General features: G+C 46.5%; 1 protein-coding gene across 1 annotated transcript; it reads left to right on the plus strand.

Moving 5' to 3' along the window:
• Positions 1 to 19,325: 19,325 nt before the first annotated feature.
• LOC311247683 (uncharacterized protein) lies at positions 19,326 to 55,039 on the plus strand. Its single transcript, XM_084338693.1, has 6 exons — positions 19,326 to 19,455; positions 19,597 to 19,673; positions 19,804 to 20,083; positions 30,495 to 30,649; positions 53,573 to 53,852; positions 53,981 to 55,039. The coding sequence occupies exons 2-6, from the start codon at positions 19,598 to 19,600 to the stop codon at positions 54,129 to 54,131; spliced, it is 942 nt and encodes a 313-aa protein (XP_084194819.1). The 5' UTR covers positions 19,326 to 19,455; position 19,597; the 3' UTR covers positions 54,132 to 55,039.
• Positions 55,040 to 72,089: the final 17,050 nt, after the last annotated feature.

The following is a 72,089-nucleotide window of genomic DNA, read 5'->3' on the forward strand; positions in this document are numbered from 1 at the left end:
TCAATAGATACCGCTCCGTCGCTTCTTTTGGGGCGTGGAAGGTAGGCATACCCTCTCGCCTCAGGAGTGGAGTTGCGTATCTCATCACTCCGTTGACTTTGACTCTCTTTGTCCCCTGCTCGAGGAGGGCTATAGCGTAAATGTCTTCCTTGGAACGAATGTCTTTCTTTTCGTTCTTAAAGGGCATTGTCTCTAGTGTCCATAGCCTCTCGACATGCTGTAGGAGGGTGGTGTCTTCTTCTGTCACTCTGGAGTGGAGGCAGTTAGTGGCTGCTGTTCGGTTAAGAGACTTAGCGAGGGGGCCTTGTAATGTCCATCCTAGGCGGGTCTCGACTGCTGCAGGACAGCCTCTGGGCCCTGTGTGGACCCGGTCAATCGGGACGATGAGGTCTGCATGGTCGGAGCCTATCAGCAGGGTCGGGGTGGCACCGTCTATGAGCGGTATAGGTAGTTGACGCAGGTGCACATATTTATCCATCAGCTTGGCGATGGGGTAGGTGTACTGCGACAGGCCTATTTCTTGGCTGGTGAAAGCATTAGTAATCCTATACCGTCTCTCTGGCTGCCCGCTTGCTGCGATAGTGAAGGAGACATTCTCGCCCTTTATCGTCTTTAGATCTCTTCTTATTGTCCGAATCGTCATCTGGTTTTCGCTCCCCCGCAGCCCCAGCTGGGCCGCAGCGGACGCGAGGAGAAGGGTCTTCTCTGACCCGTCGTCAAGGACGGCGTAAGTGTCCATGACCTTATCTTGGTAACTCAGTGTTACGCGGACCACCTTTAAGAGCACCCGGGCGCCCCCGCTGCTGGCGGGGTCAATGTACATAACACTTGCCTTTGTGCTGCTTGAGGGTGCAGGCTTTCTTCTGTTACTGTCGTGTAGGACATCTAGGTGGGCTCCGTCACACCGACTACACCTCTTCTTTAAGCGGCAATCGGCTGCCATGTGACTGCGCGCACATCGGTAACAGCGTCGGTTGGACTTTATCCATTGACTCACCTCGTCGGCGGTCATCTTCTTGAACGTGTCACATTGTGACAACCAGTGTTCCTTTTCGCAGTACGGGCACACCATCTTCCACTTCTCTTTCATCGAGGGGGTACTGTGGTTCTTGCTGCTCGGTACTGATTCTGATTGGTGCATGACGGTCACCAATCTTCGGCCATCGTTTGCTCTCCTAGGTCCCTCTCTGGAGCTTGGGGTGCTCCGCATGAACGTATCCAACCGTAGGCTGTTGACTTCTCTCGCCAGGAAGTCGGCTAGGTCTAGGAGGGATGGCTCGGGACCGTTAGGATCACGGTGGTCTCTTTGCCGCCTGAAGCGCTCTTGTCGGGCGGGCGGAAGCTTCTCTAAAATCCTCTCGACATTAGAGTTCGCGTACAGTTCGTGCATACCCTTTTCTCTTTGCGCCCCCAGCATCCCTACCAGGGATTGTACCTTGATAGACAGGTCATCTAGTGAGCGATTGTCTGTGGCTGGGGGTAGGCGGTCAATATGCCTTATCTCTTGTATTACGTAGTCCCATATGCGTCCATATCTTTGGTCAAGTGCTGCTAGAGCCGCTGTGTATGGGGTAGTAGAGGTGGCATAGGCCAGCGCTATATTGTGCGCTCGGGGCACCTTGAGGTGCTTCAGTAGGATAGCATACTTGTACGGTTCATCAGCTACATCGGACATCATTGTCTCTAAGCACATTCGTAGCTCCGTGTACTGTGCTCTGTTCTCGTGGGTGAAGTCCGGAAACGTCGGTGTGCCAATGTATGATGCCATGGATGGCTGGCACATCGGTGAGCGTTGGAAGAGAGGCCTCCTAGGCGAGTCTCCTCTTACGCCTCTTGGTGGGCTGGTACCTGCTGGGTACCATGGCCCGCGTATCCAGGTGCTGTTCCTCGGGGCTGGTCGTGCGTCAAACTCACCCGTGAATTGAGTCGGGGGTCTGTAGCGCAGAGCCGCGGGGGTAGAGCCTGGGCTGTACTGGACCTCCTGGTCCTGTGGAGTACTGTGCTGCTGTCGGGCTTGACTCTCCTCCTCTCCCTCTTCTTCTTCCTCTGGCAGGTCCTCTAGATCCTGTAGTCGTCTATTTAGCCTCTCCGCGGTGTAGACAGTTTCTTCCTTGTAGCTGGGTCTCACTTGGACCGGTCGGGGAAGGAGTTCGGAGGGGGGTATAGGCTCTCTCTGGTGGTCGGGCTCAGGGTCGCTTGATCGGGTAGGGGAGGGTGCCCTTGACCCTTGTCTTGACGAGGCCCTGGAACCCCGTGCGGAGGGAGGGGGTGTTGCCCTGGTGATCAGCTGCTCCATTATCTGTGCTTGTAATCGGTCGCGCTCGGCTTCGCGCTTGGTGAGAGCGAGGTCGCGCTCTGCTTCTCTTTGGGCACCGGCAGCGGCGCGCTGGGCTTCGGCGGCGGCGCGCTGGGCTTCGGCCCGGTCCCTTACCATATTCTCTTCCGTCTGAAGGCGTCTAATCTCTAGACGTATACGATCTTCGTCGCTCCGTTGCTGCGCCTGAAGGCGTTCTCTTTCCATGGAAGAATGTTCGCGCTCACTAAGCGTCTGTGCTTGGAGTCGATCGCGCTCTGTTGAGGCTGCTAGGCTGGCGAGGAATGCCTGTGCCAGCATCTTGTCCGCCTCGCTGGGGGAAGACGCTGGTTGAGGTGATCCGCTCCTGGCAGTACTCGTTGGAGATCTGTTCTCCTGTGGCGAGTCCTGGAGATCCATCTCCGGGGTGCTCTCCTCTTCTTGTAGCGGGTAGAGTTCCATCCCTGGAGAGCTGTCTTTATCCTGGAGCTCTCCGGGGACTACTTCTTCGGTCTTGGCGGGGGGTAAAGTCATGTCGGGTCCCTCCTGGTCCCTACCGTGAGCTTGGTCAGTTACGTTAGAACCCACTAGGGCCTCTATTGGCGGGGTAGCCTGGTCGATAGGGTCGGACATAATTTTACTATCTACTTTTTCCGCGTTTACCGTCTGTAGAAAGCTAGGTAGTATATTGGCAACGTAATCCTCTAAGTACTGAGGTGTCTGCCGTCTACGCTGCGGGCGATCTACTTTAGGAGAACCGTTTTGTGGAGTGTTCATCATAGGCCATGTCAATATTAATACCACTATATTAATATTACACTAGTTACCCTCCGGCTCGAAGGACCAATTGTAACTGAGGGGTACAATTCCCTGACTGTATTGATAAGTATGGTATCATTAAACCACTACCGCTTTATGTACTTTAATTACTGGCCATACAGTACATGATATATAAATATGATGAACACTTCCCACAATGAATCGGTTCCACACAAAGTGATAATCAAGTATTTATTGCAGCAAAAGGTACATAATATACTTCTCTGTATTTTACTTTGGATGCGCTTATAAGGCAAAGGAATGTGCGTAGGCAAATCAATAATGAATGTCCATTCTCTGGTTACGCAGGAGGTAATTATACAACCTGAATCTTAGGGAATTATATCTATGGTACACTCGTAATATATAGCGGGAGATACTGGAAGGGTTCCCCCGGTTGTAAGCCAGCAGGGGTAGAAGATCTGTCGGTAGTAGAGAGTCTGGTCAACGATGACTAAGGAGACTCCAAGTACAGGAGACGGTGCAATAGTCTCTTGATCCACAGACGAATACAGCTGTTCTCCGTAGACTGTAGCTCCACAGTGAAGAAAGCTAGCCGGCCTCAGGCTCTCTGAGGCGCAGACTCGACTGGTCTCCTCACAGGGTAAATCCAACACGTGTAGGTGTCGGCGATTCTCCGCTCCATAAATCACAGGACCAAAACAAATATAATCCAGCCGCAAAGGGCTATGTAGTCGTCGGGTAGATTAATCCAGTGTACATGTCCACACGGTTCTCGTCTAGGTCTCCTCGGGTGAAAGCGCCATGAAAGCAGCCCAGCCTGGATAAGCACTCTAGCTGATACGAGGAAGCGTTGGTGATGCTGGTCACTGTAGAACTTTAGCCGCACGATACACTATACACAAATAGACTATTACTGACTTAATAGAAATATGTCGCACTCGACGGTATAGCGCCAAACTCTGACAATTCAGTTATTAATTCGCACGCGGTCTCAATGCTCTATTTTGGGGCCAAACAGGCCATACTTCACCGCACGGAGTATCGTGGGTGAGGCTTCAACTTATTGGTAACTCTACTTCTGTATTCACCTGCGCCATATTTATATGCACGGCGAACAATCTAGTGCCAACCTCATTTCTGTCTCGTATCCCTGGGCAAGGCCGGGCATGTACAGACATGTCTTGACGGTGGCTTTGAACCTGACTCTGGAGGCACGGCCCCGGCGCCTGTGGACCGCTGTCCAATAGGAGAATGAAATATTATGGTCTGTACTAGGCTAAAGGGATATTCCGTGTATATGTACAAGGAATATACAAGGGATATCAAACGATATACAAATACTATGCAATATATATCAATCAATAAATATATATATTCGGTTTAATCTGATCCTTTGTAACAACGTGTATATATAAATAATATACAAGGTATATAAAACAATAAATGTAGATTCTCAGCTTTAATCTGGCCCTTCACAACAGTGAAGTATGTGTTCCCAGCAGGTATGTAGCCTAACTGCAACATGAAGATGCAGACTAGTAATAGAGCTGACACCCTGCAGATTTACGAGGATCAATAATGATCTTTTATTTTGGTGTTGTACCAAACTTGATTTATTTTATCCATATGGCATTTTATAGGCCTACACCTATTGAAATTAATGATTTAATTAATTGTATCATAACTAACACTGCCATGGTTATGGGTTCCATTCCCTGTTGAGCTCAATGGTTAGAGCAAGGCACTAACACTGCAAGGGTTGGGGGTTCAAGTCCTTGGCCTTTTGAGTTCCTCACTTGACTACAGTGCTGTATAGTTCTTAAATGGGTAAAAGTTATAACATAGTATTTACTTACACAAAGTATTAAACTCGCTGATGAATACGACATTTAGAATGAATTAAAATAAACATTACAGTGAATTCTAATGGATGACAGGTGTACAAAAGGGGAACTTTGTCCAGGAGGAGATACTGAATTCCAGAGGTGGGTGAAAGGCATTTAGAGTTAGAGTAGACAGATTGTCATAAAACCTGTCTTGCTGGTAATTAAGTATCTTGCTGGTAAGTCAGACCCTTCCCTGTCATGCTTTGAATTCAGTATCTATCTTCCTCCCCTCCACCTGAGAACCTCCCCTCTTTTCACCTGCTGCCTACACCTACCCCTATCCCTACAAAGTAGATCAGGCCATACATGTGGGGCGGCGTGGCTCAGGGGTAGAGCGGGGCGTCCAATGATCGAAGGGTTGGTGGTTCGAATCCCGCTCAAGCCCATGTCCATCCCATTGCCGTTGTGTCCTTGGGCAAGACACTTAACCTACTTGCCTCGTATGAATGTGTATGCATGTGAATGAATGTTGGTGGTGGTCGGAGGGGCCGTAGGCGTTGATTATTCGCCACGCTTCCGTGAGTCTGCCTCAGGGCAGCTCTGGCTGCAATTGTAGCTTACCACCACCGGTATGACTGTGTATGAACGAATAATGGACTCTGTGAAGCGCTCTGAGTCAGAGCAACAGTCAGTCAGAGAAGAGCGCTATATAAATCCAATCCATTATTATACTGTATTGTACCCATTCTGCAATCTGTTAATAAAGTTTTCAATCAATCAATCAATCAGCCAGGGTCACAGTTGAGGCAGAACATTGCTGTTTCCAAAAGCTGTCCAAAAGCCTCACTGTAGCAAGGCACAAGCATGCATTTATATCAGCTAAAATCAATATATCACACTGTAGCACAAGCATGCATTTACACCAGATAAAATCAATATATCGCACTGTAGCAAGGCACAACCATGCATTTATATCAAATAAAAAAAAAATCGCACTGAAGCAAGGCACAATAATGCATTTATATCAAAACAATATATATATAACTGTAGCAAGGCACAATAATGCATTTATATCAAAACAATATTTATCTCACTGTAACAAGGCACAATAATGCATTTATATCACATACAAATAATATATCTCACTGTAACAAGGCACAAGCATGCATTTATATCAGATACAAATAATATATCTCACTGTAACAAGGCACAAGCATGCATTTATATCAGATACAAATAATACATCTCACTGTATCAAGGCACAAGCAAGCATGAATACAAATTAAATGTACAGAATAATTTAAATAAACATTACAGTGAATTCTAATGGATGACAGTTGTACAAAAGAGGAACTTTGTCCAGGAGGAGATACATAATTCCAGAGGTGGGTGAAAGGTAATTAAAATTAGAGTAGACAGGTTGTCAAAAAACCTGTCTTGCTGGTAATTAAGTATCTTGCTGGTAAGTCAGACCCTTTCCTGTCATGCTGGGAATTCAGTATCTATCTTCCTCCCCTCCACCTGAGAACCTCCCCTCTTTTCACCTGCTACCTACACCTACCCCTATCCCTACAAAGTAGATCAGGCCAGGGTCACGGTTGAGGCAGAACATTGCTGTTTCCAAAAGCTGTCCGAAAGCCTCACTGTAGCAAGGCACAAGTGTTACGATGTGGTAGGTGTGTAGGACCCAGGTGCATTGCAGAACGAATAAGATGAGGCAGGTGACGGTTTCTCAAACAAAGGATACGTCTTTATTTGATACTATATAAAGCGCACATGGCGAATAAACAAAAGTGGAGAAAGCATGTCTCCAAAAACACATCAAATAATCTTAATACACAAGTCATCTACGATGATAGGCTACAATGCAAAACAAAGGGGAGAAAGCAAGTCTCCTAAAACCACGGCGAAGGGAATATGTATCCAACGATGACGTTGCATACACACACAGCAATCTAATACATTACATAATGGGGTCACACGGCAGTCAAAGTAACACGACAACTCTGACCAGCGAACGTACTATCCTCCTATGGCAGGGGTGGCCAACCAGTCAGAGACTAAGAGCCACAAAAATTACTCTGGTACCACAAAGAGCCACACCATATACCAGCGTTTCTCAACCTTTTTTTTCAGTCACGGCACCCTTCATGTGTTTATGCTAATGTCTTTTTTATTTGGGCCTCACAGGGTTAAAAGTACCCTGTGAGACCCACGGTTGCAAAATTACAAAATCACTTTTAGCCATTTAAAAAAAGAATGTTTATTTAAAAAATGTTAAGCACATGTATAGTCAATTGGTCCTGTTGTTCAGCCTCACAATGCTATTTGATAGTAAATGTGTTTATATGTCCCACCCTCTGGCCTCTGAAGTTGCTAATGTCTTTTTAATTTGGGCCTCACAGGGTTAACCTCATAAGCCCGAGATATACAGTAAAAGTGTATATTTTCAGCATTACGTTTGTTTACCAATTATTTTAACTTTTATTAGTGAAATATAAGATTATAGAAATCTCAGGGCATTGAGTCGGAAACCGGCCCATATTGACAGGAGGAAGTGGCACAGCCAAAAGTGAGTGTAGTCTTTTGAAGGAAGAGACTCAGGGCTTTCAAATTTCGAAAAATTACCCTACCCAGCTCACACCAGCCCCTGTCTGACTTCTGGATTTACTTTTTTATTTCTCTTCTTCTAAATTTTCATTACCATTAAAAGGATGTGCTCAATTAGGGGAATATATGGATATTAAACTTAAGATGGTTCAGAGCCTAATTCCTAGGCCAACGTAAGAAACAGTGGTTGAAGACTACTGCAAATATTCTATTTGACATAGAGTAATTTAACTGTTTAGAATGACATGTTTTCAGGTAAAACCTAATTGAATGAAGATATTTGACAATTGTGTTGTACAATGTTGAAAATTGTTATAAGTAACATTAGAGTAGACAGATTGTCATAAAACCTGTCTTGCTGGTAATTAAGTATCTTGCTGGTAAGTCAGACCCTTCCCTGTCATGCTTTGAATTCAGTATCTATCTTCCTCCCCTCCACCTGAGAACCTCCCCTCTTTTCACCTGCTGCCTACACCTACCCCTATCCCTACAAAGTAGATCAGGCCATACTGTATTGTACCCATTCTGCAATCTGTTAATAAAGTTTTCAATCAATCAATCAATCAGCCAGGGTCACAGTTGAGGCAGAACATTGCTGTTTCCAAAAGCTGTCCAAAAGCCTCACTGTAGCAAGGCACAAGCATGCAGTCCTGTCCGGGGTCCCAAGCAAAACCCTGGACAGGCTCCAGTATGTTCAAAATTCAGCTGCCAGGGTTCTAACCCGCACCAAACCCTGGCAGCACATCACCCCCATCCTCATCCAGCTCCACTGGCTCCCCATCAAATCCCGCATCACCTACAAAACCCTCCTGCTCACCTACAAATCCCTTCACGCCCTGGCACCTCAGTACCTCACTGACCTCCTCCACCCCTACACTCAGTCACGGTCCCTGCGATCCACGGACACTGGTCAGCTCTCCATCCCCCGAACCAGACTGCGGACGTTCGGGGACAGAGCTTTCAGTGTGGCAGCTCCCACCCTCTGGAACTCCCTCCCCGCAGAACTCCGCACCACCCCAACTCTGGACTCATTTAAAAAAACTGCTCAAAACCCACCTCTTCAACCTGGCCTTCAACCCCTAACCTTCTCACTTTATATGTATGTGTTGTGTCTGTCCACTATGTTTGTTGACTTGTTATCCCCCCCCCCCCCCCCCCTTATGTAAAGCGACCTTGGGTCCTCTGAAAGGCGCTATATAAAACGAAGTATTATTATTATTATTATTTATATCAGCTAAAATCAATATATCACACTGTAGCACAAGCATGCATTTACACCAGATAAAATCAATATATCGCACTGTAGCAAGGCACAACCATGCATTTATATCAAATTAAAAAAAAATCGCACTGAAGCAAGGCACAATAATGCATTTATATCAAAACAATATATATATAACTGTAGCAAGGCACAATAATGCATTTATATCAAAACAATATTTATCTCACTGTAACAAGGCACAATAATGCATTTATATCACATACAAATAATATATCTCACTGTAACAAGGCACAAGCATGCATTTATATCAGATACAAATAATATATCTCACTGTAACAAGGCACAAGCATGCATTTATATCAGATACAAATAATATATCTCACTGTATCAAGGCACAAGCAAGCATGAATACAAATTAAATGTACAGAATAATTTAAATAAACATTACAGTGAATTCTAATGGATGACAGTTGTACAAAAGAGGAACTTTGTCCAGGAGGAGATACATAATTCCAGAGGTGGGTGAAAGGTAATTAAAATTAGAGTAGACAGGTTGTCAAAAAACCTGTCTTGCTGGTAATTAAGTATCTTGCTGGTAAGTCAGACCCTTTCCTGTCATGCTGGGAATTCAGTATCTATCTTCCTCCCCTCCACCTGAGAACCTCCCCTCTTTTCACCTGCTACCTACACCTACCCCTATCCCTACAAAGTAGATCAGGCCAGGGTCACGGTTGAGGCAGAACATTGCTGTTTCCAAAAGCTGTCCGAAAGCCTCACTGTAGCAAGGCACAAGTGTTACGATGTGGTAGGTGTGTAGGACCCAGGTGCATTGCAGAACGAATAAGATGAGGCAGGTGACGGTTTCTCAAACAAAGGATACGTCTTTATTTGATACTATATAAAGCGCACATGGCGAATAAACAAAAGTGGAGAAAGCATGTCTCCAAAAACACATCAAATAATCTTAATACACAAGTCATCTACGATGATAGGCTACAATGCAAAACAAAGGGGAGAAAGCAAGTCTCCTAAAACCACGGCGAAGGGAATATGTATCCAACGATGACGTTGCATACACACACAGCAATCTAATACATTACATAATGGGGTCACACGGCAGTCAAAGTAACACGACAACTCTGACCAGCGAACGTACTATCCTCCTATGGCAGGGGTGGCCAACCAGTCAGAGACTAAGAGCCACAAAAATTACTCTGGTACCACAAAGAGCCACACCATATACCAGCGTTTCTCAACCTTTTTTTTCAGTCACGACACCCTTCACGTGTTTATGCTAATGTCTTTTTTATTTGGGCCTCACAGGGTTAAAAGTACCCTGTGAGACCCACGGTTGCAAAATTACAAAATCACTTTTAGCCATTTAAAAAAAGAATGTTTATTTAAAAAATGTTAAGCACATGTATAGTCAATTGGTCCTGTTGTTCAGCCTCACAATGCTATTTGATAGTAAATGTGTTTATATGTCCCACCCTCTGGCCTCTGAAGTTGCTAATGTCTTTTTAATTTGGGCCTCACAGGGTTAACCTCATAAGCCCGAGATATACAGTAAAAGTGTATATTTTCAGCATTACGTTTGTTTACCAATTATTTTAACTTTTATTAGTGAAATATAAGATTATAGAAATCTCAGGGCATTGAGTCGGAAACCGGCCCATATTGACAGGAGGAAGTGGCACAGCCAAAAGTGAGTGTATATAGTCTTTTGAAGGAAGAGACTCAGGGCTTTCGAATTTCGAAAAATTACCCTACCCAGCTCACACCAGCCCCTGTCTGACTTCTGGATTTACTTTTTTATTTCTCTTCTTCTAAATTTTCATTACCATTAAAAGGATGTGCTCAATTAGGGGAATATATGGATATTAAACTTAAGATGGTTCAGAGCCTAATTCCTAGGCCAACGTAAGAAACAGTGGTTGAAGACTACTGCAAATATTCTATTTGACATAGAGTAATTTAACTGTTTAGAATGACATGTTTTCAGGTAAAACCTAATTGAATGAAGATATTTGACAATTGTGTTGTACAATGTTGAAAATTGTTATAAGTAACATTAGAATGTGCGCCAGAAGAAGACATAGAATAAAATGTGTATACTGTACTAAACAAATGAATGATTCAATCTGATTTGGACATAAAACCATTTGGGGATTAAAAGTTAGGGCAAGCAGCCGTTGGGTTGCTAAGACCGCCCCTTTTAAAAAATTTGAACGTAACCAGCTTCTGATTGGGAGAAAGTTGAAACCCTTTCGTGACGTCACTTCCTGTGATGTCACGCAGGTACCTGGGACTCTTTTATAAAAAGGAGGGCGCCGGGAAACACAGGTCAGATGAAGAGAGATGAAATGAGAAGAGCTGAGAAGATCAACCTCGAACAGAAGAAATCTCATCGATGAAGGACATTCATATAGATTCGTCATAAATTATTAGAAGGCAAAGCCCTTATTGCGCCTTAGGTCGCTTGTTGTACAATATCTTGTAACCGGTGTAATTTTTGGATAACGGTGGCTCCCGGCGTACGTCTAGCGTGCATTTTTGGGACCACTCATTTTAGAGTGTACAATCGTGTAGAATTGAATTGGTCACGTTGTGTGTGTAGCCAAATAAACACTTCTTTCTTTTTGGACACTCGAAGCGAACTTGTGGTTTCCAAATCATTCTACAAGCATCACACCTTTTTTGGGATATTATAGACAACGCAGGAACCAGTATTCTACATACGATTACAACAAAGGCTTTTAGGAGTGATACGTGGAAGGTCGGGTAAACCCGCATGGAGGTCTGGAGTAGCAGCCTGTACGCCATCGGGTTCACCCGCCGCACCACCTTAAATGGAACCACAAACCGGCGGACCAGTTTCTTGCACTCGACCTGGAGGGGAAGGTCCCGGGTCGAGAGCCATACCTTCTGTCCCGGACGGAAGATCGGAGCTGGACGGCGCTTGCGGTTGGCCTGACGCTGGGACCTGACTGAAGCCCTCTGAAGCGCCGGCCGAACCTGCCTCCAGGTCTGATGACAGCAACCGACGTGAGTCTGGATGGAGGGCACCTCTGCCTCCTTCTCCTGCTCTGGAAACAGGGGGGGTTGATAGCCATATTGGCACTGAAATGGGGACAGACCAGTGGATGAGCTGGATTGCTGGAGATGTAGCACCTCAGCACACCCTCCAGATCCTGGTTGACGCGCTCCGTCTGCCCATTGGATTGCGGGTGGAACCCGGACGACAGGCTGACGGAGGCACAGAGGCTGGTCGCAAATGCCTTCCAGAACCTGGAGGCGAACTAGGGACCCTGTTCAGAGATGATGTCCTGTGCACCCGAAAAACTTCCTGCACCATAAGGTCAGCCGTCTCCCGGGCCGAGAGGAGTTTAGGGAGGGCGATGAAATGGGCCTGTTTAGATTAATTAGATTAGATTAGATTCAAATATATTGTCATCACACAGCACAAGTACAGTACAACAAAAATTAATTTGGCATCCAACCAGAGTGCAAATGTAGCAGTAAAGTACAAGAGCCATATACAATGTAGAGGTGGTTAAACTGGGTACACAATATACAAATTAGTACTACTGAGTGTAGTGCTAATCAGATGTATGTACAGAGTTGTATTATATAAATAGAGACAGTATGACTGTTACGTATGGGGGTGAGTGGTAGTGAGTCCAATGGTGGAGGAGACAAGGAGAGACGGAGATAGGTAGCTATTTCTAAGGATGTGTCTTTATTAAAACACACAGAGCAGCGATAATCCAGGAAAGACGCCGGGCATCAACAGAGAAAACAGGCAAAAGTAATATAAGTGCATCGCGAGTGGCTCAGCAACCTCTGACCAGCTCCTTCCCACACGAACTTTTGTCTGAAGCCTCGACCACAAGACAAGGGAACAGAGAATGAATAAGTAGTCACAAACCCAACATTCCAATCAATTAGCAGTGACAGCAAATTGACAGCACAGTGACAGCAACCAGTGGAGAGTACCAATCAATCAGTGACACAACAGGAATGTGGGCGTGACAACCAACATGCAAATACCAACCACCAGGTGAAAACATTCCAGACTGACAGCTGGGTTCCCGGCGAGTACAGGCAGGTGAGGATAGGTATATACTGTTCTGTATGTGGTGAGAATTAATATTTATATGGTATATACAGAATTATTGTGCGTGCTACTGTATCATACAGAGCTAATGGTTATGTGCAGGTGTACAAGCACATATCTGAGGACTTGATATGGACCACACACATTGACAGTGTAATCAAGAAGGCACGGCAACGCCTCTACTTCCTTAGGCGCCTAAGGAAGTTCAAAGTGAGTCAGAAGATCCTTAAGAACTTCTACTCATGCACAATAGAGAGCATCCTGACTGGCAATATCACCTCCTGGTTTGGGAATAGCACCGCACAAGACCGTAGCAGACTACAGAGAGTGGCCCGTTCAGCCGAACGCACAATTGGAGGTGGGCTTCCCACTCTCCAAGACATTTACAACAAGCGTTGCATGGGTAAGGCTAAGAGAATAATCAAAGACTCCAGCCACCCAAACAACTGCCTCTTTGAACTGCTGCGGTCAGGCAAGCGATACCGGAGTCTCATGGCAAGCACAGAGAGACTCAGAAGGATCTTCTATCCCCAGGCCATCAGGATGCTCAATGACAATAACACTATGTAACAACCATCAAATACACACTTTAAATAAACAACTCACTGCAGCACCCACTTTACCCACTTTAGACACTTTAACACACTTTATATATTGGTAAAGAGATTTGCACTACAACTCATACTAGGCCGGGAGCCAGGTCCACCCCTCAGGATGTTTTTTGCTACCTTTTTTTCACTATTATTTCCTGTTATCCCATACCTTGGGCCATAACCAGTTGATAATGACCACCCCCAACTCATCCCCGTTTGGCCTGAGGGGCCAAAAAACCCTGTCTGTCCGCCTTACAAATTGTCATCAAAAGTGATAATTTCCAAGTATTTTATTAAACATGTCACTGCCTCACATGGATATGAAAAACGTCCCACAGTTATACGCTTCAATTTAAGTCCAAGATGACCTTTCTATCGAAATGATTACACCTGCCATGACCAAAATTATCCACTGTACCTCAAATCGAGAAAATAGAACATTAAAGCATTACCCTTATTTCTTCCCGGACACTTTGCATTGTGGGGTAGATTAGGAGGACTGAGTGACATCATCACCGGGGGCGACCATACTTACAGCTTACAGTCCCCCGACCATAGACATATATAAGGCTCGATGACTCACCTGTGCTGCTGGCCAATGGAGACCGATGTTGCCACATGGCGGCCATCTTGGAACAGGCAGCATGCCCACACATAACAATGTCTATGGTGCATGTACTATTGAAATAACCATAGCTTGCAAAATTTTCAACCGATTTCCAAACGGTTTGTTTTGTTATAAACATCAGAGATGTAGTTATCATACTACATAATGGACTTTCATATGTAATAAACCAAACCACTTGTCGATGAACATTTAGCCCATTCACCATAAAACGTTCACCACAACCTCTGTGATTACTCTCAGCTGATTTTGGTGAATAAAGAGGTTGTAGTGGAAAATGTATGGTTACTACCATAAAATCATAATTACTATTAATCTACAATTCAGTGATATTGAAGTCATGTAAAGACACTATCCTCCCCTCGAGCTCTGTAAACACTGACGTTGACAGACCTCTGTGGGAAGGGTTGTGTTTGTCTTCACCAAACAATATTCAAGAAGTAGAATGTGTACAAAGCAGATCAAGATAACATAACCCAGAATGTTGAAGCCAGGTCACCAGGATCTTGGTTCAGGATTAAGGGGGGATTCGTCAAAGCCTGGGATCTTTGTCCGATGATGTAAGATTGCATGATATGAGGGAGGACACACCTGTTTAAACTTCAGTCCAGCCTAGTCTACTTTCCTTAAAGAAGCTCCATTCTCCTTCAATGGTCAAGGTAAGTGTCTGTGCTGAATATTGTTTCAGCTGTAGCCGGTAGACTTTTGAAGGTGCAGTGGTGTACTCTGATATATTCTTCATTGTTCGTGGCACATCATGCATGTAGAATGAGGAGTTTCCATCTTGAATGAGAGCCCATTGGCTTGGAGAAGGAAGTTTATTCCGTTTGCTTTGTTGGTTTTTGTGAAAAAGCCATAGATTGTTGAGATGGAGTATGGCGTCAGAGTCAAGGGATAGGTTTTTGTGACTTGAGTTGTTGTGATTTGACGAAGATCTGAAAGATGAACCCACTTGTGGCCTTGTACTGGATCACTTTCAGGTTTGATGCCACAAGCTTCCTTTTAGGTGTGGTAGATGACATTGTCTTGAATCTGTTCCTCTTGATAGGTTCAAAGAAAATAACTTTTTTTGTTTGAAGTCGATCACAGATGAACTCCTCTTTTTGAGTTTTGCCATTTTCAGGGCATTCAGCACATCATAGAGCACCTCTTCTGACATAGCTGCTCCTGAAGTCAAACTTGTCAAGGGCTGAGAAGTCTCAAGCTTAAATGGGTTGATAAAACACTGAAATGCTTCTACTGTTTGCTGGAGTGATTTCACGTCTGAAGGAAATCACTGGGTTTCATCTGGTTTTCATATGTGTATGTAAGGTAGATATTCAGTAATGGATCCCCTGTGTATGTGTTGAACTGTAAACTGTAAGAGACAGACAGAAAGGGAGTGGGAAAGATAGAGAAGTCAGATAGAGAGAGGCATGGTCACCCGCACAGTCGCGGGAATGTAAACATTTAGTATGATAGGGGTGGCGTTTGTATGGGCTGGCAGCCGTTGCTAGGGAAAAAACGTTATAGCTGTGAGTTCCGGTTTGAGTCAGACGTGGTGGCGACGGCGAGATGAATCACACCAATAGAGCTCCCAGCTCTCTGACGAGCGTTGGGAGGGGGAAGGGAAATGGCCACGAGGACAGAGCTAGCTACTGGCTAACAGAACCGATAGCTACAGGCTAACAGATAGGCCGCAACCACCAACCGGGTGTCAGAGAGATTAATCTATTAATCTAGGTTCATTGGGGGCGGTCGGGTGGCGTAGCGGAGATTGCGCTCGTCACCAATGCAAGAGGCTGCGGTCTCGACTCCCGGAGTCAGCATTGCCCTGCGGCTTGGGCCGGTCATCATACTAATTCGTTTGGCTGAGTTAGGGGGAGGGAAGTCGTGGGTGGTAATCTGGTGTTGTGGACAGCGACGCCTACAGGTCAGGTCTGGGCGCCTGCTCAGCGAAAGGCAGGAAATGGTGAAGGCAGCGTGACCTCCCACACGTTACGCTTCACCAATGAGAGTCCTCGCTGCCAGGTGGAAAGAGAGCCACTGGCTGTCTCCACATGTGTCGGAGGAAGCATGTGGTGGACTTCAGGGTTCCCTTGTACCGACCAGTAGGAGGAACATGCGCACAACAACCAGGTAGGGGAGGGGGGGAATTGGCATAACGACTAAATTGGGATGGGGAGAAAAATAGAAAAATCAGGCAAAGAAAAAGAGGATACAAAAAAATCTAGGTTCATTGATTAGACCATCAAAGACTTACATTTTTTTACGAGATGCTACGTTTATGAAAATAAACATCCTACTGAGAAAGAGATCACGTTTCCAGTACTAATTCTTCTGTTACGGATGCATCAACGGGGTGAGACAGTGTGACAGCCAGTAAGATTGCCATCAACAAACAAACAACAAACACAACGCAGAAACTTCCTGGAACGGCAGATGACGGCTGAAAACACTGATATCTATCACGTCTCTTCTATTGTTTTGCAAAAGTTTATCAGATCCTGGATGTGTTTCCTCAATGTGTTCAAGAAATTATCCCAAGTATGTGAGGAATCTAGCATAGTTCTGCTGGTCTGAGCAGAAGAAGAGGTCTGGCATGTTGTTTAGGATGGCTTTGTATCCTTCATAGTCATTCATTTTGATTGCCTTATTCATTGACAGGACGAGCCAGGTGCAGTCCATGTATTCCATCTAAAACATCTCCCAGCTCCCCATTTCTCACTGCTTCTCTAAATGCATGATATTCTGCCATGTGGTGAGATACATCTTCTGATAAGAGCACTTCAGTGAGAGTAGATTCATTCAGAGTGAGATTTTCCAGAAATGCAGCCCATTCTGCAGAGAGTGGTTCATACGTTTCCAGATACTTGTCATCGAGGAGTCTCAAGAGCTTCCAGCATGGAAGCACTCTGGCAAGGTATCCAGGCATCTTGTCGTCTCTTTGGCACCTTGACTATAGCGTAGCATTGCAACCATTGTACACACATGTGTACACACACACACCATAATTTATATCCCACTTCTGCTCTCACTAGTCGCCCACTCCCACTAGCTAGCTACATTGGGCTGGCAGCTAACAATCTACAAACTAACTAGCTAATGTTATCACTCTAGAAGTAGAGTTGCTAATAATTAGAATTTCTTAATAATTATAATTTCATAATCTTTCTCCCACTTCTACTCTCACTAACTAGTCTGCCGCTCCTGCTCTCACTGGCTAGCTACATTGGGCTGAGTTGCCACCTTTCATATAGAAAAATACCAATCTCGTAATAGACTCAATCTCTTCCCACAGCCAGAAAAATAGATCAACTTACCCAAAATTGTCTTTGCTCAATAACTTCAGGTGGGATGTGACATGAAACAGGGTTAGGGCTTTGGTTGGTTGGTGTGTGTAACCGGGTCAGCACTGCTTTATGTTGCACTGTGATACCCTGTTCCACCAGGGGGCGTAACATTGTTAACTTTTCATGTAATTCACTTCAGATAGTATAGCAGTACATTACTTAAGTCTCAACTCTTGTTTAATATATTTTTTAGATATATTTGAGGTACAATGGAGAACTTTGGTCATATCAGGTGTAATCTTCTAGATGGAAAGGTAATCTTGGACTTAAATTGAAGCTTATAGATGTGGGACGTTTTTCATATCCATGTGAGGCAGCAACATGTATAATAAAATACTTGAAAATGATCACTTTTGATAACAATTTGTCAGGCGGACAGAAATTGTTTAGTCTTTTGGGGTATTCTGAGTGTGATATTTGACAATAGAAAGGTAGTAAGCCCCAGAGTATTATTCTGATACTTTCCCCTATGTGTCAGGATACACCATGCAAAGTTTCAGACTAATCTGACAATTTATGCAGTTGCAGTACCCTCATATTTGCAATTACATAATTTCGCCAGAAGCCTTTCCCAAAAATATGTTTTTTGACCCCTGAGGCCAAACGGGGCTGAGTTGGGGGTGGTCATTATCAACTTGTGATGACCCATGGTATGGGATAACAGGAAATAATAATGTAAAACAGGTAGCAAAAAACATCCTGAGCGGTGGACCTGGCTCCCGGCCTATACCTCATTACACCTTACCCTAAATTGTACCTCATCCCATTTCTGCATTGTACTGTATATTGTATTGTAACTCAGTTATTTTTTCTACTCTGCATTGTATATTGTATATATGTATATTGAACACTTTTGTTTACGTGCTTTTGACTTCTATTTTATACTTATTTTATACTTATCTATTTGTATCTATAAAAGTTGTATGACAACTAATAAAGAAACTTGAACTTGAAACTTGAAGCAAGTATATTAGGGGTTATATGCAGGTATATGCGGAACCAATGTGCTGAACTATTGTGTCGATAACATAATTATCCACTGTCTTCACTATAGGGAATAAAATTAGTGAATTTAATCATATTGGGGCCATACAATTAAATTACAGCAGGATTGTATGGTTATGAATGCATAATAGGTTAGTTATCATAACAATATTGGATGATACAGTAGTCATTGTTTTAGACTTAGAACTAGACTTTGGAGTTAAATCATGGGTCAAAATGTACCTGCGAACACACGGTACAGAAACAGCTTTCAAACACAAACAAGGAAGAAGCTAATCAAATGCCAATCAATGCACTATTGATGATTGATTGATGAAGACTTTATTTCAGACTCAAGGTCCATATTACACATATACAAAACAACAACAAGAACACAATAACAAAAGAAACAAGGCCAACAACATAGATTTAAAAAACATTAAAATACATAAAGGCATCGGTTCCAATGTTTCCACAAATCAGAGGAGTACCTTGTATCACTTCGTTTTACATCACTAATGGCACCTATTATCTTGTTTTTTGACTCTAATAAACGACACGTAAAAATCAGGTTCCTCAGCAGAGCATGGAAGGTGGGGACATTTGTAGTCACAAACAAATGGCTTGCACTAGTCCGTCTTGGGAGCTTAAGGAGGATCCTAAATGCATCATTCAAAACTACCTGCATTTTTTTTTTTTTTTTTGCTGTGCTATAATTACACCATAGTACTGCAGTATAAAATGGAGTACAATATAGGCTCTGAACAGGCCTATTTTCACATTGTCTGTACACATATAAAATGTCCGTGCCAGCATATTGGCCTGTGCATACAGTTTGCAGCACTGGCACTGCACATCAACATCATCACACATGTCATAACTCATCAGTGATATTGTGACCCAAATATATCATACTCTTCACCACATCTATGTTGGGAAACCTGATTCTTTGGAGCAGCATATAAAGGAGGAGCATATAAATCGAGGAGCATATAAATACCATGTACATTCTGTTGTTGCAACAAACCAGCAGAGTCTCAAGGATTTCTTGTGGAGCTTCATTCAAACAGGTCAGTGAGTAACGTACAGTAGGTGATTATGCTTGTTGGTTATGGCTTCTTTTTAATTTGTTGGTTTGCAACTTAAGACATTTACATTCATATGTTTGATGATCTTATTGATTTTTCCATTGTGCTTCACTTTTCTTACAGGATGATTTACACAACTTTGATCAGTCTTCTGTTGGTTCTTATATGGGAGCCTACTCCCATCAGCACCCGTGACCTAGGTAGAGTTTTGTGAAATACATGTATTTGTTGATAATTGATTGAGATCAAACTTTCGTTATAGAAATACCACTCTTGTAACTTTATATAAACATATGTGTATAACTAACTATCTTTGTGATACCGCTGCAGAAAATCTTGCATTGCGTGGAAGAGCTACCCAATCAAGTACCTTGACCTCCAGATATGCAGCCTTGGCCATTGATGGAAACCATGATTCAACTTGTACGCACACTAGCAAACAGAAAAGCCCCTGGTGGAGACTGGACCTGCTAGACTCCTATATAGTCACCTCTGTCACCATCACACACAATCACTCCTCCAAAGAAGGAGACTGCTGTGCTAAGAGAATCAATGGTGCTGAGGTCCACATAGGAAGTTCCCTGGAGTATAATGGTAATCTCAACCCTAGGTGAGAGTTTTTCTTTAATTTCACTTTCTACATATTTGATCTGTAGAGGAGAGAGCCTGGAATACAACAGTGCCTATCACCGAGGGTGTTTGTCCCATTGCTTCCATTGCCTAGGGCAGGGGTGGCCAACCAGTCAGAGACTAAGAGCCACAAAAATTACTGTGGTACCACAAAGAGCCACACCATATATACCAGCGTTTCTCAACCTTTTTTTCAGTCACGGCACCCTTCATAAGTACCCTGCGAAACCATCGGTAGCTAAATTACTACATCACTTTTAGCTATTTAAAAAAAGTCTGTAAATGTTTATTTAAAAAAAATGTAAGCACATGTACATAGTCAATGGGTCCTGTTGTTCAGCCTTACAGTCACAATGCTATTGGATAGTAAATGTGTTTATAGGTCCCACCCTCTTTGGGTTAAAATTCCAAGGCACCCCAGTCTAAATAAGAAGTTCAAGTTTCAAGTTTGCTTTTATTTGTCACGTATAAAGTACATGTACATTACAGTGAAATGCTTGGTTCTGTATGGGCCTGTATGAGAAAAATGCAAACTTAAAAAAAAAATGTAGGCTGGGCTGGACTGACCTGGGTTAGGCTGGGCTGGACTGAGAGCAGATGGGAGACAAAGGCTAGCACTGTCTGTCTGTCTGTCTGTCTGTCTGTCTGTCTGTCTGTCTGTCTGTCTGTCTGTCTCTCTGTCTCTCTGTCTCTCTGTCTCTCTGTCTCTCTCTCTCTCTCTCTCTCTCTCTCTCTCTCTCTCTCTCTCTCTCTCTCTCTCTCTCTCTCTCTCTCTCTCTCTCTCTCTCTCTCTCTCTCTCTCTCTCTCTCTCTCTCTCTCTCTCTCTCTCTCTCTCTCTCTATTTACAATAGCCTGCCACACAGTAACAGTATGTGACAAGTGTTTTTGTCTTACCTGTCACTACTCAGTGGGACTTCTGGCACTCCTTGCTTGCCACAATACTCTTCGGATTCGGCTTGTATTCAGTTGTACTCGAAGCAGTTCCTTCACATGTGTGTCAGTCAAACGAGATCTGTGCTTGGATTTCACAAGTTTCAGGGTAGAAAACAATAAATGAATAAAGGGCAGATGCTTTACAGGGGGTTTTGTAGATACAGTACTTAATTTTGCCATCTGGACACATGCAATTTTAAATATTAATATTGAATATCAGGCCTATAAATGACCATATTATGGCCAAATCATAGATATATGGATCGGGCCAAAAATCTCATCTTTCCAATGGCAAGAGTTCAATCTGGATTTAGTACCACCAGGCGCCTGTCACAGGGCAGCAAAGAACGTGAATTAAATCGACTGTAAGTACAGTTACTTTTTTATAATGTCCATTGCTATGTAATTTTTCATCAGATTGCAATGCGTTTTTTTTCTAGACATTCACAGAAAGGTAAAGAAACAAACTACGTTCTATTTTATGGCAATAACGTTCAGGTTTGTTCGACCCATGAGATATAATCATGAAAATAACATTCAAAAACAATTTTCACGTCAAGCAGCTCGAGCTTCCAAAGCGGCTGGCGTGAGCTGGGTAGCTTAGTGCGCCAAGATATTTATACACTCATATTTTGCTTAAACACTTAAAACCATTGGTAAACAAATGTAGTGCTGAAAATGTACACTTTGACTGTTTTTTTTGGGGGATAGGGTCTTTACTCTTGGCTACATTTGAAACAACGTCTGACTAACTAAATTAACTCGCTAAAATTACTTTTAGTTTTTAATTAATTACTAAAAAATGTTAATACTTTATTGTGTCAAATAAGTCACTTTACATTTAGGTATAGTATGTGTACTGTACACACATACACATACATAACTGCACATATCCATACATAAATACATACGCAGGGCCGCCTGGGAGAAATGCGAGGCCCTGTGCGAGATTTAAACGCGAAGAGAAGAGGGTCTATACCAGAGAAAACAAAGTAGCAAGGAGCCAATGGCCGACATCAGCTAAATAGGCTAACTGCAAATAGAGTAGCCAGGTACTGACACCAGGCCACACACAGCTTTGGCCAACGCTACCCAAGCTACACAAACGACCAAGACAATTCACACACAGCAAATGTCGTATCTCCAAATGTTGTGAAGTAACATATGTTTTGCCTGGAAAAAAACATCGTTATTAACAAAACATTCGGGAGGGGAAGGAAGGAAGAGTGGGGTAATGTCCAATGGACATCTTACCTGCACCAAGGAACGCAGGGCGAAAGGCCGCAACACAGGTCTCCACGTTGACGAAAGGCCTCTCGCTGGCGGGACAAAAAGAAGCTATGGCCGGTGCCTTGTCATGGTGCAGGCCCGACTACATCTTCTGTCAAAGATGATGTCGTAGTCAGAGTGCCAGGGCCTGCTATTCTCACGGCTAATGTCAATGGTCGTAGCACAAGCTAACAGCTAACTCTAGGCTAACTGATAGCATCAAGCTAACGTTCCCAGCCGAGCGAAAACGAGCAGCTAACGTCGTAGCTAAACAGCTAACTGGCTAACGCTGTGTTTTCCTCTTCTCATACGAAGAGAGAAGGGAAAAAGAAGGCAATACACGTCCCACTACAGAGTGGTGTTTACCATAGCGGTGCCGGCAACAAGTCCCTCGCGGACTATAGCCGACTTGAGCATGGAGATATTCTCATAATGAAACACCAAGCTCACCTCCCTCGCACCAGGTGCTGACACCAGGCCACACACCGTTAGCTACTAGTACTACAAAAGCTAGTCGGCCTGTTTGGCTCCCGAGAGAGAGAGAGAGAGAGAGAGAGAGAGAGAGAGAGAGAGAGAGAGATATCCACAGCGGGAATAGAATAGAGTGCATTAAAAACTCACCAAACGTCCAAGAGGATGGAGACAACCGCGTGGAGTTGACGAAGTTCATCTGCCGAACGACCGTCCTCTTCATCTTGGCATAACAATGCTGCACGCGCTGTCTCTAGGTTAGCTAACGCTAGTTAGCCTTTAGCTAAGCTAGCTACTAGCCGACATCATCATGGCTATATCCCGACTGAACCACACGTTAGCACTCAATATTATAACGTAGCTAAAGCTAACTAGCTGTCCCTGTCTTTAGCCGGGATGGCTAACCTGACTGAACTGTCTAACATGCAACAACTTTCATCTTCAGTCCATCTGCCGAACGATGTCCTCTTCATCTTGGCTGGCATAACCTCCAATGCTGCACGCACGAAATAGTCAGACGCTAGTGATGGGTCGGTCATGAGCGACTCGTTCATAAGAGCCGATTCATTGCCGTGAGCGTGAGTCGAATCGCTCACGTCTGGCAATGAGTCGGTTCACGCCCCCCCCCCCCCCCCCCCCCCCCCCGGCACGCACACAGACACACACAATGAACTCAACAGACGCTACCTTACCTGTAACCCCTCCCCTCATTGAAACCAATTCTGCTGCCTGCAGAGCCTCAGAGCTGCCTGCAGAGCCTCAGAGCCAGGAACAAGTCAGACACATTCTACAAACGTGTCTAATGTGAAATATATAAGCATATAAGCAAAACTAGATTTTAGGAATGTGATGAAAAAGGGCCTCGCGGGAAGGGGGGCCTCGCAAACATTTTTAAAATAAATAAAAAATAAAAATAAAAATAATAATAAATAAATTTTTTTTTTTTTTTTTTTTTTGCGAGGCCCCCCTTCCCGCGAGGCCCTGTGCGACCGCACTGCTCGCACACCCCCTGTACATACGTACATACACACACAAATGTACATACGCATATTTTAAATCTTGACACTTTTTTTTGTTTTACCCATCACCCATACAAAAACAAGAGACAAAAAACACAAACAAAAGGGGGAGTACCAGTACAGATCCTGGACTGGCAAACCTATCCATCCATCCATCCATGGTATACATCTAATATTCATCCCTACTCGTCCCCACATACATATATAAAAGAAATTAAAAATTAAAAAAAAAATAATAATAATAATAAAGTAAAAAATTAAAATAAATAATAAGTAAAAAGGCTAGCATTTTCATTATAGGTGTAGGCCTACGGGGTGTTCCCCAAAAATTTAGTAGTAGATCAAAGATAACTGCCTACTACTACTGCTACCGTAGTTTTTGTAATAAGCTCCAAGGCCTCTGTAAATCTCAACAACTCTTTGAATTAGAAGCCTTGACGCCGCCCTGATCAGATGGTAAGGGGCGCCTGTTTGAATTTGTTTGTTATAATTTTATTTATTTTTTTTAGTGTATCACAGGGGTTTTTGCCTCACTGGTTTGTGTTACTGAAGGGTGTTGGTTCTCTTGTGTGGTTTGCCATTTGCCGTGTGCCATTTGCTGTGCTAACTCTGCTCTGTGCTAACCAGTGCTAACTCTGTGCTAACTCTGCTCTGTGCTAACTCTGCTACTGTAGGTGCTTCAGTGGTTGAATTATTTGCAAACTAGAAAGGTGCTCTCAGTAGAGCACACATCTCCACCAGGTCACACGCCAAACACACAGGCGGGCAGGTACAGAAACTGACTGCTCTCCTTATAGTTATTAGTATTAGCATTAGCATGCTACCACTAACAAGCGGTGCTTCAGCGGTGCTTCAGCGTGCTTCAGTGGTTCTTTATGGTTCTTCAGTGGTTCTTCGTGGTTCTTCAGTGGTTCTTTAGTGTTTCTTTAGTGGTTCTTTAGTGGTTCTTCAGTGGTTCTTTAGTGGCTCTTTAGTGGTTCTTCAGTGGTTCTTCGTGGTTCTTCAGTGGTTCTTCAGTGGTTCTTTAGTGGTTCTTCAGGTAAATTGTGTGTATTCTAGGGTGCTTTTGGCAGCTTTTGGGTAACTCTAAAGTGAGCAGTTTGTGGCGCTGGTGCAGTAAGGATGGCTTCCATAAAGGATTTTGTTGATCACCCTTCTGATGAGGTGTTGGAGAGGTTTTCCAAAGCACTGCTTCTGGAGCTTGCTGTGCACTACAAGGTGGAGCTTACTGCCAGTGAGAAGCGTTTGAAACCAACTGCCTTGAGTGCTTTGAGGGCTTTACTCGTTAGGGAGCAGGTGCTTGTGGCGAGGGTGGAGGAGCCTCTTTTGACTGACGTGTCTCCGCTACTATCTGGTGTGGCGGAGGGTGAGTGGAGGCTTAGAGAGTTATAGTTTAAGGAAAAACAGCTACAGCAAGAGGAGAGGAGAGAGGAGAGACAGCAAGAGGAGAGGATTAAGGAGCGGGAGCTTAAGGAAAAACAGCTACAACGAGAGAGAGAGAGGAGAGGAGGGAAGAGAGAGAGAGAGAGCACGATTGTGCGCTGAAGGAGCTTGAATATAAGCATGCTGCCAGTCGGGTTCTCTGCATTCGGAGTCGCGTTCCGGTTTTGATATCGGCAAAAATATTAGGATGGTGCCTCCTTTTTCTGAGAAGGATGTGGATAGGTATTTCCCCCTTTTTGAACGGGTGGCAACCACGTTGAAGTGGCCTAATACAGCCTGGACGCTGCTGCTGCAGTGTGTTCTCGTTTGTTAGGCACAGGGGGCGTATACTGCTCTGTCCCTTGAACAAAGTGCTGACTATGAGCTTGTAAAGGCTTCCATATTGAGGGCTTATGAACTAGTCCCAGAGGCCTATCGTCAGCGTTTTAGAGGCTATCGCAGGTCGGAGGGACAGACGTATGTTGAATTTGGAAAAGAGAAGGAGAACCTGTTTGATAGATGGTGTACCTCTCAGAAGGCAGAGTCAAAGGAGCAGATTAGACAGTTGATTCTCCTAGAGGAATTTAAAAGATGTGTTCCTGATACCGTTTCCACTCATCTAAACGAGCGTAAGGTATTGAAGATAGGCGACGCTGCTGTCTTGGCTGATGAGTTTGTGTTGACACACAACACACAAGTCCGTCTTTGTGGAGGAATACCGTGTTGAGTCCAGGGGTAGGCGTCCTTTTCAGGGGGGGGGGGCGTTTCCCAAAACCTGTGTCTGCTGGTCAGTTTACTTCACCTCCTAGGCGTGGTGGTTCTGCTAGTGCATTCCCAGAGGGGATTATATGTTTCTACTGTAAGGAGCCTGGTCATATCGTTGCTGGGTGCCCGGTGCTTGAACAGAAAAATTTCAAAACTGTGGCTCTGGTAGAAACCGTATGCAGAACACCTATGCCAACGTTAGAGGGTGATGGGGGGAGTATCAAAGTTGTGGACAAAGAGCTCGAGGGCTCCTCAAGATTTATGATGGATGGATTTGTTTCCCTGACTGATGCACTAGAGTCAAAGCAGGCTATAACAATATGGAGAGATACCGGAGCTTTTCAGTCCCTCATTCTGGAGGGGATTTTGCCGTTTTCAGAAAAGTCTTCATTGCATTCCGGTGTCGTTGTTCGTGAATTTGGAGGTGGATTTGTGGATGCACCTTTGCATGAGGTCACACTCAACTCTCCCTTAGTATCAAGCAATGTTGTTGTGGGGGTATGTTCTCACATTCCCATAAGAGGTGTGTCCTTCATTCTAGGGAATGATTTGGCTGGTGACAAAGTGCTGGCTACTCCAGTTGTAATTCCCATCCCTGTGGTTTCTGAGGTCCCTAATGAGCTGGCACAGAAACATCCAGGAGTGTTCCCTGTGTGTGCTGTGACACGGGCAATGTCAAAGGACAAAAGTGATGTTGTTGATACTTCAGATTGTGACATTACACTTGGTGACACGTTCTTTGTTGAATTGGAAAGTGACTCTGTTGAGGGATTTGGGAAGGAGGAGCTAGTGCTAGAGAAAAATAGAGATGTCTCCTTGTCGTCCCTTTTTGAAGTGGCTGCATTTAACCGTGAGATGGCGCGGCGTAGTTTAAGTAATGCAGGTGCAGGTGTTGTTGAAGATTTTGCAATGCACACTATGAATGTACCTCTGCATTGTGTTTTTCTTGATTGGGCCCTAGTGTCGGGCCCGGTGGTGAAACCGGAGGTGACTTGTGTGCCAGATACTCAGGTGGCGGGAGATGGTCGGGCGGAGCAGTGTCTCGAGGTCTTCCCAGCCTGTACGGTGGCTGAGGCCACGGACAAATTGGAGGAGGAGAGTGAGGAGGATGAGAGTGGGAAGGATGCTATGAGGGATGTTGCTAATTCATGTGGCAACCATTTTGATCATGACGAAGTGGATGTGTGTGCCACCATTTTGTGTCATGACGATGTTACTGTGTGTGCCACCATTTTGGCTTGTGACAGTACTAATTTGACTGACACCATTTTGGATCCTGACCATGTTATTCTATGTGACGTCATTTTGGATGGTATTCCAGATGCTTTTGTGACTGATGTATTGCCATGTTCCAGGGACGGTGAGGCCGTACCTGAGGCGGTGCATCCTACTCTGGATGTTCACGATTTGCACTCTCCTGAACTGCCAGTGCCAGGAGGAATGGATAGGGGCGCTGTGGTGGTATCAGAGACCTATGATATTTGTTTTCCGGTGTTCTGTCCTGCTGAGCGCAGTGAGCTTAGCTCTCATATTGATTTTGGTTTGCAGTCTCTTTTTGACAGGTCGGTATCGGTGGAGAGGCCTGTTGAAATGGAGCTTATATGTGATAAGGTATTGGTTTGTCGATGGGGTCCTAGGCCTTACGCCTCAGTGGAGGATGAGCCTGCCCCACTCCAGCCATATACCGCAGTGGAGGAATCTTTTGTGAGGTCTCGCTTGCCCGAGAGTCGGGACAGTGTTGTTTTTTGTTTTAAACCGCATTGTCGAATGTTTCACAGTGGGGAGCATTCGACAAGGTTGAAGGTTGTGTGCGACAGGGGCCGGCCGTTATCGCTGTTGTGGTAGTGGCCCTGACAATTAATGGGTCACAATATTTTTTGTTTAGTGGTTTGATGTGTAATGGTTGGCAACCATTTTGGTGGGGGAGATGTTATGTCCCAGGCTTTTGGCCTGTGGTACAGCTGACTGCTGCTAATTGGCTGATTAGTGCTAATTGGACACCTGCCTGGCAGTGCTCAAAAGGCCTTCCTCACCCACACATGCAGGGTCACAGTTGCTAGAGGAGATGGTTGAAGCAGTGTCTTTTTCCCTTTCCACCACTTTGATCTTTAGTTTGAGCTAGTAATCTTAATTAGAATAGTCTTTTGGTGTCTGTGTGCACTAATGTTGCTTCCCTTTGAGCCAGGGTCGTAACAATGGCCATGGTGATGATCTCATCCAAGTGCTCCGGCAACTCACGTACGGAGAGCTCGTCCTTCATCCGTACGGAGAGCCCCTGAACAAACAAGACACAACAGGGAATCTCTGGCCAAGCTGCCTCCCGAGCCACAATCCTGAATTCAATGGCGTAATCTGTAACATTGCGGAGGCCCTGCCGGCAGGCGACTAGCCGTCCACCGGCCTCATAAATAGAAAATACTCGGGAAGTATCGAAGACTCTTCTCAACTCCCCGGTAAAGGCGTCCACATTGCTACAGATTACTGACCCATTCTCCCATTCGGCTGTAGCCCAGGAAAGTGCTCGGCCAGAGAGGACGGTGATGATGTATGCGACCTGGGAAATAGCAGAGGGGAATGAGCGTGGCTGCAATTGGAACACGAGTGAACACTGGGTGATGAATTCTCTGCATCCCTCCGGTGCTCCTGAGTAGCAGCCCGGCGGTGATAGCCGTGGCTCCCGGATCTCTTTAATAAAGACACATCCTTTTTTTTATCCACTTTTTCTCCCATTTTCTATATTTTCTCCCATCCCAATTTCGTATCATCCAATTCAACCCTCCCCTGTCACGAACGCTGTTTCTTGCCTCCCACAAGCCGGCTGCAATGTGGACTAAGTCATACATAGCACAAGTCCCCTCCGGTACTTGAGGTAACAGCAGTCGCATCTTTTCACCTGCGCAGCTCGATCTCTCAGTGGCGAGGAGTAACGCGTGGGAGGCTCACGCTGCCCCCGACACTTCCTGATTCTACTGCGCAGGCGCACCAACCGACCTGTAGGAGTCGCTGTCCACAACCCCCGATCCCCACCCATCAGTTTCCCACCCCCTAATACGGCCAATGTGTATTAGTACGGACGACCAGCTAAACTGAAAGCAAATGTGGAGCGCTGGGCTCGAACAGGCAAGCCCAGCGTCTCCAGATTTCGTGGCGAGCGCCTTGCCCACTACGCCACGTAGCCACCCCTAATAAAGACACATCCTTAGAAATAGCTACCTATCTCCGTCTCTCCTTGTCTCCTCCATTGGACTCACTACTACTCACCCCCATACGTAACACTAACCCAACCATCTATGAAATCATAGCACTGATTGGAGACAAAATAAGTGATGAGATAGTCAAACAGGCGAAACAAGCTAAATACTTTCCCCTCATAATGGACTTTACTCTTTGAAAGTTACACATTTGTAATAAAAAAAGTTTTTTAGTATATTTTTTGTTCGCGTCAGATTATTTGTAACATTTGTTACAATTATACAATATTTTGTATCTGTCCTTAACCTGTTAAGCTGTAGCCCTATGTTCAGTAAATTGAAGATTGCTCTACTTCTACAAGGTCAATTAGCATGTTCTTGGTATCTAGGACCTGGGGGTATGTATTCCCAGTGTCAGAAATATTGTGTCTGTTACTAGGCTTGAGTAAATTGTGATGAAACAAAGGAGAATATAAATTAGGAATTTTCTGCAGCTCATTCACCACCTTCTTGAGATCAAGTGTACAAAAAATCTAAGCAAATGGATAAAGGGAAGATGATTAAACAGAAGGATTTGTAGATACAGTAATACATTATAATCCATTTTAATTATAAATTCATATTTTACCTTGAACTTGACCTTGACCTTATTATGGGCAAATCATACATCTATGGATATGGAAAAAGCTCCTCTTTCCAATGGCAGTGTTAAATCTGGATTTAGTCATTTCCTCACGGATTTCCGATAAAAGAGATATAATTAGCATTTTTTTTGATAAATTCATATTTTCGGTAAATCTTAAAAACATTGGTAAAAATTAAAATATACACTTTGACTGCTGTTTTGATAGGGTTAAGGTATTTACTCTTGGCTACATTTGAAAAAGAAACACAACATTAACGACGATTCGTGACACGCCGCTTTGCCGACCTCTAGCGGCTCGGGTGTGCATTTCTTTTAAGACAATAATTAAAGCCCTACTTGTTGCCTCCGTTCAGCGGTTCTCGAGTTACATGCCGATATGTGAGGCGTGCGCCAAAGTACACAGCAAAGTACCCCCGACTCGCGGGGCTTTAGCGCCGTCAATCATTTGGCGATTTTGGCGATTTCCAATGATACCCCATGTGGGGATCTAATACGGTCTCTATTGATCGATTTATGATAAAAACAGCTTAACTGTCCTGTGTTAAATCCATTGTGTCTGTCTTTAATGTATCTTGTGTTAAATCCATTGATTCTGTCTTTAATGTCTCTTGTGTTAAATCCATTGTCTCTGTCTTTAATGTCTCTTGTGTTAAATCCATTGTCTCTGTCTTTAGGGTAGGGGTTTTTCCTTGTATTCCTGCAGGTAGTCCTTTCACTCTGACGTTGAACAGCAGTTCTAAAGGACGTTATGTGACTGTGTTACTGCCTGGAGTGAAACAATATTTGTCACTCTGTGAAGTTGAAGTGTATGGGTATCCTGCTCCTAATGGTAAGAACAAACTTAAGATCTGTGTTGTGTTAAAGCTAGCTCATCCCTATTTCATCACAGCACATAACAACTTGTGTATAAATACTGTGTACCATGTAAACCTTAGATATACAATTGTTGTATTTTATGCTGTATATTTTGTACATAATTTTGATTACTCACATGTGTCATCTAGTGGTTATATTTGAAATTACATGTATTACCTGTTATTTCCCCCTATGGCTTGAAATAATTAACCATTTACATTTGAACAAAGAATTCCCCATTTTGGTTGCTGTAGTCTGCTGGAATACAAAATATTACCTGTTGGTGAAACTCACAAGATTTGTATTTCAATAGGCTAGCTGTCTTTCTTAACAAAGGACTTCTGTTCACACCTTTGTGTCAGGCTTTCTGTGAGAACCAGTCTCCTTTCAATCTCCCAGCTAAGACAGACGGTCCTCAATACACAGCCAGATAACCATTGACTTAAAGTGGAGATGAAGCAGTGAGCAATGTGATCCTAGTTTGTTTGTTGTGTACCTTGTGTAAGACAGGGTTCTATAATCAAATGTGAAATCCATCTTATTTGTCTGAAAAATATAATATAATATCCCTGTTTTCAACATGGGCGCCGCCATTTTGTTGCTGACGTCATGGCTGACGTCATACCGTGGCTTGGGTGTATACACTCTGGTTAGCTGCCTATATTGAATGGGTCGGTCAGCAAATAAAATGTTGCCTACAAAACAACGGGACCGCGGTGGTTCTGTTTGTATTGCTCCTGGCTGTTCAAACTAATTTTACCATGTGAGAGAGAGGAAAGTTGGTTAATTTCCACAAACTACCAGTGAAAAAAACAGTGTTGTTGACATGTTGGCTCGGGCTGCCTGCACCCAGACGGCGCGACCAGCCTGTTGGACAGGGAAGGAGGATCTGCAGCGAACACTTCATTGCCTCGGATTATGTTGTTGGGGTGGGATGTTTGTCCAGAAGACCACTAATCAGCTGAAGCCGGACGCGGTTCCCTCGGTCTTCGACAGACAGACCGGCGCAGGCAGTTCAGCGTCGCGGAGCATTTAGCCTGCTGGCTACCTAGCTCCACTTCAACCAGCATCGGGAGCTCCAGCAGCTTGTCGATGTGCTAATAGCCTCAGCAACCTAACGTTAGCTGGCTCCAGCAGATCGACAAGCTGCTGGAGCCAGCTAACGTTAGCTTGCTGAGGCTATTAGCACATCGACAAGCTGCTGGAGCTCCCGATGCTGGTTGAAGTGGAGCTAGGTAGCCAGCAGCTAACGTTAGCTGGCTCCAGCAGCTTGTCGATCTGCTGGAGCCAGCTAACGTTAGGTTGCTGAGGCTATTAGCACATCGACAAGCTGCTGGATCTCCCGATGCTGGTTGAAGTGGAGCTAGGTAGCCAGCAGGCTAAATGCTCCCCGACGACAACGTGGCTACTCATCCCGGGAGATAACGGCGCTGCCTGGCTGGTTAGCGTTAGTTAGCCAGCAACCAGCCAGGCAGCGCCGTTATCTCCCGGGACGAGTAGCCACGTTAGTTAGCCAACAACCAGCCAGGCAGCGCCGTTATCTCCCGGGACGAGTAGCCACGTTAGTTAGCCAGCAACCAGTCAAGCTAACGTTAGCTGGCTCCAGCAGCTTGTCGATGTCGTCGGGAGCATTTAGCCTGCTGGCTACCTAGCTCCACTTCAACCAGCGTTGGGAGCTCCAGCAGCTTGTCGATGTGCTGGTAGCATCAGCAAGCTAACGTTAGCTGGCTCCAGCAGCTTGTCGATGTGCTGGTAGCATCGGCAAGCTAACGTTGGAGCTCCCAACGCTAGCTTGTCGATGTGCTGGTAGCATCGGCAAGCTAACGTTGGAGCTCCCAACGCTGGTTGAAGTGGAGCTAGGTAGCCAGCAGGCTAAATGATCCCGACGCTGAACTGCCTGCGTCTGTCTGTCAAAGACAGAGGGAACCGCATCGGGCTTCAGCTGATTAGTGGTCTTCTGGACAAACCTCCCACCCCAACAACATAATCCGAGGCAATGAAGTGTTCGCTGCAGATCCTCCTTCCCTGTCCAACAGGCTGGTCGCGCCGTCTGGGTGCAGGCAGCCCGAGCCAACATGTCAACAACACTGTTTTTTTCACTGGTAGTTTGTGGAAATTAACCAACTTTCCTCTCTCTCACATGGTAAAATTAGTTTGAACAGCCAGGAGCAATACAAACAGAACCACCGCGGTCCCGTTGTTTTGTAGGCAACATTTTATTTGCTGACCGACCCATTCAATATAGGCAGCTAACCAGAGTGTATACACCCAAGCCACGGTATGACGTCAGCAACAAAATGGCCGCGCCCATAATGCTAAATGCTTCAGAAATGTACACAACAAATCGTTTTTTCTTAGAAACTGCTTATTTTTATAACGTGACTTCTTCTGTGGCTTATCTAAATACTAATGTGATGCTATGAATATGTATTTATGCTCACTGCTTCATTTCCACTTTAAAGTTACTTACATTTAATAACTAATCATTATTAAATATACCTCATTATCCCTGTAGATCTAGTGTTCTCCCTGTAGATCTAGTGTTCTCCTGTAGATCTAGTGTTCTCCCTGTAGATCTAGTGTTCTCCTGTAGATCTAGTAGATCTAGTGTTCTCCTGTAGATCTAGTGTTCTCCCTGTAGATCTAGTGTTCTCCTGTAGATCTAGTGTTCTCCCTGTAGATCTAGTGTTCTCCTGTAGATCTAGTGTTCTCCTGTAGATCTAGTAGATCTAGTGTTCTCCTGTAGATCTAGTGTTCTCCCTGTAGATCTAGTGTTCTCCTGTAGATCTAGTGTTCTCCCTGTAGATCTAGTGTTCTCTCTGTAGATATAGTAGATCTAGTGTTCTCTTGTAGATCTAGTGTTCTCCCTGTAGATCTAGTGTTCTCCTGTAGATCTAGCGTTCTCCTGTAGATCTAGTGTTCTCTCTGTAGATCTAGTGTTCTCCTGTAGATCTAGTGTTCTCCCAGATATAGTGTTCTCCTGTAGATCTAGTGTTCTCCTGTATATCTAGTGTTCTCCCTGTAGATCTAGCGTTCTCCTGTAGATCTAGTGTTCTCTCTGTAGATCTAGTGTTCTCCTGTAGATCTAGTGTTCTCCCTGTAGATATAGTGTTCTCCTGTAGATCTAGTGTTCTCCTGTAGATCTAGTGTTCTCTGTGTAGATCTAGTGTTCTCCTATATATCTAGTGTTCTCCTGTATATCTAGTGTTCTCCCTGTAGATCTAGTGTTCTCCTGTATATCTAGTGTTCTCCCTGTAGATCTAGTGTTCTCTGTGTATATCTAGTGTTCTCTGTGTAGATCTAGTAGATCTAGTGTTCTCCTGTAGATCTAGTGTTCTCCCTGTAGATCTAGTGTTCTCCTGTAGATATAGTGTTCTCCTGTAGATATAGTGTTCTCTGTGTAGATCTAGTGTTCTCCCTGTAGATCTAGTGTTCTCCCTGTAGATCTAGTGTTCTCCTGTAGATCTAGTGTTCTCTGTGTAGATCTAGTGTTCTCCTGTATATCTAGTGTTCTCCCTGTAGATCTAGTGTTCTCCTGTAGATCTAGTAGATCTAGTGTTCTCCTGTAGATCTAGATCTAGTGTTCTCCCTGTAGATCTAGTGTTCTCCCTGTAGATCTAGTGTTCTCCTGTAGATCTAGTGTTCTCCCTGTAGATCTAGTGTTCTCCTGTAGATCTAGTGTTCTCCCTGTATATCTAGTGTTCTCCTGTAGATCTAGTAGATCTAGTGTTCTCCTGTAGATCTAGTGTTCTCCCTGTAGATCTAGTGTTCTCCTGTAGATCTAGTGTTCTCCCTGTAGATCTAGTGTTCTCTCTGTAGATCTAGTAGATCTAGTGTTCTCTTGTAGATCTAGTGTTCTCCCTGTAGATCTAGTGTTGTCCCTGTAGATCTAGTGTTCTCCTGTAGATCTAGCGTTCTCCTGTAGATCTAGTGTTCTCTCTGTAGATCTAGTGTTCTCCTGTAGATCTAGTGTTCTCCTGTAGATCTAGTGTTCTCCTGTATATCTAGTGTTCTCCCTGTAGATCTAGCGTTCTCCTGTAGATCTAGTGTTCTCTCTGTAGATCTAGTGTTCTCCTGTAGATCTAGCGTTCTCCTGTAGATCTAGTGTTCTCCCTGTAGATCTAGTGTTCTCCCTGTAGATATAGTGTTCTCCTGTAGATCTAGTGTTCTCCCTGTAGATCTAGTGTTCTCTGTGTAGATCTAGTGTTCTCCTGTATATCTAGTGTTCTCCTGTATATCTAGTGTTCTCCCTGTAGATCTAGTGTTCTCTGTGTAGATCTAGTGTTCTCCCTGTAGATCTAGTAGATCTAGTGTTCTCCTGTAGATCTAGTGTTCTCCCTGTAGATCTAGTGTTCTCCTGTAGATCTAGTGTTCTCCCTGTAGATATAGTGTTCTCCTGTAGATCTAGTAGATCTAGTGTTCTCTGTGTAGATCTAGTAGATCTAGTGTTCTCCTGTAGATCTAGTGTTCTCCCTGTAGATCTAGTGTTCTCCTGTAGATCTAGTGTTCTCCCTGTAGATATAGTGTTCTCCTGTAGATCTAGTGTTCTCCTGTAGATCTAGTGTTCTCCTGTAGATCTAGTGTTCTCTGTGTAGATCTAGTGTTCTCCTGTATATCTAGTGTTCTCCCTGTAGATCTAGTGTTCTCTGTGTAGATCTAGTGTTCTCTGTGTAGATCTACTAGATCTAGTGTTCTCCTGTAGATCTAGTGTTCTCCCTGTAGATCTAGTGTTCTCCTGTAGATATAGTGTTCTCCTGTAGATCTAGTGTTCTCCTGTAGATATAGTGTTCTCTGTGTAGATCTAGTGTTCTCCCTGTAGATCTGTTCTCCTGTAGATCTAGTGTTATCTGTGTAGATCTAGTGTTCTCCTGTAGATCTAGTGTTCTCCCTGTAGATCTAGTGTTCTCCTGTAGATCTAGTAGATCTAGTGTTCTCCTGTAGATCTAGTGTTCTCCCTGTAGATCTAGTGTTCTCCCTGTAGATCTAGTGTTCTCCTGTAGATCTAGTGTTCTCCCTGTAGATCTAGTGTTCTCTCTGTAGATCTAGTAGATCTAGTGTTCTCTTGTAGATCTAGTGTTCTCCCTGTAGATCTAGTGTTCTCCCTGTAGATCTAGTGTTGTCCCTGTAGATCTAGTGTTCTCCTGTAGATCTAGTGTTCTCCTGTAGATCTAGTGTTCTCCCTGTAGATCTAGTGTTCTCCTGTAGATCTAGTGTTCTCCCTGTAGATCTAGTGTTCTCATGTAGATCTAGTGTTCTCCTGTAGATCTAGTCGATCTTCTCCTGTAGATCGAGTGTTCTCCTGTAGATCTAGTGTTCTCCCTGTAGATCTAGTGTTCTCCCTGTAGATCCTGTAGATCTAGTGTTCTCCCTGTAGATCTAGTGTTCTCCCTGTAGATCTAGTGTTCTCCCTGTAGATCTAGTGTTCTCCTGTAGATCTAGTGTTCTCCCTGTAGATCTAGTAGATCTAGTGTTCTCCCTGTAGATCTAGTGTTCTCCCTGTAGATCTAGTGTTCTCCCTGTAGATATAGTGTTCTCCCTGTAGATCTAGTGTTCTCCTGTAGATCTAGTGTTCTCCCTCTAGATCTCATCTAGTAGATCTAGTGTTATCCCTGTAGATATTAAAACTGTAGGCTACAATGCTAACAGAGCATTGTCTACAGCAGTGTTTCATTGTCAGTGGAGAGCTATCAGGCAAAAATTGGACAACAGAATGAAGGTTTACTAATAAAGCATTATACAACAGCATGCACATTTCTTGATTCTGATTGGCTGAAACAGTCAACTTACACGTGGGTATTTGTACTAACCCCACGCTCTTGGTCCCAGGACCCGCCCACAACCGCATTACTATCACTCCGCCATGCAAGTTTTTAGCAATAGTATCCCGGGCCTGAGAGCGCGGGGCCTGAGAGCGCCGTGCTCTGCCTGTCTGCAGATGGATGCTTCTCGTTTTTAGAAGTGAAGCAAGAAGGCAGACAAGCCGGACACTCAGTAAACATTACAAAAGGATATGGATCAATAGGGTCATAAAGACTAAATGAAAAACAATTCTGTCACGGCGAATGTGTTAGTTGCTTAAACAATGTTGGATGATGTAATTGATGGGTCATGAGTCATTGTGGAACAAAATAATTTTTATAATTTTTTTACCTACTTTCTATAGAAGCAGCTGGGAGGTGCACTGTTTTAAGTGAGCGTGGACTATTGAATTGATTGATTGCTAATTTTATTACTGTCCGCCTTGTTTCCAACTGGTTAAGCACTCTTTCGAAGTCGCTCTCTTTCGAAGTTGGTTAAGGTTAGAGTTTGTCTTTAGAGCAGGGCGATAGACCACCAGCCCTGATTCCAAACTCTAACCTTAACCAACTTCGAAAGAGAGCGACTTCGAAAGAGTGCCTAAACTTAACCAGTTGGAAACAGCTAATTTTATTACTGTCCGCCTTGTTTCCAACTGGTTAAGTTAAGGCACTCTTTCGAAGTCGCTCTCTTTCGAAGTTGGTTAAGGTTAGAGTTTGTCTTTAGAGCAGGGCGATAGACCACCAGCCCTAATTCCAAACTCTAACCTTAACCAACTTCGAAAGAGAGCGACTTCGAAAGAGTGCCTAAACTTAACCAGTTGGAAACAGCTAATTTTATTACTGTCCGCCTTGTTTCCAACTGGTTAAGTTAAGGCACTCTTTCGAAGTCGCTCTCTTTCGAAGTTGGTTAAGGTTAGAGTTTGTCTTTAGAGCAGGGCGATAGACCACCAGCCCTAATTCCAAACTCTAACCTTAACCAACTTCGAAAGAGAGCGACTTCAAAAGAGTGCCTAAACTTAACCAGTTGGAAACAAGGCGGACAGTAATAAAATGAGCGATCAATCAATCAATCAATCAATTCAATAATCCACGCTCACTTAAAACAGCGCACCTCCCAGCTGCTTCTATAGAAAGTAGGTAAAAAAATAATAAAAAACCCTCTTATAGGGAAAAGAAAACCTCCCCCCCCCCCCCCCCCCGCTATATAGGGCAAAGAAAACTTGTTTTTTTCTATAGGGCAAAGACAACTTTTTTTTTGTTGTTTTTTTGTTGCATCTAAGAATGAAGTTCTATAGAAAGTAGGTTAGAAAAGAAAAGTTGGATGTGTTAGTTTGTTGGATGTCTAGTTGAAAGACAGTTGGATGTCTTAGTTTGTTGGATGCCTATAGTTGAAAGATGATGATGATGATGATGATGAATGATTTTATTTCAGTCTTCTTTTACAAAGCATAGTAGTAGAATATTAAAAAAAAAAAAAAAAAAAAATGTCTTAGTTTGGTGGATGTCTTACTGAGAACAGTTGGATGCACTTCCGAGCTGCTTCCACATATTTTTTTTTGGGAACTACTTTTTCTGGCGGATGTTTTTTTCAATAAATCTTCAATTAATGTGTGTTTATTGTATAGCAATAAGGTTGGATGAATGCGTCAGTTGTATAAAAGCCATTACACCACGTGCAGTCGTGGGTTGTGAGAATTAGACCATACCTAGGGGGGTCTAACAACCACCCCTAGGCATGGTCTAATTCTCACAACCCAGTCCTGCGCGTGATGTAATGCTTAATTACATCACGCGCAGGAGTGGGTTATGAGAATTAGACCTGGTCTAATTCTGGTCTAATTCTCATAACCCACAACTGCGCGTGGTGTAATGGCTTTTATACAATGGCCGATGTCATCAAACATTATTGCTATACAATAAACAAAAGGTATTATTGCTATACAATAAACGAAAGGTTATGACTATAATCTACATTTACATTTACATTTAGTCATTTAGCTGACGCTTTTATCCAAAGCGACTTACAAGTTCTGTACGACAAGCCATCAGGAAGAGCACAACTCTATCAGCTGAGTAACAATGTTCATCAAAGTGTTGAGTGCTACAGTGTAGGTTAGTTTATTAGGACAAGTGCATGACAGTATGGTTAGTTAGGGTTAGATTTTTTTTTTTTTTTTTTTTAATTCAGATAATGGTTGAAGAAGTGAGTCTTTAGTCGACGGCGAAAGATTGGACGTGTTTCGGCTGTCCTAACTGGGGTGGGTAGTTCATTCCACCATTGTGGGGCAAGGACTGAGAATAGGCGACTTCTCTTTGATGACCCTCCCGGAGCTTGGATAGGAGTAGGTCTGAGGCGGCCAGAAGATGCAGAGCGTAGGGGTCTTGAGGGTGTGTAGTTAGAGACCATTGACCGGAGGTAGGCGGGAGCAGTTCCCTTTGCCGCACGGTATGCTAGGTCAAGGGCCTTGAAGCGGATTCGTGCAGCAATGGGGAGCCAGTGCAGGTCCCTAAGAAGTGGGGTGACATGGGCCGACTTCGGTAGGTTTGAGATCAGGCGGGCCGCTGCGTTCTGAATGAGTTGAAGAGGCTTAGTGGCAGTGGCCGGGAGGCCAGCGAGCAGTGCGTTGCAGTAGTCGAGGCGGGAGATGACTGTTGATTGGACGAGGAGTTGGGTGGCTTCTTTTGTCAGGAAGGGGCGTATCCTTCTGACGTTGCTCAGGAGGAATCGGCAGGTTCTGGTTGTCGCTACGATGTGAGCAGAGAAGTTCAACTGGTCGTCGAGGACAACACCAAGGTTCTTGGCGGTCGGGGACGCGGTCACAGCTGCATTCTCGACTGTGATGGAAAGGTCGGTCAGGGGGGAGGATTTGGCCGGCAGGTGGAGCAATTCTGTTTTGCTTAGGTTCAGTTTGAGGTGGTTGGTCGTCATCCAGGCGGAGATGTCGGACAGACAGGCCGAGATCCGCTCAGAGACGTGGATATCTGAGGGAGGGAAGGAGAGGAAGAGTTGAGTATCGTCGGCATAACAGTGGTAGGAGAAGCCATGAGACGTGATAATGTTACCCAGTGATTTAGTGTAGAGGGAGAAGAGAAGGGGTCCTAAAACCGAGCCCTGGGGGACACCCGTCCGCAGGGGGCGGGTGACCGACAGGGTCCCTCTCCATGACACTTGGTAGGAGCGGCCATTGAGGTATGATGACAACCATGTCAGCGCAGAGCCAGCCACTCCCATTCCTGCGAGGGCCGCGAGGAGGATCTGGTGGTTGACTGTGTCGAAGGCTGCAGATAGATCTAGGAGAATCAGGACAGAGGAGAGGCCTTTCGCTTTTGCTAAGTGAAGTGCCTCTGTGACCGCAATGAGGGCTGTCTCTGTGGAGTGACCAGTCCTGAAGCCTGACTGATTAGGGTCTAGGAGGTCATTCTGTAAGAGATAAGCAGTTGAGTACTGGCTGAGCATCTCGCTCTTCGCCATACCGAGATATATCTTTATCTCCAGTACCCACTGTACTTCATTAACAAAAACAATGCACCCATGCACTTGACCAGGCCCCGCCCCAGTGTCCCCTATAAGACACCGGACATGGTCATACTCGCCCTTCCTCGGGAAAAAGTTTCCATCATAGAAAACCCAACCAAGGGACCTCAGGGCGCGCTAAGAGCGAGACGCTCAGCCACTACTCATATAACTAGGTTATAGTCATAACCTTTCGTTATAGCGTACTGGCCTCGCGTCTCGCTCTTCGCCATACCGAGATATGGGGCAGAGCAGATGCGTGGCCCAACAAATGTACCCCCTGAGGACCCGCAAGCCCTACCACCAGGGGGGAGGGGAGTCCCGTCCACCCGCCCTTCCTAGTGAAGAGGGGGCGGCAGTCAACTCCACCAAAGTGCGAAAAAAGAGGGAACTAGAGACCCCTAAAAACGCACAGCACAGGCAGGACCACATGTGACACATCACCCCGTGGCACACACCCACACACCCCTGCTAACCCACCGAAGGGCGGGACGCAGGGGAGGTCCCAGACCTCAGAACCGCCTGGGAGACAGAACCCCCAGTCATGTCCATGAGGTAAAACCTAACAAAGAGACCCGGGGAGGACCAGGAGGCCGCAGCACAGATGTCCTCCACCCTAACAAGGCGGCAGAGGCCGCCACTCCACGAGTGGAGTGCGCCCTGACACCCCCAGGGGGGGCCAGTCCAGCCAACGTGTAGCAAAGGGCAATGCCCTCGCACAACCAATGTGACAGGCACTGTTTGGACAGTGCCTTACCAGTGCAAGAGCCACCGTAACAAACAAAGAGCTGATCGGTAGCCCTGAAGTCCTGAGTCCGACTGAGGTAAACCCCCAAAGCCCGGACGGGACACGACAGGTGAAGGCTCGCCTCTAACTCACCAGCGTGAGGAGGCGGATGAAACGCCTGAACCACAATATCCCTCGAGCGAAAAGAGCTCCGGATATTTTTTGGCACGAAGACTGGATTAGGCCTCAGAGTCGCACCGCTATTGACACGAATAGACAAGCACTCAGGCCGCATCGAGAGAGCACACAGCTCACCCACGCGCTTAGCGGAGGTGATGGCCGGCAGGAATGCAGTCTTGAAGACAGCTGTTCCAAAGACGCCTGCTCAAGAGGCTCAAACGGGGCCTCAGACAACTGGCCGAGGACCAGTTGGAGGTCCCAACACGGAGACAGAGAACGTTCCACCGGCTTAAGACGGCGAGCGCCAAGCAGGAAACGCTTCACAAGAGGGTGGCTGAACAACGTAACGCCCTCAAACCCCACATGACAAGAGGATATAGCCGCGGCATATACCCTCACCGTCGAAGCAGACAGTATACCCAAAATAGACTGAAGGAAGGAAAGGACAGCGTCCAGGGGGCAGGACACCGGGTCCAAGCCCCCCACTCTACACCACTCTTGGAAATACGCCACCTACCTGTGTAAGCCGTGGTAGAGGACGGAGTGCGCGCGTGCCGGATAGCGTTAACCACAGAATAGCCAAGACGCATCCCCACCAGATTCACAGCAGCCGCCAGCTGACAGCAGCCAAGCCTAGAGGCTGCCCCAGAACAGGAAGGCAGAACAGAGTTCCGCATGCCTGAGAGAGGGCCCGCGTTGACCACGGAACAGGCCACGGCGGGGCGACACAGAGCTGAATCAGGGCCGGGGACCAAACAGCTGAGCCCCGGCCCGGCACGACCAGGACCAAGTCCCGCGCTCCCGACGTACCCGCCCCAACAGCTGAGCTATGAGGTGTAAGGGGGGGGAAGCGTACAGAATCCCGGACGGCCACGGAATCGGTCCCAGACCAGCCCGACTATGTCTGGACATAATCCCCACTCGTCAGGGTGAGGACCGCCCCGCGACATCACACCTGCACCCACATTCACCCTGCCGGGGATGTGGAGAGCCCTCAGGCTGCGCAGATGGAGAAACGCCCATAGCCAGCCGACCGCCGCCCGGTGCAGACGGGGGGAGCGTACTCCTCCCTGTCTGTCGATATACGATGCTGCCGTCGTGTTGTCCGTCCTGATCAAAACACCGTTTGAGGACCAGAAGGAATGCCTTCAATTCCAACACATTGAATGTAGCGCAGACCAGGCAGCTTGGTCTTGCCAGCTGCCCCCTACTGCGTTGGGCCGACACGTCCCCCCCCCCCAGTGAGGGAGGCATTGGTGAAGACTGTGACGTGTGACAGCCTGCTGCCCATGGGGACCCCGCTGGTGAGGGCCCCAGGTCCTCCCCAGAGGGCGAGGTCCCCCAGTACTGACATGGGAACCTTAGCCGCTTCCACTTGCCTCTCACCGGGTCTATTTCCATACTGGAAAACCACCTCTGTATCCTCCTCACGGAGGGAAGAGGAGGCCAAGAGGGACCACGGAATGAGCAGATGCCATCATACCGAGCAGGCGCATCACGGACAGCGCCATAAGCGTCCTAGTGCCGAGAACACCCACTCGCCGCCGTTCCGAGAGGGATGCCCATATAGACCTTGAGCTTAGAATAAGCCCAAGTACTCCACCCGTTGACTGGGAAGAGGAGTACTCTACTTCCAGTCTACAGCAAAACCCAGGCTGGTGAGGAATTCCACCACCTGCCTGGTATGAGACCTGATGATCTACCCTGACCGCCAAGGACCAGAACGTCATCCAGGGCAGAATACACTTCATAACCCCCGACGACACAGAGGCCCCAGTGCGGTCTCCACGCACTTGGTGAAGATAAAAGCATCAGCTAAATGACTAAATGTAAAATGTAAATGTAAGATGCTGGGAGTCAGAGAATAGCCGAATGGCAGCCTCTGGTACTCATACGCTAAACCCTGCAAAGGAAGCGTAGGCAAGCCCTAGGATGGAAGATCGGGGATGCGAATACGCATCCTACAGGTCTATGGAGGAGAACCAGGCCCCCACCTGACAGCGTTCAACAGGTGGGAGATGGTCAGAAATGCTGAACCTTCCATGGGACAGGGCCAGCATGGGTCTGACACCCCCCCTCCCGATTTCTCAGGCACCAGAGAATACCGGGAGGAAACGCCACGCATCGCGTCCTCCTTTGGGACCATGACGATGGCTTGCTTCGCCCACAGAGATTGGATCTCGTTGGCCAGAGCTGTCACTGCTGGTGATCCTGACAATAGGGTCTGTACCAAACCTGAAATTGGGTGGGGTTGTGTAAACACAAGTCCCCGCCTCAGCGTTCTCTCCATCCACCTCAACATATGGCACTGCTGTAGCCATATGTGATGATAATCCCAAGCGCACCCGCCGCCACTTGGCGCTGGTCCGCCAGAAACCATAGATAGGCGGCCCCGTCCCGCCCACTGTGCGTAGCCAACCCCGGACCCGCTAACCGCGCGAGCAGAGCGTTCCGTGGAGTCGGGACATCGGACCCTGACACTACCCACGAGGCAATCGCACCCAAGGGGGGACCCCGACAGAAAGGGTCGGTTTGATACGGGAGAACCTGACATCATACTAGGTGACAAAAGCTCCCCCACTGAACACCCCTCCAGCATGGACTGCTGAGGAATTGTTCTACAGCTGGACATGCAAGGTGTGAGGCCCCCACACTGCCCGATAGGGTGGGTTCCTACACACCGTATCCCTGCAGTGATATTACTACCACCCAAATCACGCGCGCCTGCCAGACCACTGCCGGTCTTCCGGGAGTGGGAGGCACTAACGTGATACCCGGCCTGACGAAGGCGAGGTCGGGGGAACCCGCACTGTTTGCCTCAAGAGGTCTCGAGCCCCCCTGCTGACAACCTTTGTAGTTGACAGACGTAACACCAGGCTCAACCAAACACAGACGCAGAACGTGTGGCGTGGGAGCCGCTTGACAGCACAACATTCTCATGGACAGACCCAGTTTAAGCCATCAACTGGGTGTCAGCCCCTGTCCCCATGAGAAGCGAAACGTGGGGCCGCTTGCGCTTCATTGAAGACACGCGACCCGCAACCAAAGGAAACAAAACAGAGCCCTTATCCTGCTTGTGTTGGGGGGGGGAGTGACCGGAGAGCCAGCTGCAGACAGCTAGACGGCGATGGTTTTTTAGGGCGTGCTCATCTAATGTAGCCGATCCCTCGGCCGCCAAGGCTGTCGGCCTTGCGGTCACCTGTTGATGTTGTACCCAGGGTACCTCAGGCGGGGGAAACATGGCCGCTGGTTGAGGGCCTCGCCACAGCCGCTGGCGAGGCCGTGCTCTCACCTCTGGCTGTGCGGTGTGAGGCGGTGTAGGGCCTAGGTCAAATTCCGCCCGCGCTCCTGCGGAAAGACCAAAGTCCCTCTGCGGAGAGGGGAGCCCTGAGGAGGGAAAAAACGTCTCACCCCCTCAAAGGGAGACTGATCCAACCAAGATGTCTGTAAACAAGCGTTGACAGCATCCTAGCCCTCCCTGCGGTTATAGCTTGCGGCTAGGTCAAAGCTAATAACATCAAAACCTTGCGCGATGTTTCGACGTCGGCTGGCCTTCATGGCCCGCCACCCGACACCATTTTTGACAGAAAAAACAGCAATTTGAACAAAGTTACTAGTCGCTGCTAATTCAATACCGTGGCGGTATAGGCTTAACAGCCCACCAGCCACCTGCCGGGCCGACTCACCTCATGGCGTCGGCCGGGCGGGGCACCGTTCCAACATGCCAGAGGCAAAGGACTGATGCCACCTGCTTCACAAGCACGGAGCACCAGTGGTGGTTGCAACAAAAACGACTACTAGTGAAGCACTGCCTCACTAGTAGGAATGCAGCAACCTCCACTGTGGTGTGCACCCATGAAGGGGTAAATGAATAAATTAACTAAAACTCCACCAACACACTGCAGAATGGGCTAGCCCATACACACAATGTTAAGGGGATGCAGACCAGAGAAACACCAGTCCCGCACACAATTCATAGATTCACAAAAAGCACACCAGCCCTGGGCCTCAGCCCATCCACCCATGAAAAGGTAAACAAGCCCCCGTCAATACACAACTCGGTTGTCTCACGGGACAATGAGCAGTATCACAAATGCCAGCATTGACGCCTGGTGGCGCAGGCCCTACCTGAGCGCGACCTAGCCACGACAGCTAGCCGCCGCGCGACGTCCCTCGATCCGCTGTCAGAAAACGAGGAAACCCCAGGACAGGCTCGATGCGCTGTTAGAATGTGCCGAGAAAATTCCAGGGGCTGGAAAATCTCCGGCGAAAACCCAACATTGTTAAATTTTCCTTCTGCATTTCATAACAACTAGTTCATGGAGTGCACTGCATCGTCCATGATGGAAACAAAAAAGAGGAAGGGCGAGTATGACCATGTCCGGTGTCTTATAGGGGGACACTGGGGCGGGGCCTGGTCAAGTGCATGGGTGCATTGTTTTTGTTAATGAAGTACAGTAGGTACTGGAGATAAAGATATATCTCGGTATGGCGAAGAGCGAGACGCGAGGCCAGTACGCTATATAACGTTAGGTTATGTATATAACCAAGTGAGAGAGGAGCGTGAGAGAGGAGCGAAAAGAATGGAGAACCAGCCCCAAGCACACCATACTTGGTATTCCCAGGCGGTCTCCCAACCAAGTACTAACCAGGACCAACCTGTGTAGCGGCCGAGATCTGACGAGATCGAGCGTGTACAGGTTGGCATGGCCGTAAGCCATTACGACAGTGCTGAGTACAAAATTTACCCAACCAGGGTCTCCATAGCGCTTAACCCTGTGACACCCGGACCGACCTGGCATTTTTCCCCCTGAAAAAAGCCCAAGTCCCTCAGGGTACCAGAACAGCAGATCTGCATCCCCGGCGGACAACGGGTTTAACTGATCCGGACCAGCGTGACCAGAACCAGTCCCGTGCCCTAACCACGCCGACATGCCTACTCCAGGAGAAGGGGCAGATATGCGTGTTGATCTTAAACATGAAAAGAAGGCGCCACCCAGACGTTCGGGGCGAACCGCGCCCGGTGGCCCACCCCCAGGGCGTGAGACCCCTCTACATATGTTCAGATCCATTCCGTCATCATCCCCCAGAAATGAACGTGAATCTGTCGACAACCAAAACGGGTCGTCGGAAGAGGAAAAACCTCCATCCCAGTTGCTTTATAAAAACGCTGTTTTAACCCCAAGCAACCAAGGCGTGCCAGTCAGTCGCCTGATTACAGAACACCCCGAGCTAGCACTATGCGTGCGTTGGGACACAACCACATCAATGAACAGGCTATTTAGACCTGTCATTGAATCCCCAAGGCGCCCAGGGGAACGACAAGAGGGGTGTGATACTTCCTAACTCCAACTCTTTTTAATAGAAAAGAAGGAAGCACCAACAGTATGTATCCCAGTCTACACAGCCGGGGGTAAAACATTTTCACATTTTTACATCCCACCACCCTCCCATAGGAAGGAGACGGAAATCCCCAGAGAGACTTCCCACGCGAGCTGTACAGATTGAAAAGAATATATTGCACCTTGAGCCATGTAAAAGTTTGGTTTTAGGGCTCTCCGGGGAGGAGGCACTGAACCCATACACACTCAATAATCAAATTGAATCGAATACACACACAATAGAGTAGGACTCCTTCTTGAGGTTCCACTCACCTTGACAATCTGAGGAGGAGGCTCTGTACTCTGAGGAGGCTCCCTCACATGGAAGGAGAGTCCCAACTCACAGAAGGCCCGAATAGGAGCTTCGTGAGGAGGAGCCCTGACCACCCCCCGAAACAGATCCATCATATGGACCTGAACAGCACACGGAAGTCCTACCAACAGAGTGGCACAGTGACGTACTCTATGGCGGGGGAATTTCTGCGGTGCACACGCCCAATATTCCAGGGCGTGGGACCAGGAAAACTCCCCCCCCCCCCCCCCCCCTCACCCTGTAACATGCCGAACCGCAACGTGACAGGAACCTTGAAGGACAGGTGGGTTTACCCCTGACCAACAGAAAAAAGGGGGAGGAAAGGTTATCAGTTCACCCCTTTACGACCCCATACCCATGATACGATGTAATGACAAAAAGAGTATGACGCAGTCATAGTCAGCTCCATGAAGCGTCTAACAGCTTCACACAGCGCATGTGCTAACCTGCTATCTGATTTTTACTAAGGAAAAAAACACAGAATAGAGAGGGCCCTCCAAGAGCCCCGGTACCAAACTTACACATGTGCTTCTGTGGCCAGCCCAACCCAGTTGTAGGTCACACGACACACACAACCCATTATCACCTACAAAAAATGGCAAAAACACTCTACAGAGGAACGCCGTTTTTCATAATGAGAGAATACATAATTCTCTATTAGTATCGGCCACAGGCCTTGCTAAGCACAAACGAAAAGCGACCAAACAATCTTTTCTTTTAGGAAAATAAAGTTCCTCAAGCAGTTTTAGCACAACCTCAGCAATCAAGCTAAGGGTTACATCGTATCCCTACCACACAGTGACACAATATAGTGTAACAACATGTCTGAGAGGAGGATGAAGAAGTCCCCAGGGAACCGGGGGGAAACACAACCCTCCTACTTTACCCTTAATACGGCCAGTTAAACAGGTAAACCTGTTAATATGTGAACACACTGTTCATTGTCATTACAGGCTGAGAAAAGAATCATTCTTTACTCATATGTCACTAAGCATAGCTTTATAGGTTAGTTTAACCCCCTTAGTTGTGAGTACACGGTACATGAACACACAATGTTTCTCAACACAACAAACCAGATCATTTTCACATCTGTAACAAACAACCCGATTTGCATGGAGAAGCTACTACCAGTGACAAGACAATTCACACATAACTCGCGTCGTATCCTAAATGTAGTGCAGCAACACTCGTTTTGGAAAACATCGTTATTTACAAAACATTTAGAAGGGAAAGCAAGAAGAATTGTTCAAGGTCTGGTCAGGACCTTGCCTACCTTGAACGCAGATCAAGCGAAACTGCAGTCTCTAACAAGGCACCGTAGTAAACACAGCCGTCCTGTGTTGTCGACCTGGGCAGCGTCGCCGCTCCATCCCGCCGCTACGGTCCCCCTTGTTGACGCAGTCCTCGCCGTCCTGGCTCAGGGCAGGTTCGACGAACATCCTCTGTCAAAGATGACGTCGTAGTCAAGAGTGTTTAAAACATGTTATAGTCACAGCACGTTCAACAGTGTAGCATTAAGCTAACGGCCGCCCTCGGCCGATGGCAGCAAGCTAACATTTCCTAGCCTAGCCTAGGTAGGCCACAACTAGCACGCAAGCTAACGTTTCCTAGCCTAGTGATCACAACAGGCTAGCGCCGCAGCTAACAGCTGACTGGCTAACAGTAGGCCACCACTAGCACGTAAGCTAAGCAGCTATCACCTGAACTTGTACACAATGATATAACTGTAGCAGGGTGGATTATCCCTGCTTCGTGGGAACTGTGGTGTGCGGTCAATAGGTATCGAGACACAGTAGCACTCTGGCCAGCTGCACCTCCATCTTTGGGGTCCGGAGCGTCAACTGGAGGCTGGCAGTGGGGATGTATGAGGCCCAGGATTTACAAACCTGGTCCGGTACTCTGGTCTTCCTCCCTCTCTCTGGAGCAGTCAACAGTACTCCCCAACACACCCTCACCCTCCACGATTGACTCTTTTGCCCTCCCACACCTAATGACCGGATGGTAGATAAATAACTTGGTTCCCCCCGCAAGCAGTACCCTCCCTTAGTGACACCAGAAACCTTACAATAGAAATGGAAGGTAGAATAGGAAGGGGTTAAGGTTAAATATATTACCCGCATCAAAGGGTTAAGGTTAGGGTTAGGAATAATAAAAGACACGCACACAGTGCTCCCGTTCTGGATGAATGTATTGTAACTCAGCCTAGTTACAACAATGCTACGTCTGGTGATTACTGCACCATGGGTATCCACCTTTTTCGGTATCTTCTACCTCAGGTTCGGTCCGCATCGGCATGCGAGACAGGGCGTCTGCGTTTTGGTTGAGTCGACCAGGCTTGTATTGGACCACGAAGTCGTACTCTGCGAGCTGAGCGTTCCAACGCTGCTCCACTGCTCCCAGGTTGGCCGTACCTAGGTGTTTCAGTGGGTTATGGTCGGTGATCACGGTGAACTGGGCGTACATCAAGAGGTCTCGGAACTTCTCAGTGACTGCCCACTTCAGGGCGAGGAGTTCCAGCTTGAACGCGCTATAGTTCTGGTCATTCCTTTCGGACCCCCGCAGACCTTGGCTCGCAAAGGCGATGACTCGCTCCACGCCCTCTTGCTTCTGGCTTAGTACTGCTCCCAGTCCCAAATAGCTCCCGTCGGTGGTCACTATGAAGGGGAGTTGGAGATCGGGGTAGGCCAGCACCGGAGGCGTCAAGAGGCACTCTCGCAGATGATCGAAGGCCGTCTGACACTGCAGAGTCCACTTGAAGGCCTCGGGCCGGCCTTTAGCGAACCCCTTCTTTTCTTTTCCCATCAGGGCATGCAGGGGCTGGGCCACTTGGGCGAAGCGGGGCACGAACCGCCGATAATAGGACAGGAACCCGATAACCTGCCTCACCTCCTTCGCAGAGCGTGGCGCTGGCCAGTCCTCCAACGCCTTCACCTTGTCGGTGTCGACCTGTACGCCGGCTGCGGAGACAATGTGCCCCAGGAATTTGACCTCGGTCTTCAGAAGGAAGCACTTTCGGGGCTTGAGTTTGAGCCCATGTTCCCGCAGTCGTCCAAACACCAGGTCTAACTTCTGGCAATGGCTCTCGAAGTCCCGGGCGAACACCAAGACGTCGTCCAAGTAGACGAGTAGGACGTCGAAGGCCAGGTCTCCCAGCACGGCGGTCATCAACCGCTGTAAGGTTGCGGGTGCGTTACACAAGCCGAAGGGCATGCGGGTCCACTGATAGAGGCCGAAGGGCGTCGTGACGGCTGTTTTCTCTTGATCCTCTTCTTTCACCGCCACTTGGAAGTAGCCAGCGGTGAGGTCGAGTGAGGAGAAGATCTTGGCCTGCCCCAAGGCGTCTAGGGACTCCTCAATGCGAGGTAGGGGGTAGGCATCTCGGTGCGTCACGTTATTGAGGCGGCGGTAGTCACAGCAGAACCGCACGGAGCCGTCTTTCTTTATGACGATCACGGCCGGTGACGCCCACGGGCTGCAGCTCTCTACTAGCACCCCCTGGTCCACCAGGTCTTGTACGTGCCGCTTCACCTCCTGAAACACGTGAGGCGGTATTCGGCGATGCCGTTGCTTGACCGGGGACGCGTTGCCGGTGGGGACGTAGTGAGTGACCGTGGTAGTGTAACCGTAGTCTCCGTCGTCCACGGAGAACACTGCCTTGGTTTCTCCAGCACTTGATTTAGTCGGCTCACTTGGGCCGGCGTGAGATCTTGCAGATTCGCCTGCACGGGCACGGCCAGTCCTCGGACTCTCCCGTACAGCTCTACTTCGGGTGGGCTGTCTCGAGCCTCAATCGCCGTCACTCGGACGCCTCCGTCTACTTCCTCCACGGTCACCCTCTCCTTAGGTCGCACTTGACGGGGGCAGTGGAGCTCCGCCAGCCTGGACCTGGGTCTGAGCACCATCTCAACGTTGGTCGGGTTCAACACCCGCACCGGCACTCTTCCCTGTCGAGCGTAGGTCACCACGTTTGCCACCAGCATTCCGGGGGGCAGGTTCGCACTTGGCGTGTTCTCTAGCATCACGGGGCGTCGCGTCCCCACTGTCGTCTCGCAGCGGCCTGAGACGATCACTTCGCTGTGTGGGGGAATAACCACCAGCTCTCGGCCGGCCACTTTGACGTATCCCATACTTCCCGGGGTGGCACACTCTCGGGCCTCTTGGGCCATGGCGGTGACGATACGGCGGATGGCGATGCTCCTAGCGTCGACCCGTCTTCGGCTCGCCAGGCGCATCCCCTTGATTCCTCGGAACAGGCCGTCTACCCCACCGAGCACGTTCATGCCCAGAAGTCCCTGGACGGCGTCTCCTGGTGCCATTCGGGCGGGGTCGTCCTTGAGGATGAATATACATTTCCCCGCAAACGTCATCTCTAGGCACTGCACTTCGGCGTACATACACTGAATACTTGGATAAATGTTTAACCGCACGTTACCTATACAGCACACTGTAACTGCTATAACTCGATTGCTAGTGCCTGGCTCTGCAACCATTGTTCATATAATACCGCTGGTACTGCTAGGATATCGTGTCCACTAGCCAGTACTCGTTATCACCCGTTGTCCTCTTACGGGGCCCCCTGGCATAACGTCAGCAACAGGGCTATCCAGAGCCCTGTTAGCTGCGACTACTCGTTGTCAAGTTCACTGCCGAAGAGAGCGACTTCCGCTGGACTCCTCCCTTTATCATCTCCCAGCTCTCTCCGCCACTCTCTGCCTGCTACTGCCCCCTGCAGGTCCCGCCTGCCAGTCACAAGGGGAGACGCATTGTAGAATATGAATCAGTACTGTCATTTATAATCCGTATTCCAATGCTCTTCGGAAGGGGACGTTTGTGTCATTGCTCGTGTGAATCAATGACACTAGTTAGAATGTCTTTGTGTACAAAAAGGGATATAAACACAGTCAGCAGTTCTGAATAATATACCATATTTTCCAGACTGCTACATAACAATCACTCAGACAGGCCGCCGTTCTGAAACCCTCCTCACTGTTTAAGAGAGAAGAGAAACGAAATGTTAACACAGTTTTACAACGGTGATTTTACCAACATCCGACGGAGCCAGCACAAGTCCCATCTGGGCCGTAGCTGACTTGAACACAGATTTTCCGATAACGAACATCCATGCCCATATTTCCTCGTGAGGGAATACTCTCATTTGTATATGAAAGACGGGGCCTCACGGTGACAGAGAAACATCCACTCGTCCAGAAAACACAGGGATCACCAGTGTTACTGGTCGTGGCCCACTAGTTAACTATAATGGGCTTCAGACCAAGGTCTTCCGCCGTTGCCTAAGAGGCTGAACAAAAGACCCTAATCTGGGGCCGGTGTTCGTAAACATTGTCAGCTAGCCCCCATAGCACTAACAGACAAGTGGAGCTCGCAAGCAAAACATTACTCACCAACCTGGAACCCACCGCTTCTCACAACAGCGGTGCGTCCTACAGTTCAGCTGTGTCGCTGAAAGGTTTTACCGCAACCAGCCACAGCAATGAAGACTGCAGTTGGGAGGCATGTAGCGGCGTGCTCCCAATACAAAAACCGGTGAAGGTTTTTAGAATGATCACCATCTTCCAGACACTCCAGTGACGAAGACAATATCGCCGTATTTTCTCGAAAATAGTGAGAGAGAAAATAAAGATATGATGTCAACGTATCTCCTTGTTCTTCCTTTCCTCAGAGTAAATATTTTTCTCCACGTCAAGTGGGCATGTGAGCAGCACTTAGCTTGTGATGAAATTTGAGAAGGAGATGAGTGTGTGGCACCACCCCTGCTTATGTAGGTAAGCGGATGGGGGTGTGGCCAGATGAATGCTGGCATGTAAAGGTACATTTTGAAATTTATTCAGTGTATATACGCTGAAGCGAGATATATGCAATATGACGCTGAGCGGGAGCTAGTATGACACAGAACACACATTAATTGAAGTTTTATTGACAAAACCATCCGCAGAAAAAGTAGTTCCCAAAAAAAAAAGGGACGTTTCCTCCATGTGGAAGCAGCTCGGAAGTGCATCCAACTGTTCTCAGTAACACATCCAACAAACTAACACATCCAACTGTCTCTCAACTAAGACATCCAACAAACTAACACATCCAACTGTCTTTCAACTAAGACATCTAACAAACTAACACATCCAACTGTCTCTCAACTAATGCATCCAACAAACTAACACATCCAACTTTTCTTTGTTTTTGAACCTACTTTCTATAGAACTTCATTCTTAGATGCTTCTATAGAAAGTAGGTAAAAAAAAAAAAAAAAATAAAATCTTTGCCCTATAGGAGGAACATTTTTTTAACCTACTTTCTATAGAAGCAGCTGGGAGGTGCGCTGTTTTAAGTGAGCGTGGATTATTGAATTGATTGATTGCACATTTTATTACTGTCCGCCTTGTTTCCAACTGGTTAAGCTTGGCGACTATTTCGAAGTCGCCCTCTTTCGAAGTTGGTTATGCTTAGAGTTTGGAATCAGGGCTGGTGGTCTATCACGCTGCTCTAAAGACAAACTCTAAGCATAACCAACTTCGAAAGAGGTCGACTTCGAAAGAGTCGCCAAGCTTAACCAGTTGGAAACAAGGCGGACAGTAATACAATTTGCAATCAATCAATCAATCAATTCAATAATCCACGCTCACTTAAAACAGCGCACCTCCCAGCTGCTTCTATAGAAAGTACGTTTAACATTTTTTTAATAATAATTCCCTCTTATAGCGCAAAGAAAACTTATTTTTCCCCCCTATAGGGCAAAGAACATTTTTTTTGTTTTTGTTTTACCTACTTTCTATAGAAGCAGCTTGGAGGTGCGCTGTTTTAAGTGAGCGTGGATTATTGAATTGATTGATTGATTAATTGCACATTTTATTACTGTCCGCCTTGTTTCCAACTGGTTAAGCTTGGCGACTCTTTCGAAGTCGCTCTCTTTCGAAGTTGGTTAAGGTTAGAGTTTCAAGTATCAATAACCAACTCCACCCCTTCCTTTAGGAATTAATGTGGCTCTCCAGGGAAAGGCTACTCAGTCAGCTTTCCATTTACATGGCTTGGCTGGAAATGCCATTGATGGGAACCGTGATGCAATTTGGGCACATGGATCCTGTATCCACACTACGAAAACCATGAGACCCTGGTGGAGAGTGAACCTTGTGAAGACCCATAAAGTGTTCAGTGTTACCGTCACCAACTATAGATATACACCCAGTCGACTCAATGGAGCTGAGATCCGCATTGGAGATTCTCTGGATGACAATGGCAACACCAACCCCAGGTGACAATGTCTTTTTTTTCTGAACCTATGCAATACATCAGCCATTCAGGGGACTTGGAGATTTGTAGTCTACTTCACAAGCTCTACTGCAAAAAACACGGTGACGTGTATTGTCTGTCCTCATGCAGATGTGCTGTGATCTCCTTCATCCCTGGCGGCTCCTCCTCGACCTTCCAGTGTAACGGCATGGACGGACGCTATGTTAACGTGGTCATTCCTAACAGGATTGAGTGGCTGATTCTGTGTGAGGTGGAGGTGTATGGTTCACCTCTGGAATAATTCAGATGTCCTCACAGTATGCTTCAGCTGTGTGATGTAATGAGTGAGCTCTACCTACAGTACACTTTGATATTGCTATATTATCTGGGTTAGGCTACTTGAGCATTCCTTCTTTGAGTACATTTTGGGTCCTGTCCTCTTTACCATTTATGTTAATGTAATTTATATTGTCTCTTCATTGAGTGGCTTTCAAGTTCATCTTCATGCTGATGATGACACTATTGTTTGTGTATTGTATTGATGATTATGTACTAGCCACTGAACACCTGCAACTTTACTGTAATGCTCTACAATATGCTCTTATTAATATTAAATTGGTATATAATGCAAATGAAACAAATGCATGCTGTTTACTAGAGCCAGATATATTGATTATAATAGTATGTATACTGTATATCCGTTGAGAATGGATCTAACATTGAGAGAGTTACATATAAATATCTGGGCATCTGGCTTGATCTTTAGAAATGTACATTTAAATAACATGTAGACAATCTTATCAGCAAACTGACATGAATTGGCTCCTTTTAGAGAAACAGAACCAGCTTCCCTGATTAGTAGAAAGATAATTGTTGAAGCAGTTTTCAACAGTTCATCAGTTTTGGATTATGGGATGTAATTAATAGAAATGCTGCTCGTTCCGCTATCACTAATCGTTCACTGCTACCTGGGAAGGCAAGTGACCTCATACACACTACTTTTAAAGTGATATACCCCAGTGCACATAAATAATGAAATACATATACAGAGAATAATTAATGAGTCAAACGCAAGGAGAGGGGATTTTCACTGTATGTAAAACCATGATCACAAAAACACTGCTTCAACGTGTAACTGTTTTAATTGATCTTTATTTTCATCTGGGTTCTTCAAGTTTTAAATAAATGTTTGAAATTAAATGAAACAAATGTGTGGATGTACTGTAATATATCCCGTTCAGTGTTGGGGAGTATTTAACTACATATAGTTAAATTACTAGTTTAACTACAATTTGCAGTAGTTGGGTGTACAGTAGTTTAACTACATAACTACTTTGGTTCATGCAATTTAGGTAGGTAATTATAAACTACACACATGTCCCTAGAAATGTAGCATTCTAGCATCCTGATTCCACTTCAATAATTGCTCCCGATCCTCTCTTTAAAACACATCATCAGGCTGCCTAAGTGAGGATTGACCTGCCCTATAGTCTCTAAATCAAACAGACCTACACTTTACTCAGTGTCAGTTCAGTTGTACCTCTGTGTAACAATATGAATTACAGACTCAGATTGTAATAGTTTTCTGTGATTTAGTGTACTGTAGTTAATCTCTTAAACCCTAGCCATATTTTCAGAAAATTCGCTTAAAAGTACATACCCAAGTAAATGGAAGATGGAAGATGGAAGGTCCATTTGTATGTTCTTGGTATCTAGGGACATCTATGGACCTCAGGGAATGTATTCCCAGTGTCAGGAATATTGTGTCTGTTACTATGCTTGAATAAATTGTAATGAACCAAAGGAGAATATAAATAACACCATGACTAAAGTGAGAAAAAAAAGAAACGCAACATTACTTAATACTGATCTATTTATGTGGCGGCTGAGTGGCGCAGTGGGCAAGGCGCTCACCACTAACGCAGGAGATGCTGGTATCGAGCCCAGCTCTCGGCGTTGCTACCGGCTTGGCCGGCCGTCATACTAACACAATTGGCAGTGTTAGAGGGTGGGAAAGCCGGTGGGTGGGGATTGGACGTTGTGGACAGCGACTCCTACAGGTCGGTTTGGTGACGCCGGTACGGCGGAAACAGGAAGTATCGGGGGCAGCCTCCCACGCGTTACTCCTCGCCACTGAGAGTTCGAGCTGTTTTAAAAAAAAAATTAAATGAGGAGAAAAAGTGGATACAAAAAATACTGATCTATTTATGACGTGAAATAAATCTTGTACCAGTTTTTTTTTTCAAATGTAGCCGAAAGTAAAGACCCTAACCCTATCAAAACAGCAGTCAAAGTGTATATTTTTCAGCACTATGTTTGTTTACCAATGATTGTAAGTAGGGAATAGTGTTAATTTTGTCAACTAAAATGATGACGAAAGATGTTCGTCAACGAAGGTTTTTTTCATGACGACAACGAGACGTGACGTCACGTTATTGAAGACCGTGTGACGCTAACGAGACTAAATAGTTTATTAAATATCGTTGACCACAACTGAGGACACAAAAATGTAATTTACAAAAACCAGGACGAAATTTCTCTTCATGTATGTTGATATTGTTGACTAAAACAAGACGAGACAAAATAATTATAACTTTTCTTAATGCCATCGTCCCGAGTCAGAGCAGTGTGACAGGGAGCTCTATTAGCATTAGCTGAAGAGCTATTTGAAAAGCTAGTTTTAGCTTAACGTTACCTTGGCTAAAGTTGGGACTATTCATAATCCAGCTGCAGACCTGCAAGCAAAGTACAGCAAGTTGGCAAAGGAGTATTCCAAGGTAAATCACTTTTTCACCAGTAACGTTACATTGTTTGTATTTCCATCTAGCTCGCGTTAACTAGTGGCTAACCTAGCGCACGCTAATGTGCCTAACTGATCGACCTCTCGCACACAATTAATGACATGTTGCGGACAGGCATACCGGTGACCATGTTTAGCTTTTAGTGCCAAATGATAAGAGTCTGAGGCGGAGTCTCAAAAGAGAATGTTGAAAATGTATTGTGCATTAAAAATTAAAAACTAGCTGACCTAAACGGAGCCTTCTGGAAGCAAGTGCAACAACGTATAATGTCCGTGTGGAACCAATGTGCCAACAACCTTTCCGTGGGTGAAGCATACTGTAGTTGTCATTTAATGATACTAATACTAATCTATACAATCACCTGTTGTTGAATAAATACCATTACTTTCTAGTTATTACTAAAAAAAAAACAGTATATATAAAACAGTAGCTGTAAAAAAGAAAAGAAAAAAAAAGTTTTATAATTTATATAATATAATAATTTTTTAGTACATTAACACTTTGAGCGCCACGCCTGGTTTTCCGTTTTACCGGCTGAATGCCACCATCGGCGCCAATGTTAACGTTAATATCGCCTAATCTATGTTTTAAATTATGGCTATGTGTCTAATCTGCCCATCGCATTATCAAATACTATTTTCCAGTCAGTGCTGTGAAGGCAGATTGTTTTTTTATCGCGTCGTTTCCGTTTCAGAGCAGTTAGAAAAGCCCCCGTTTTGATATAAAAAACAGCTCATTCTGGAGCATTCTATGAAAATCGTCTTTTAGTGGAATATTCCACAACGTTGATATTCGTCGGCCTTTTTATGAATCGTTTTCAAATAAACGCTAGATGATCAATATTATACGTGCACGCAAGCACATTACGGCCGCGCACTGATAATCGCTCCGTTGATTTCCTCACGGACTTTTACAGTGAAACCGAAAGAGGACATTTCACAAAACAGCTTATAACTTCATCAAACTTACTCTGATTATCCTAACACTGATAACATAGAGTCCTTACCTGACATCAGATGGTATCCAACTGGTATATTCCAATTCCTGATCACCATTCGAAAAAATCGATACGTGTATGGATCCAACGCAATACTGTAGATCTCCATGATCAACGGGGATCTGAGGTTCCAGAATGAACTGTGGTAACCCCGGCTGGATCAGTGAACTGGAAAATGTGGAGTACCGGATTTTTTTCCCCATTCATTTTCATTGAGTCCATTCCAAAATCACTTATGTCATCTGGGAGACGACAGGGGGCGCTTTTTTCCATAGTGATCGCCGGCGCCCCTCGGCTATACTCGGGGTGATGCAATAATTTTTCAGATCGCAAAAAAAAAAAAAAAAAAAAAATCCGAGAAATCTCGTGAGTGGCTAGCAACCACCTATAAAAAAACCAGAGAAATCTCGTGAGTGGCACGGAAAGTGTTAACACATCCACCGCCGGAAACGTTATTGCCCACCATGCTTTGACTGCCAGACCACGCTGTACAGCGATATTGAGATCAATATTTAATTTTTTCGCCATGGCATTCATAATTCATATATACACCTCCGGCGCTGAAGCTGGACCCTACGGCTCATTACAACGACGGCTCAATACCGCCGCCTGGTGGATGGTCGGGCGAGTTACACTGGTAAGATATGGCTGCTGTGCGTCGATTAAATTCATCCGGCCGCCAGATATCGCAAGGCTCCCGACAGACACTATAGTACATATCGATCGCTTTATAAACCTAATAATCGATATGATTTCGGCGTTTATTGCGACATACAAACCGGAAATGGACCTAGGCGATCGACGTCCTATACCTGGGATATTTCACCGCCAGTCTCATTGACGCACGGTAAGAGGACGCTGACGCTATTTTCAGCCCAATTGTTTATTTATTTCACTGCAAACCGATCTGATCAATATATCACCCATACTACATAAAGCATTTACTGACGATCACGGAATTATAAACGACCCCCCCCCCCTTTCATCCGGGCATTATGACGCATAACGTATAGGATCATATACAGTTGAATTTTTGTATATAGCGTGTATCGGGAATAAACGGCAATTGATCATCTATATATGCGTTTATGCCTATAACTCACGTTCTATGAATTACTGCAGAAAACGATAAAAACATACTTATATTCTAGAAGGTATTTTTGTATGAATCTATGAATGAAAAAGTATAACGTTCCTACATCCTGAACGATAGATAATCGATGTTGAATGGGCCATAGTAATGTCAATTTAGCAATACAATTTAAAAAGTTATAGCCCTGCAAAGAAGGTGAACATCTCCATAGGCTTAGAGTGGTGGCAGACTGGCTATATTGATGGATATAACCAGTGGCAGGGAATGTGTTAACTAAAAATAGACAAAAATGTCATCCGTTTTCGTCTACAAAATCTAGACAAAAAAAAAAGACAAAATTGAGACAAAAACTGACTAAGACTAAAATGCTCAGACATTTAGTTGACTAAAACTGACCAAACGAAAAATAAATGAAGATGACTAAATATGATGAAAACTAAAAAGGAGCACTTGACACATGACTAAGACTAAAACTAAAATGAAAATAGCTGCCCAAGTGTTATTAGCTATTATTCACTGCCATTTGCAGTGTTTATTAAGTTACACACACTGTGAAATTCCAATGGATATCCTTTCAGATCGATGAGTCACAGACTTGGACTTTTGAAAGATCTGACATAAAATGTACTTTATTGTGCTGAAACTGTGAGGATTGGTTCTTTCCCCACCACAGGCTTCTTAAGGTACTGTGATGATTGGTCCGTTCCCCGCCACACGCTCCGTTCCTTTAAGGTACTATGTTGATTGATGCATTCCCCGCCACACGCTCCGTTCCTTTAAGGTACTGTGAGGATTCTGTGATGATTGGTCCGTTGCCGAACGCACACTTCTAAGTCAAGTATCAATTACCATCACGCACCTGATGTGTGTTCTAATCAGCGCCCCAGAGGCTTCATATACTCTGACCTTCTGTCATTCGAGGCCGGGTCGTTTTGAGTACTACTGTTCTGGAATACAACTGCATATACCTGCCTTTCCCCGTCACTGTTCCTGTCTTCTTTCTCTCCAGGACCTTTTTGTGGAGAACCGCTGTGGAGAACCTGGTTCCCCGTTTGGAGCTGCGCACCGTTATCTGCCCGCTTTACGCGTTGCGCTCTGGTGAGTTTTTGGAAACAGTTCCTTTTGGATTATCAGTTTTTTGTGTGTTTGGTGAACACTGAAGAAATACCGTTTTTGTTTTGTACTGGACTCAGCTAATTTGTGTGTTAGGATAACACTGAAGAATTCCGTTTTGTTTCGCACTGGACTCAGCTAATTTGTGTGTTAGAATAACACTGAAGAATACCGTGTTGTTTTTCACTGGACTCAGCTAACTTGTGTGTGGTACACCGAAGATCAAGTCACTTGGGATTAATACTGGACTCAGTCACCTCTCTGCCTCTGTGTGTTCGTTGGGCCGTTTCTGATTTCTCTCTCTCTCCGTTTTCCACCGTGAGTCAAAGCTGGGAGTATCTGCAGAGCCGCTACAACGTCACATGCCAATTCCTCACCACTATCTACTGGGAGTGTCTGCAGAGCCGCTACATCGTCACATGCCAGATCCCCATTTGTTTGATTACTGTACCTCATCCATCTTGTGACTCTGTAAATAAATACGCCCTAGCTTTTGGCTAACTCTGAACTTCCTGTCTGTGCCGTTGCGTTTGAGGTCGGTTACAAACCATAACATTACGACCCGGCCATGACGACCTCAGCCGACACAGACAGGATTAGGGCAGCGTTGGCGGTCCAGATCGAGTTGGTCAACGACCACACCCAACAGTTGGATGCGGCTGCGGCCGCTTTACAGGACCTCCGGGCCGAGGTCCAGCTTATTCTGGATGCCATTGACACCCAGGAGTATCAGCAGGCTGTTGTTCTGCACCAGCTTCAGGCTCTCCGTACATCATTAAACACTCTGCTTTTGACCCCACCTGTCCCAGGAGTCTCGGCCAGCTCACCACCCGCGGCAGACCTCGCACCTCGGGAGCCCCGTCTCTCCGAACCACGTCTGTTCGAGGGTAACTTCGAGGATTGTGCCACATTTATCATGCAGTGTGAGTTGGTCTTCCTTCATCAACCCAGCCGTTTTTCGTCAGAGGGATCCCGAGTAGCCTACATGACTAACCTGCTCACGGGCCGAGCAGCACAGTGGGTTACTGCCTCCTGGGCAATGGGGGCTGATTTCTGTTTTTCCTACCCAGACTTCGTGGCAGAGCTCTGCAGGGTTTTTCACCACCCAGCCCGTGGCCAGGACCCAGGAGCTCGGTTGGGCACCTTCCGGCAGGACAGTGGCAGTGACAGAGACTACGCGCTGGAGTTCAGACTGGCCGCAACGGAGAGCGGTTGGAACGATCAAGCGATTCGTCTCACCTTCCTGAGGGGGCTCAACGACGCAGTAAGGGACCAGCTCGCGACCCAAGAGGAGCCCGATTCTCTCGAGGGCCTGATCAGCCTCGCTATCCGCATCGACGGACGCCTCCGGGAGAGAAGGCGTGAGCGAGCACGACGGGGACCCCCAGACCTACCCCCCGAGTACCACGACCTCGAGGAGGTTTTCAGTAAGTCCAGGGCTCAGGTCTTTCTGCCTCACCGGCCTTACGACTGTGCCATCGACCTCCGCTCAGGGGCTCCCTTTCCCGGCGGCCGCCTCTACAGTGCTGACCGTCCTGCCCCCTCCGTGACCAGTGGGTTTTTTCCCTCCCGAGCCGTGACCGAGGAGGAACCCATGCAGCTGGGACGCAACCGCCTTAGCCCGGCCGAACGGGAGTCCAGGCTCAGGTCCGGCCTTTGCCTCTACTGCGGCCGGGATGGACACCGTGTCTCCAATTGCCCTACCCGGCCAAGAAGACCAGGCTCGCCGGGACCCCGGGAGATCCTGGTGAGCCGTTTTTCCTGTTCCCCCACCCATGCACCACCTAACCGTCTGGCGAACGTCACCCTAGCCTGGGCGGACCAGCGGGCGACGGTGGGTGCACTCATTGACTCTGGTGCTGATGGGAGTTTCCTGGACGTTGAGTTTGCCACCCGGGCCAACATTCCACTTGAGGACCTCGAGAGGCCCTTGGAGGTCTTCGCGCTGGATCATCGCCGCCTGGCTGACATCACTCAACGCACCTGTCCAGTCCTTCTCACCATTGCTGGTAACCACGTTGAGAGACTCCAGTTTTTCATCACCAGCTCTCCTCTTGTCCCTGTGGTCCTGGGCAGGCCTTGGCTCGCGCTGCATGAGCCCCACATCGCCTGGTCCTCCGGCACCATCAGGGGGTGGAGCCCCTCCTGTCGTGCCCAGTGTCTTCAGGTGCCGTCCAGCCCCCTCACCGGGTCCCAGTCCCCATCTCCGGCCTCCCTCGCCGGTCCTCTGTCCCCGTGCCCGGCCTCCGCTGTCGGGCCCCAGTCCCCGTCTCCGGCCTCCTTCGCCGGTCCTCTGTCCCCGTCTCCGGTCCCCCTCTCCGGGCCTCTGTCTTTGTCCCCCTCTCCAGTGCCCCTGATCGCCGGCTTCCTTCGGTCCCGTCCGGGCAGGCCGGGGCCGAGTGGGTCGCCGGGTGGCTCCCGTGGAGGGGGGGGTACTGTGAGGATTGGTTCTTTCCCCACCACAGGCTTCTTAAGGTACTGTGATGATTGGTCCGTTCCCGCCACACGCTCCGTTCCTTTAAGGTACTATGTTGATTGATGCATTCCCCGCCACACGCTCCGTTCCTTTAAGGTACTGTGAGGATTCTGTGATGATTGGTCCGTTGCCGAACGCACACTTCTAAGTCATGTATCAATTACCATCACGCACCTGATGTGTGTTCTAATCAGCGCCCCAGAGGCTTCATATACTCTGACCTTCTGTCATTCGAGGCCGGGTCGTTTTGAGTACTACTGTTCTGGAATACAACTGCATATACCTGCCTTTCCCCGTCGCTGTTCCTGTCTTCTTTCTCTCCAGGACCTTTTTGTGGAGAACCGCTGTGGAGAACCTGGTTCCCCGTTTGGAGCTGCGCACCGTTATCTGCCCGCTTTACGCGTTGCGCTCTGTTGAGTTTTTGGAAACAGTTCCTTTTGGATTATCAGTTTTTTGTGTGTTTGGTGAACACTGAAGAAATACCGTTTTTGTTTTGTACTGGACTCAGCTAATTTGTGTGTTAGGATAAGACTGAAGAATTCCGTTTTGTTTCGCACTGGACTCAGCTAATTTGTGTGTTAGAATAACACTGAAGAATACCGTGTTGTTTTTCACTGGACTCAGCTAACTTGTGTGTGGTACACCGAAGATCAAGTCACTTGGGATTAATACTGGACTCAGTCACCTCTCTGCCTCTGTGTGTTCGTTGGGCCGTTTCTGATTTCTCTCTCTCTCCGTTTTCCACCGTGAGTGAAAGCTGGGAGTATCTGCAGAGCCGCTACAACGTCACATGCCAATTCCTCACCACTATCTACTGGGAGTGTCTGCAGAGCCGCTACATCGTCACATGCCAGATCCCCGTTTGTTTGATTACTGTACCTCATCCATCTTGTGACTCTGTAAATAAATACGCCCTAGCTTTTGGCTAACTCTGAACTTCCTGTCTGTGTCGTTGCGTTTGAGGTCGGTTACAAACCATAACAGAAACGCATTGGTCTTGGACAGACACAGTGCCTATAGTTTATAGAAAATTATACTTTACAAAAATACATACCCACAAATTAACAACGGAACAATCAGACTTTGTATGAAGGGTTTTGAGGATAAGAAGATTGCATTACATCAGAGAGAATCTGAATGGGAGTTTTTATTTTTTATTATTCATATTTTTATAAGGGGAGTGCTGTCTACTGCTGACCGCGTGAACTAGCCGACTGCTGACTGTGTGAACTAGTCTACTGCTGACTGTGTGAACTAGCCTACTGCTGACTAGGGCTGAACGATGAAATTGAATTGCAATCGCAAATATCTGTCCGAAAAATCACAATTAGATTATTTCCCAAAATCGTACAGCCCTACTGCTGACTGTGTGAACTAGCCTACTGCTGACCGCGTGAACTAGCCTACTGCTGACTGTGTGAACTAGCCTACTGCTGACCGCGTGAACTAGCCTACTGCTGACTGTGTGAACTAGCCTACTGCTGACTGTGTGAACTTCTACTGCTGACTGTGTGAACTAGCCTACTGCTGACTGTGTGAACTAGCCTACTGCCGACCACGTGAAGTAACTCACCAACACGGTGAAAAACTGATAAAATGTCAAAAATATAGTTGTATTTGTAGAGCTTTTGACAAACCAGTCGGGTGGTTTAGAAGATTCAACAGGCTGGCAACAGGTCATGGATCATCAAAGGACACACAGTAGGACAGTCCAAGACCCTGGGAATAACATTATGAAGCAGGGAGACATCCTGCACAATTGCACTGCCCTGTCCTATATTATTCTATTGTCTTTTTATTAAGATTGCGTTTATATATTCGATTTTACATAAATTGCTAGTTAATTTAATGTTGATGTGTAACGGAGGTCCGTGAGTAATATCCACAGTCACGATGGACGTGTGTTGTGAAGTGACTGTGGCAGTAAGCGGTACTGTGAGTTAAACTCACTTCCCTTTAAAATACACATAGACACGTTACCAAGAAGTGAATTCACCTCTTGGTATAGCGGTCTATGCTGTCGCCCGCGGTGCGGCTGACCCGGGTTCGAAACTAAATGAGGGGAGAGTAACTCTGATGTATTGTCCTACAGACGAAATGGTTGCTGATATTTTTACAAAACCTTAAACCTGTAACGAAGATGAAACTGGAGAAGTTTGGAAAGATAATTTTTGGAACTTGAAATGTGTTTAGACAGAGGTCCACATTTATTTCATGTTGTGTTTTTATTTAGCTTAAGATTGTAGCAACCTGAGTTCAAGTGGGGGTGTTACGAGATATGAATACATGTACTCAGAGGAATGTGCATTACCGAATGTATATATATATATATATATATGCAGTACTTGTTTATATCACTGGGAAGCGCTGAAGCGCTATATTGAAAGGATGCGCGTATGACGTCACCATATCATATATATATATGACCAGGGGTGCAGTCGTAATATGGGCGGAGGCCAAACGGTATCCTATTATTATGCAAAGTCTAGGCACTTATCACCTAAGACTTTGCATAATAATAGGATGCGCGCACTTCGAAGCCCAAACGCCGTTTGACCGCGGTTGCCCAGCACTGCACCACTGTATATGACCGCATGAGCGGAGGTGTGTTCTCTTCTCTTTCTATCAAGGTGTGTGCACAGGTACATGCCTCCACAAGTTCTATACCTATCTCACCAATGTGATGCGGTAAAGCTGTGCTCTCAATAAACAAGCTAAAGGCTAAAGATATCTCCTTGGACAACGTGTCTTTTCTTCTATACGCAATGCAAGGGAACCTGCAAAGCTGAACAGTGATTATTGTGATAAGTTGTATCTTGAGATCATGTGTAATGCTTTATAAAATGGCATGCACATTTCTTGATTCTGAAACAGTGAAGTTACCGGTTGTTATTTCGTATAACACACTCCACGTGACCCCAGAACCCGCCCACAACCGAATAACTTTTTTTTTCAAATGAATCCGCTGTTCATTCTTTTCCGAATGAAACCAAGATGGCGGACAATAATCTTTATGAATGGATGTATTGATTTCGTCATAACGACTCATTCAAAAAAGATACAGTCACCTGGAATATGTTAGTTGTTTACACAATGTTGGATTATGGTTTGTCATGACCCATTGTAAAACAAAATATTAATCGCAGGGGGGTTCTGAGTGCTCTCTGTGTCGGTGTCCGTCGTGCAAAAGCTGGCAGTCTCATTGAATAATATAAGTCTGTAAATTTATACAGCAGGAGAAGCCGGAGAAGGAAAAAAGACATGCTGACATTGACGAAAACGAACTTATCATTGTACATTTTGATCTATGTACATGTATGATGTTACCCCGAATATGTAAAGCCGCGGGCACCGACACGATTTACACCAATCATTGTTTAAGAAGCACAGTGAAGTTACCGGTTGTTATTTGATTGATTGATTGATTGATTGATTGATTGATTGATTGATTGATTGATTGATTGAAAATTGTATTAACAGATTGCAGAATGGGTACAATACAGTACAGCTCAATACACACAATTGTTAAGGGCATGCAGACCAGAGAAAGACTTTCGTCTTGTTTACATCAGGGTCCCCCATTTTCAATTCATCATAATATATGACATACATGATTGATTGATTGATTGAAAACTTTATTAACAGATTGCAGAATGGGTACAATACAGTACAGCTCAATACACACAATTGTTAAGGGGATGCAGACCAGAGAAAGACTTTCGTCTTGTTTACATCAGGGTCCCCCATTTTCAATTCATCAGGACATACATGACATACAGATAGACAGTACTGCTACATCTATACATTTCTGACATACCAGATTTACAAATACAGTACTGTTTGTGATATAAGAAGAGTCTAAAAAAGAGAGTATATACATTTGACAAAGAAACTGTACATTGGAGGAGGTTGGTAGGTAGGAGATTGGGAGGTGGGGTGGGGGGGGGGTATTTCGTATAACACACTCCACGTGACCCCAGAACCTCAATGTAAATAAACTATAATCACCCTACAAAAACAGTACTGTATTTGTAAATCTGGTATGTCATAAATGTATAGATGTAGCAGTACTGTCTTCTATCTGTATGTCATGTATGTCTGTAAACTTCTGCATAACGGAGTGTGGCTCTATAGCCATTTTATATGAAGTTTGTTGTTAGATGGCATGCTTTGTAGCAACCTCCCTCTGCTTCAAAAGGACACTGTCGCACGAAGCGATTTCACTGGATGTCTCGGACACAATGGAAGTATGGATATATTCGTAACGAATAATTAAAAAAAGAAACAGTAAACTGGAATATGTTAGTTGTTTACACAATGTTGGATGTAATTGGTTTGTCATGACCCATTGTCAAAACAATAATACATTGCAGGATTTATATGAAGTTTGTTGTTAGATGGCATGCTTTGAAGCAACCCCCCTCTGCACGGAGGCAACTTAAAAAAAAAAAAAAAGTTTTACCTACTTTTTCTGCAGATGGTTTTGTGAATAAATCTCCATTATGCTTCAATTACCGTGTGTTTATTCTATAGCAATAAGGTTGGGTGAATTCGGCCATGGTATAAAAGTATTACACCACTTGAAGTCGTGTGTTATACAAATTAGATCACACCTATGGGGGTCTAACGACCCTCGGCTGCGCCTCGGGCCTAACAACCACCCATAGGCTTTGATTGATTGATTGATTGAAAACTTTATTAACAGATTGCAGAATGGGTACAGAACAGTACAGCTAAATACACACAATTGTTAAGGGGATGCAGACCAGAGAAAGACTTTCGTCTTGTTTACATCAGGGTCCCCCATTTTCAATTCATCATAACATTATTATGACATACACAACATACAGATAGACAGTACTGCTACATCTATACATTTATGACATACCATATTTGCAAATACAGTACTGTTTGTGATACAAAAATAGTCTAAAAAAGAGAGTATATACATTTGACGTAGAAACTGTACATTGGAGGAGGTTGGGTAGGTGGGGTGGGGGGGGGGTACTGTACATTGGAGGTGGTTGGGTGGGTGGGGGGGGGGTTGGGTAGGCGGGGTGGGGGAAACTGTACAACTGTACAAGCAAAAATGTACATTGGAATATCGATGAAACCATACTTGGTTCTAAGAAGAGGGTCTCATGTATTCTTGGGTTATTTACTGTACATTGGAGGTTGTTGGGTTAGGACATTTACAGGGGCCAGTTTCGAGTGATCTAATTTGTATAACACACTCCGTCGCGTGATGTAATGCTTAAATGATGCCCCCTAGCTCATTGAATGAACTCCAACAGTCCGTAAAACTTAAGATTCTCCCCTCTGTTGCAGAGTTTAAAACCTTGATCTCCAACATTTGTCAATCAAGTTGTACATGTTTTAATTGATTGTTATCCTTACTTGTCTTATTGTTGTGATTTTATATGCTGTGTGATTTTATATGCCTTTTTTTGGCTTAACTCTATATGTACACTCGACGTGACTGTAATTGAGGGAAACCTCAGTTGCCTTTTGAGTTTAAATAAAGGTTTGAAATGAAATGAAATGGCGACACCTGCTGTTCAAGCCAGGGAGATAATTGGATGAAAGCAAATCACTGACTATTGTGTTCTACTTACTGAAGTGTGACATGCTGAGCATCTGAGATACGAGCCCTACCCTTTCACTACACTACAGCACTACCCTTTCACTACAACATTTACATTTACATTTAGTCATTTAGCTGACGCTTTTATCCAAAGCGACTTACAAGTTCTGTACGACAAGTCATCAGGAAGGGCACAACTCTATCAGCTGAGTAACAATGTTCATCAAAGTGTTGAGTGCTACAGTGTAGGTTAGTATATTAGGACAAGTGCATAGGATAAGGTTAGTTAGGGTTAGATATTTTTTTCTTTTTTCTTTGTAATTCAGATAATGGTTGAAGAAGTGCGTCTTTAGTCGACGGCGAAAGATTGGATGGGTTTCGGCTGTCCTAACTGGGGTGGGTAGTTCATTCCACCATTGTGGGGCAAGGACTGAGAATAGGCGACTTCTCTTTGATGACCCTCCCGGAGCTTGGATAGGAGTAGGTCTGAGGCGGCCAGAAGATGCAGAGCGTAGGGGTCTTGAGGGTGTGTAGTTAGAGACCATTGACCGGAGGTAGGTGGGAGCGGTTCCCTTTGCCGCACGGTCTGCTAGGTCGAGGGCCTTGAAGCGGATTTGTGCAGCAATGGGGAGCCAGTGCAGGTCCCTAAGAAGTGGGGTGACATGGGCCGACTTCGGTAGGTTTGAGATCAGGAGGGCCGCTGCGTTCTGAATGAGTTGAAGGGGCTTAGTGGCAGTGGCCGGGAGGCCAGCGAGCAGTGCGTTGCAGTAGTCCAGGTGGGAGATGACTGTTGATTGGACGAGGAGTTGGGTGGCTTCTTTTGTCAGGAAGGGGCGGATCCTTCTGATGTTGCTCAGGAGGAATCTGCAGGTTCTGGTTGTCGCTGCGATGTGAGCAGAGAAGTTTAACTGGTCGTCGAGGACAACACCAAGGTTCTTGGCGGTCGGGGACGCGGTCACAGCTGCATTCTCGACTGTGATGGAAAGGTCGGTTAGGAGGGAGGATTTGGCCGGCAGGTGGAGCAATTCTGTTTTGCTTAGGTTCAGTTTGAGGTGGTTGGTCGTCATCCAGGCGGAGATGTCGGACAGACATCAATCTCCCCTGTGAAATTGTCTACAACACTACCCTTTCACTACACCAGGGGTTCCCAAAGTTTTCAGGCCGCAACCCCCGAAATAACAGTGTCAGAGAGCCGCAACCCCCACTATTATAGGAGCAAGAAAAAAATGTATTACAATTTTTGCTTTTATTTATTTTTACAATTTTTATGGAAATGTATGGTTGAAGGGCGGCTAGGTGGCACAGTGGGCAAGGCGCTCGCCACCAACGCAGGAGATGCTGGGTTCGAGCCCAGCTCTCGGCTTTGCTACCAGCTTGGCTGGCCGTTCATACTAATACAATTGGCAGTATTAGGGGGTGGGAAGCTGGTGGGTGGGGATCGGACGTTGTGGACAGCGACTCCTACAGGTCGGTTGGTGCGCCTGCGCAGTAGAATCAGGAAGCGACGAGGGCGGCGTGTCCCTCCCACGCAGACCCTCGCCGCTGAGAGATCGCGCTGTGCAGGTGAAAAGATGCGACTGTTATGGTTTGTAACCGACCCCAATCGCACAACACAAGACAGGTATGGTGGTTTGCCAAGAAACAGATATTTATTGAGAACAGGGAAAAAGGGCACTGTCCCTTTAAGGGAGAAAACACAAAACACTGGAATAACACAAGAGGGGAAGGTAAAGTGCCTTTAAGAGGCGGGCAGGAAAAGGGAACACTATGGGAAAGTAAGGGAACGCCTAAGGGAAGGTTAAGGGAACGCCTAGGGACAGAGGAACTAGAGACTAGGTAAACTAGGGACAAGGAGAACTAGGGAGAGAGGACTAGGGACTAGGAGAGCTAGGGATAGAGGACTAGGGACTAGGAGAACTAGGGATAGAGGACTAGGGACTAGGAGAACTAGGGACAGAGGGGACTGAGGCCCGCGGAGGCGGGCTGGGGAACAGGGAGGAACTGGGGACAGAGAACCGCGGAGGCGGGCTGGGGACAGGGAGGAACTGGGGACTGGTGGGAAAACATCTGGGCCGCTCTGCAGAACAGAGGAGAGGGTTAATATTCAAAGGGAACAAACAGAGCAGATGCAGAACAGTCCAAATAACAAAGTAACAAAGTAAATACTATCTTCGTGTGAACAAACACACAGTGGGAGATGAAATGTCCAAAATAATATCCACGAGAGAACAAAACAGAGTGGGAGATGAAATGTCCAAACTAATAACTAAGTGAGAACTAAAGGAGGCAATACGCTGGGTGAGTGACATCACAATCAAAACTCACCCAGGCGTATGCGTAATGGTACAGGAACAGCAGCGGGACGAGGGCAAGGGGCATTACGCTGAGTGAGTGACATCACAATCAAAACTCACCCAGGCGTATGCGTAAAGGTACAGGGACAGCAGCGGGAACGGGGGCAAGAGGCATTACGCTGAGTGAGTGACATCACAATCAAAACTCACCCAGGCGTATGCGTAAAGGTACAGGGACAGCAGCGGGAACGGGGGCAAGAGGCATTGCGCTGAGTGAGTGACATCACAATCAAAACTCACCCAGGCGTATGCGTAAAGGTACAGGGACAGCAGCGGGAACGGGGGGCAAAAAGCATTACGCTGAGTGAGTGACATCACAATCAAAACTCACCCAGGCGTATGCGTAAAGGTACAGGGACAGCAGCGGGAACGGGGGGCAAAAAGCATTACGCTGAGTGAGTGACATCACAATCAAAACTCACCCAGGCGTATGCGTAAAGGTACAGGGACAGCAGCGGGAACGGGGGCAAGGGCACTACGCTGGGTGAGTGACATCACAATCAAAACTCACCCAGGCGTGTGCGTAATGGTACAGGGACAGCAGCGGGGCGAGGGCATCGCCACCGGGTGGCTGGCTGTCCGAGCCGAGGGACAGAGTGCTGGAACAGTGGCGGTGGCGAGGGTGTCGTCCACCGGGTAGCCGACTGTCGGAGCCGAGGAACAGAGTGCTGGAACAGTGGCGGTGGCGAGGGTGTCGTCCACCGGGTAGCCGACTGTCGGAGCCGAGGAACAGAGTGCTGGAACAGTGGCGGTGGCGAGGGTGTCGTCCACCGGGTAGCCGCTGTCGGAGCCGAGGAACAGAGTGCGCGCCACACCTTGGTGTGCGCGTCGGAACAGTGGCGGTGGCGAGGGTGTCGTCCACCGGGTAGCCGCTGTCGGAGCCGAGGAACAGAGTGCGCGCCACACCTTGGTGTGCGCGTCGGAACAGTGGCGGTGGCGAGGGTGTCGTCCACCGGGTAGCCGCTGTCGGAGCCGAGGAACAGAGTGCGCGCCACACCTTGGTGTGCGCGTCGGAACAGTGGCGGTGGCGAGGGTGTCGTCCACCGGGTAGCCGCTGTCGGAGCCGAGGAACAGAGTGCGCGCCACACCTTGGTGTGCGCGTCGGAACCGAGAGACGCCTCGGGGTGCGTCTGCGAGGAGGAGTGTGCCAAGCACGAGGATCCTTGGAAGATGCGCGTTGCGCGCTGGAGACTGGAGAGCGTGCCAAGCCCTTGAAGATGCGCGTTGCGCGCTGGAGACTGGAGAGCGTGCCAAGCCCTTGAAGATGCGCGTTGCGCGCTGGAGACTGGAGAGCGTGCCAAGCCCTTGAAGATGCGCGTTGCGCGCTGGAGACTGGAGAGCGTGCCAAGCCCTTGCAGATGCGCGTTGCGCGCTGGTGACTGGAGAGCGTGCCAAGCCCGAGGGTCCGGAAGATGCGCGTTGGTCTAGATGTGCGTCAGGACGAACAGCCGCGCTGGGGTCTGCAGTGGAGCGCTGGGGTGCCTCCCGTGGAAGTTACAGGGAGCGCAGAACAGTCTCCTCCACAGGCTACGGCGACAGCAGACGAAGGCTGGAGCAAAACATCTCAAGGCTGGAGAGATCCATATACAGCATTGGTAGACCAGAGGATCTCCCGAAAGAGTCTAGATGTTAGAGAATATGACTCAGCATGAATACAACACGACCCCACGCCGAAACGAGGGGAAGCGCCCTGGTATTTAAAGCCCACAGGGGAACTAATTAGCCTGCCACCACAGGTGCGAGAGGTAATTGATAATCGAACAGGTGTGGCCACTGAGAGTAAAGAACGAGAGGGTGGGGGCTAGAGAGAGTGAGTAGGGAATTCCTAACAGTAGGCTTAA

Source organism: Notolepis coatsorum (genome assembly GCF_963971535.1).
Source record: "Notolepis coatsorum genome assembly, contig: SCAFFOLD_430, whole genome shotgun sequence".
Taxonomy (NCBI): Eukaryota; Metazoa; Chordata; class Actinopteri; order Aulopiformes; family Paralepididae; genus Notolepis; species Notolepis coatsorum.

Bases quoted from the DNA above. Each gene is read 5' to 3' on its own strand.
- LOC311247683 (XM_084338693.1), top strand. From the start codon at position 19,598: ATGATTTACACAACTTTGATCAGTCTTCTGTTGGTTCTTATATGGGAG. The intron at 20,084-30,494 runs GTGAGAGTTTTT...CTCTGTCTTTAG, and splicing joins AATGGTAATCTCAACCCTAG to GGTAGGGGTTTTTCCTTGTA. The intron at 53,853-53,980 runs GTGACAATGTCT...GTCCTCATGCAG, and splicing joins AATGGCAACACCAACCCCAG to ATGTGCTGTGATCTCCTTCA.